This window comes from Lathyrus oleraceus, chromosome 5 (assembly GCF_024323335.1).
Source record: "Lathyrus oleraceus cultivar Zhongwan6 chromosome 5, CAAS_Psat_ZW6_1.0, whole genome shotgun sequence".
NCBI classification, from domain to species: Eukaryota; Viridiplantae; Streptophyta; class Magnoliopsida; order Fabales; family Fabaceae; genus Lathyrus; species Lathyrus oleraceus.
Genome location: NC_066583.1, coordinates 281,245,749 through 281,317,837, shown reverse-complemented (window position 1 = coordinate 281,317,837; position 72,089 = coordinate 281,245,749).

Sequence of the window (72,089 nt, the reverse complement as noted above, 5' to 3'; positions counted from 1 at the left end):
TTTCTTCACCCAACGAGCCTCTATCTCAGATTTCTTCAAGTGAAGAGCTTCAGCAATAAGATTAGACCAGGGAATCTCCTTCAACCCACTAAAAGGAACTCTACTAGAAATAGGTATCCCCAAAAGATGAGAATACTCCTCCAATGCAGGCACAAGCTGAAAATCAGGAAAAGTGAAACAATGGTAGAGAGGATCATAGGACTGCACCAATACACTCAAGAGTCCTTCAACCACATCAGCAGACAAGATGGATAGAAGCTTCCCATGACGTTGTTTGAAGTCCAAGGGATCTAATACAAAAGATGCTAGCTTCCTTAACTCTTTCAAGTCGGGACATTTGAAACTGTACTTCTTAGTGTTCCTTCGTCCATAATCCATGGTCTGAAAATATTTGCAAATGATACCTCAAATCCTTGAAATTTCGTGTGATGAATGTTATGATGTGCATGAATGCATGAATGCAACAATCACAAATAAGGGATCACACAAAAGGCAAACAAACAAAGGTCAAGAGATAAATCGAATCATTGTCAAGATCAATCATCCATTTTGGTGGATTATAGTTTACACCTTATCAACACCCAAGTTCCATTGATATTAACAAGACTTGATTGGATCAACAAAGAATCAAGGGTTTATTGTAAGTCACGAGCATGGAGTATGGGAAAGAACCATCCCAAAGGAGTTAACTAAGGATAAAAACCTATATATCATGTTCTAAAATGTTCCCAGGGTCTTAATTCCATCTATCGGATATTACAGGTTAAGATGACTGACTCATCGTCCCATAATATTCTCAAGAGAAACTCGTTTGAGTGTAGTATCGCGTAACAACTCTTATCAAGTCTAACTTGAACAGTCTCCGCACTACGTCCTAAATAGGCCAAGAGGGGGTAAATGTTCTACGGTCCTCAGCTTCTCGGACCCAAATCAGAGACAGTAATGCCTAACCACAAATACTTGTGTAACATTTCCAAATCCAAAAGTGTCTCCACTAAGCAGATGAATCTCAAGCCAAGTTGTTAAGGACTACTCCACACAAGTTGAACATGACTATACCCTCCTCTTATCTTAATTGCACTCAATTTCAAGTTAGAACTTATCTCACCACTCAGAGATCACCAAGCACAACAAGCAGATTATATCACACATACATATATACAAACATCACATATATACAAATATATACACACAAAAACTAGGCTAAACCCACTGGAGACTACTCCACAGCAGAGTCTCCAATTAATTTTTGTAGTGGTAAATTCATGATCACCAAGCTATGGATAAGCTAGACGTCAAATAACAAGAGTCGCCACCGCGCTTTTATTGTTTCGAAGGGAAAAGGAAAAAGTACGAACAAAACCCAAAAGTAAGAAGTATACAAATCAAAACTAATAAAATGTCAGAGATTACAGGTAAGGGGGTTGGTTACACAAAGGGAAGGTGTTAGCACCCAAAGTGTCCTAGGTACTCCTAGGGAGCCCTTTTTGTGTGCATATGTACTTGGTATGAAGTGATGTTTACAAACAAATAGAGTGGGGGGATGAGAAAAGAATTCATTAATTATATTTTTGTGTTTGACAAGACCTTAAGGACTTATGCCTACGTACCAACATAAAAATGAGGGATCAAAACCTCATAGTTCGTGATACAAATTTCAAAGTGGATGCATTGCTTTTATTAAAAATTAAGTTTGAAAGGCGTATAGGCCTGAAAATGGTTTGAATGAGTTAGTTCTTTTTGGATTTTTGAAAGTTTAAGTCTAGTATAGTTAAGTTTATTTACAGGTTTGATTTAAGAAAAGAAGTTTGAAAATGCAATGGCATAAGGCCAAAGTTTCTTTCTTTTTGCAAAGTGGTCAAAGTTTAAACCAAAATAAGTTCAAACAAAGAAAATTTTAACAGGAGGGAGAGATTTTTAAATTAAAGAAATGGGGAGAAGATGAAGAGACTAATCCTATGTACAAAATTAAAAGTTAAGAGATGAAAAGATTTGACCGATGGGTAGCGATCCAATAGGCAAAAATGCCATATAGAAACCCCAAATTTCCTTGGACATTTAGAATTAAGAAACACGCAAATGCACAATTATATCAATCTTGAAGAGCAAGGGCATCAAATAAAGATAGCCATATCCAAGATTTAGCCACTCCATGATCTTCTTCAAATTAGCACATGTAACAGATGAATTCCACAAGTCACAGGTTCAAAATAACAACTTCGCAATGATAATATTGAAGATGAACTCAAAGGGATCTTGAATGATGTATCAGATGAAGTTCCAAATTGCAAGCACTTGGTTTCACAAAAAAAAGTTGGCATTGGCCAAGTCCTTTAGCATAGGAATATTGCCTAAATTCTAAGTCCATTTGTCCAAGATCAAGCCAACAGTCCACACAAAAGTTTTTTTATGGTTTTTGTTGTTATTATGTACATTAATGGTCAAAGACCACACAAACAAGCAAAGTATACACAAACAAGATATATCACACAATGTGGTCCAAATGGACAAAGTGAAAATTGCATTAACATAAACAATTAGAATGGTATGAATACTTGTAAATGAATAAAGGCTAAAATTAAGTGACATTAAAGTAAGTGGCTTGAAATTAAAAGTTAGTTGTTGTGGCGGTAAATTCATGATCATCAAGCTATGGATAAACTAGAGATCAAATAACGAGAGTCGCCACCGCGCTTTTATTGTTTCCAAGGGAAAAGGGAAAAAGTACGAACAAAACCCAAAAGTAAGAAGTTTTCAAATCAAAATTAATAAATTGTCAGAGATTACCGATAAGGGGGTTGGTTACACAGAGGGAAGGTGTTAGCACCCAAAGTGTCATAGGTACTCCTAGGGAGCCCTTTTTGTGTGCATATGTATTTGGTACAAAGTGACGTTTACAAACAAAATAGAATGGGGGGATGAGAAAAGAATTAATTAATTATATATTTGTGTTTGACAAGACCTTCGGTCTTGTGCCTACGTACCAACATAAAAATGAGGGATCAAAACCTCGTAGTTCGTGATAAAAATTTCAAAGTGGATGCATTGCTTTTAACAAAAATTAAATTTGAAAGGCACCAAGGCCAAAAATGGTTTGAATGAGTTAATTCTTTTTTGGCTTTTTGAAAGTGTAAGTCAAGTATAGTTAAGTTTATTTACAAATTTGATTTAAGAAAAGAAGTTTGAAAATGCGATGGGATAAGGCCAAAGTTTCTATCTTTTTGTAAAGTGGTCAAAGTTTAGAACAAAAGTAGTTCACACAAAGAAGATTTTAAAAAATGGTGGGAGATATTTTGAAATTAAATAAGTGGGGAGAAGATGAAGAGACTAATTCTATGCACAAAACTAAAAGTTAAAAGTTGAAAAGATCTGACCAAATGGGTAGCAATCCAATTGACAAGAATATCAATAGAAACCCAGAATTCCCTTGGACTTTTTAGAACAAGCAACACACAATTGCACAAATATGTTATCTTGAAGAGCAAGGCATCAAATAAAGATGGCCACATCTAAGCTTATCTATTCCATGATCTTCTTCAAAATATCCCATGTAACAGATGAATTTCACAAGTCACAGGTTCAAAATAACAGCTTCACAATGATCATGTTGCAGATGAACTCAGAAGGATCTTGAATAATGAATCAGATGAAGTTTCAAATTGTAAGTACTTGGTTTCTCAATAGGTTGGCATTGGCCAAGTCCTTTAGCATAGGAAGGTTGCCTAGATTCTAAGTCCATTTGTCCAAGATCAAGCCTATAGTCCACATAAAAGTTTTTTAGGGTTTTTTGTTGTTATTATGTACATTTATGGTCAAAGTCCACACAAACCAACAAAGTATACACAAAAAAAATATATCACACAATATGGTCCAAATGGACAAAGTGAAAATTGCATTAACATAAACAATTAGAATGATATGAACAATGGCAAATGAAATAAAATGCTAAAAGTAAATTCATTAAGGTAAATGGCTTGAATTTAAAAGTTAGTAGTTAATAGGTTAGAAGTTAGTATTGTATTTCTTTTGCTTTTCATTTTAAGATATTCTTTAGAGAACACTCAACCCACTTATCACAAGCCTGGATCCTTGAACCAAGACATCTGCTAAAGGAATGAAAAACACCAAGTTTTCACACAATACAATGAAAGAGGGGAGACTTACAATCTCACTAACTAGAATACTTATGCCTTTTATGTCACAAATTTAGCGCTATGTTAAGCAATCTTAATTGGACTTATGTAGAAGTCACAACTATTTGAGGCCAGGCTATACAATTTTGGTGTTAATGCATGTTAGAGACATAGTATTATGAACTATGCTCATGAAACATACCACACACAAAAAGAATATGCAAAAGGTGTGGCCTAATCTCATCCATACTCGTGTTAATTTTTCAATCAACTAGATTTAGGACTTTGAGATATCATAGGCCAAATGAGATGAATGCATAAAGAAGGGGGATGATATGAAGTGAGGGGGGGGGGGAATAGATGAAAACTCAAATTGATCAAAGGAGGACTTTTACCAAATTAATATCATTCATTCATTTTTGGAGATGGAATGTACATTCCATCAATCCCCTATATCCAATGATATTAACTCACCAAAGTCAAATCAACCTTGACCAAGGCCCAACAACAATAGCCAAACACCAACAAAGCATCACAATTGGTCAACAAATTTATTTGGCATTTAATCAAATTAAAAATACTAAAATAAGGAATTTTAATTAAATATGGTTTATCCAATTCCTAAAACCTCATCAAAACACCAAAGAAATGGCCATGAGATTTATCATAGGTCAAACAAGGTCAAAGGACCTTGGAGAAAAAATTTCATAAGTTTTGGACATTTAAAAGTATTTTTAAACAATTAAAAACAAATGCAAAATCAATTAAATCATGAAAAATATTAATAATGATCCAATAAATAATTTTAATTCAGAATATGAAAGAGGAAAATATTTGAAATATTTTGGTGAAACTCTCATATTTTTTGGATCAATATTAAAATTAATATGAATTAATGAAAATAAAGCAATTAAAATGAAAATTAAAATAACAAAAAACACGTGGACCACTTGATCTCCCTCATTAATTGAGGTGGTAGATCTAGTGGCCACAACCGCGTAATCCACGATACGCCCTAGTCAGCGCACCACAAACTTGGTAATTCAAACCAAAGCACGAGATTATTTCATTTCATAAGGATCCTGTGGCTCAGAACCATCCATCTCACCACCGGTGTCCAAAGGTCGGTCGTCTTCTCCGGCGACCCTGGCCGGACTGGTTCAGTCATAACCATCACCAAAATTAAAAAGGACATGATTTGAAAGTAAAAATGGCACTGAGCATGAATCTGACCTTAAGTTATCTAACTCCAAGTATCTTGAGAGATACATGGAGTTGAAATTTGAGGTACATGAACTGAGTTGCTTCGATTTGGACTCAAAGCAACTCAATCTTCTTGCCCACATTGGTAGGACTTCAGACAACCAAAGAATCAATAGAATTGAGCAAGATTTAGAGAGAATCAAAGAGATTAATTTCTGGAAAATACCTTCAATGTAGGTACGAATTCGGCTGTTCTTGGCTTGGCTCGTGCCTGATCTCACTCCAAATGCTTGTAGAAGAAGAATTGAATGCTCAAAATGTCTTCGAACCCTGGAGTTTTGAAACTCAAAACAGTGAGAATTCAAACTCAATTTCAAGTTAAATTCTCAGGATTATCCTTTTGAATGAGAGGGTTAGAGGTTTGGGATCAAAGCTGGCGCAAATGTGTTTGAAATGCTGAGCATATGAGGCTCTATTTATAGCTGAAACCATTGATATTTGCAAACTTGAAATCACTTTCCAAAATTGGTCATTGATGATGCATTGGTGCATGGGCGTATACAGGCCTATGAAATCATTGCCTTAGGTCCATAAATGAGTGTGAGAGAGTCTGAAAGCAACTTGGCTTGCAAGGCAAGTGCGTGTGAAGATTTGAAGTTTGATCCTTGCCAAATGATGATACCATGTTCAAGCCATGCGCAACCTATGCATTCCTTGTCCAAAATGGATGAATTTGAGCTCTTTGCAAAGGTGAGATCAAGAGGAGCAACTTTCATGTTCAACACTTTTTTATTTGGAGCTTGGGACATGAAGAAATTTGAGGTGGAAGTTTGGAAATTTTTGACATATCAAAATTTTTCTAAGTGTCAAGCCATATGTCTCAATATTTCACCTTGCTTTAGTTTTTATATGAGCTTTAAATAAGAAAAGTGTCTTCATCAAAGTTGTATCTATTTCAAAGACCTTCAAAATGGTCACCAATTTAATTTCATTTGGATTTTAAATGATAGAGTTATTCATTTTGGAAGTTTGGAAAAATCACTTGATCAATGGTATAGGTCAAAAATGACCTATAATGTAACCTCATATCACATGCTCAAAAAAGTTAAATTAGCTCTCACTTAAAACATCAAAGTTGAATTAGACACATTAAATTTGATTTTGCAACTTGTAAATCTTTAATCTCATAAAAATTAAGCAAGTTATGGCCTTGGGAAGTTGACTTTCAAATTAGGGTTTAGACAAAATGACCTATAATGTTTTAACATAGAAAATGATTTTCCAAGCAAAACTAGATCTAGGTCTCAACATGAAAGTTGTTTGGAATGTCACTTAGAGTATGTTTTATCTTGGAATAATTTTCATATGGTGAAGATTTTAGGAGATAGGGTCTAGGGAGACCCAGTTTTGATCAGATGAATTCATCTGGCCAACCACCATTAACCAACTTGCTAATATTCAATTCTCTTGACTTTATAGGCTCATGGTAGATCATATATGCATAAGATGATGAATTTTGAAGTTTCCCTTGAGAAATTTGATCAATTGGTGAGATAGGTTGTTGGAGAAGTTACTCAAGATACCTAATCAAACTAGGGTTTCCAAAGCAAATCACCCTCAAACTCTTGAAGAAAACTTGATCAATATAACATGTAGAAACCATTGGGACTCATATATGATGATATTAACGATTCTTGGATCAATTCAATGGATGTGCTCTTTGTTCATGAGGGTCTCAAACCCTAGATATGAACTTGATAGATCAATGGAGATCATGCCCTACCTACAAAAGAGTTAGGCAAATGCAAAGAAATATTTTTGGTATTTTGGTTAGTAAAATGATAATATACAAGTATGTTACAATCACAAAGTGCTTGGTGATCTCTCCCAAAACAAACCCAATGAAATAGGGGTAAGGAGGATGCTAAGATATGATCCCAATGTTAATGCTTATGATGAATTTGCATGAGGGATATTAGGGTCAAAATTGGAGTCTTACAGTTGCCCCTATTTAAGGACATTCTAACTGAGGAGGCGAAGGTTAAAATCTTCAGGTCAACTCAGTAGAATGGCCTTAAATAACAACATAGAGAAACAAATTTTGGTCCATAAGAGACCTCATAATGCATATGACTTGAATGAAAAAGTTAATGCTCTATGGGGAAATATTGGCACAAAGGAAAAAAGGAATCAGAGAGACTAAAAATCCACAAGAGTATAATGCATTTCATAAGAAAAAGTCACTGGGGAGACAGAGACTCTGAGGGGAAAAAGAAGTTATGCGTAGGCCAGGCTACGACTTAGAACTACTGAGGGACTCAGGGAATTCCATACAAACATGGAAAGGACTCAGCCGGGGACAAACAACATTTGCAGGGGATACGAGTAAGTCAGGATAAAACTGAAGTACTTGAATCATGCAGGAAAAACGATTTCACTAAGGAAATGCGCACTTAACTCAACTAGGGAAGATAAACTTCAACACCAGAGGAGCAGAAATCCATTATCCACTACCTGTTACTGGGTAAAGAGATAATAAAGATCTGACAGTGAGGACATCCGTCATCGGTTAGGATGAACATATCAAGGATGACTCGCTGGGAACCAACAGAAGGGAATATTCATTACCGGTTACTAGGTAAGAATAGACTTGTTGGGGAAAAATGTAGAAAAATAGGATTTACAACTACCAATTATTGGGAAGAAGACCAAGGGTGAGAGTATCCGACATCGGTTAGGATGAACATATCAAGGATAAACTTGCCTAGGAAATGTCAAGGAGGATATCCGTCATCGGTTAAGATGAACATATCAAGGATAAACAGACTGAACAAAAAGGTAGGAATTACATCTATTGAATACTGGATAGAATACCGTCAAATAGAAAATCCGTCACCGGTTAAGATGAACATATCAAGGATAGACTCTGTTAGGAGGAAATAGGAATTACATCTATCAGTTAATGGATAGAATACCAAGCGAGAGAATCTGTCACTAGTTAAAGTGAACATATCAAGGATCAACTCTACTCAGGGAACAAAGAAAAGCAGGATTTACAATTATCAGTTACTGGGTAGAAGACCGCAAAGAGAAGGAAACCTATCATCGGTTAGGATGAACATATCAAGGATTAACTCTCTGGGAAACAAGAATAGGGATTACAACTACCTTTTTACTGGATAGAATACCAAGAAGAGAATATCTGTCACCAGGTAGGATGAACATATCAAGGATTAACTCTCTAGGGAATAAAAATAGGGATTACAACTACCTTTTTACTAGGTAGAATACCAAAAAGAGAATATTTGTCATCGGTTAGGATGAACATATCAAGGATAGACTCAAGCAGGGGAGAGAAAGATATTCGTCACCGGTTAGGATGAACATATCAAGGATATATTTCCAAGGGAATTAAATCCACTAGGGACTCTACTGCTGGGAAAAACAAGGGTACTTTTGTCGGGTATTGGGAAAGAAGTAACAAACTGCAAACTAAGAAGAATATTACCAGTTACTGGGCAATAGACTCTTAGGGGACCCAAAGCATATATCTAGGTAAGAACTAGAAATAAACGGTCAATCAAGACTCAACCCGTTGAGGACATAACCCAAGGGTAGTAATTCCATCCAGATAATTAACTTGGGAGGAAACTGAAATAGCAATAATCCTTGAGGGAACAAACTCAGTGGGGAAAAGAAGAAAGGTTAAAATCTTTCTGCTTAAGGGGTTGACACTCTACAATTGAAGGATGACAGACACCAGATTCAGTATGGGGATAAAGTACCACAATAACAGAGAATAAGAATCTCAAAGATAATGATGCACATATGCAAGTATGAAATTGTACGAATGTATATGTATATGTATATATGATGATTATGCTAGCAAAACCATCACAAAGGATACAAAGGTGTCGCAAAGAATTTGAATCATCGGTACAATACTCGGTCAATCCATAAAATATGGAGACAAATGCTGGAGAACAAGTAGATCAACATCCCAAAGGCTCAACCCTAGCTGCAGAAGGAGATGATCTACTGAGGAAAGAACATCAAATTTGTGGGGAATTTTAGGTCAACACCATAAAAATGGGAGACAACCCTACAGAGAAAATAAACTTCTCAGAAACTAGAAGGAAACTCTGACTGGGAGCAAGTTGAATGGTGATTGGTGGGGAAACCAAAGGCGGTCCACTGGGGAAGATCAACCATCTCTGAAGATCAATCCTACTGAGGAAATACGAACTCCGTTGGGGAATGCCGAAAATCTGTTGGGGACAAGGACACATCGCAGGGTATCTGAATCAACCAACTCAGTTGGGGACAAAGAAAGAAGCTCCACTAGGGATTAAACATTCTGCCGAGGAACTGAATCAACACAAACGTCTAGGGGTACCCGAAGGGTTAACTGCCTGGGGAACCTCTGATGTTTCGCATTTAAGGACATGTTGTTCATCAAAATACTGTTGATATTCCTTTTAATTGCTTTGAAAAATTCTTGCTTTTATATATTTAAGGAAAAACTTGATTTTGATTAAAAATTTAATTTCAAAATGATCATAATAAAATTTAAAACTATTGGCTGAAGTAAATAAGAGTAGAAACAATTGGATAAAAGCTCAACTTTATTTGATAGAATGGTAGTCTGTAAATGACAAGACTCCATAGATTTTACAAAGTTAAAACTGGTAGTTTACATGGAAAAGGGTTACATTGATTACAAATGATCCTTAATCCTTCTACAAACTCTTGATATCCACTGCGCTCTTGACCGCTACTGGGGTGATGAATCGATGTCAAACCTTGTGCTCAATCAAATCTTTAAAACCGTGAAGATAGCAGAATGTAGTTACTTGCCATAATCCCTAATTTTTGCATAAGTTGCCCCAAGGTGGGGTACTCAACTTATCGGGATTTTTTTCTCCTGTTTTTATGTCTCTAATTTTTGCCTGGGTCACCCTTTCGGGTTTTCAATCCACCGAGACGCTCATTTTTGCCTAAACTGCCCTTTCGGGTTTTCAACTTAGCAAGTTGTTCTTTTATTTTTAGGCGAAGTATTTCTTGACTACATCTGCGTTCACAGGACGAGTGAACTCTTCACCATCCATAGTCGTAGGAATCAATGCACCACCTGAAAAGGCTCTCTTAACAACATACGGGCCTTCATAACTAGGAGTCTATTTTCCCCTAGAATCTAGTTTGAAAGACAGGATTTTCTTGAGCACAAGGTCACCTTCTCTGAACACATGAGGTTTGACCTTCTTATCAAAAGCTTTCTTCATCCTTTGTTGATACAACTGACCATGACACATGGCAGTCAATCTCTTCTCTTCTATCAAATTAAGCTGATCAAACCTGGTCTGACACCATTCAGCCTCAGTCAACATGGCTTCCATGAGCACACGCAATGAAGGAATCTCAACGTCTACGGGGAGCACTGATTCCATACCATACACAAGAGAGAAATGGGTTTCCCCTGTTGAAGTGCGGATAGATGTACGATACCCATGCAAAGATAATGGGAGCATCTCATGCCAATCTTTGTACGTGACAACCATCTTCTGAATAATCTTCTTAATGTTCTTGTTTGCAGCTTCAACAACCCCATTCATCTTAGGTCTGTAGGGAGAAGACTTATGATGTGCAATCTTGAAGTCCTTACAAAGAGCTTCCACCATATTATTATTCATGTTCGATCCATTATCAGTAATGATCTTGCTTGGCACACCATAACAGCATATGATCTGATTCTTGATAAACCTCACAATAACTTGATTAGTTACATTTGCATACGATGCTGCTTCAACCCATTTTGTGAAGTAGTCAATTGCCACAAAAATGAAACGATGTCCATTCGAAGCTTTGGGTTCAATCATCCCAATCATATCAATCCCCCACATGGAGAAGGGCCATGGGGAAGAGATAACATTCAATAGTGTCGAAGGAACATGAATCTTATCAGCATAAATTTGACACTTGTGGCACTTCTTCACAAACTTGCAACATTCAGATTCCATTGTCAACCAATAGTAACCTGATTGCAACATCTTCTTTGCCATTGCATGTCCATTGAAATGAGTACCAAAGGAACCTTCATGCACTTCAGTCATCAACAAGTCTGCTTCGTGTCTATCCACACATATGAGCAAAACCATGTCGAAGCTTGTCTTGTACAGTATATCACCATTCAAGTAGAAATTGCTAGCTAATCTTCTCAAAGTCTTCTTATCTTTCAAAGATGCCCCAGGCGGGTAAATCTGACTTTGAAGGAAACACTTGATATCGTAATACCACGGCTTCTCGTCTTCGACCTTTTCCACAGCAAACACATGAGCTGACCTATCAAGACGCATCATAGACAAATTGGGAACTTCATTCCAATACTTCACTACAATCATCGATGCCAACGTTGCAAGAGCATCTGCCATCCGGTTTTCATCTTGAGGGATATGATGAAACTCAACCTTTGTAAAGAAAGTTGAAATCCTCCTCGCATAATCTCTATATGGTATCAAACCGGGTTGATTTGTCTCCCATTCTCCTTTGATTTTATTCACAACCAAAGCCGAATCACCGAAGACATCCAAATATTTGATTCTGAGATTCATGGCCTCTTCCAGCCCCATAATGCAAGCTTCATATTATGCCATGTTATTTATACACTTGAGGAGTAATAATCACTGCCCCAATGCCATTTCCATATTAATTAACAGCTCCATCAAATACCATGCCCCAACGGGAACCAAGTTCTGGCCCTTCTTCAAGCAATGGTTCATCGCAATCTTTCATTTTCAAGTACAAAATCTCTTCATCTGGAAAGTCATACTGCACTGACTGATAATCTTCAATCGGTTGGTGAGCCAAATGGTCAACCAAGATACTACCTTTGATCGCTTTCTGAGACCGGTATTCAATATCATACTCTGACAACAACATCTGCCAACGGGCAATTCTCCCCGTTAAAGCAGGCTTCTCAAATATATACTTGATTGGATCCATTTTGGATATCAACCAAGTGGTATGATTCAACATATACTGGCGCATACGCTTAACAGCCCAAGCCAATGCGCAATAAGTCTTCTCAAGCATCGAATACCGAGTCTCACAGTCAGTGAACTTATTACTGAGGTAGTAAATTGCAAATTCTTTCTTTCCAGTCTCATCTTGCTGGCCAAGAACACAACCCATACTATCTTCTAGCACAGTTAGATACATGATCAACATTCTTCCTTCAACAGGTGGAGACAAAATTGGAGGCTCAAGCAGATATTCCTTGATACTGTCAAAAGCTTTCTGGCAGTCTTCGGTCCAATCACAACACTGACCTTTCCAAAGAAGTTTGAATATAGGCGCACATGTGGAAGTCATGTGGGAAATGAATCTGGAAATATAATTCAAGCGGCCGAGAAAACCTCTGACTTACTTCTCAGTTTTGGGCGCAAGCATCTCTTGTATTGCTTTGACCATGGCAGGATCAACTTCAATACCCTTCACGCTGACAATAAAGCCCAACAACTTACCAGAACGAACACCCGAAGAAAACTTATTGGGATTCAAGCGGAGTTTATAATTCGTCAAACGCTAGAATAACTTCAATAAATGCTCAACATGTTCCTCTTCATCGATCGATTTAGCAATCATGTCATCGACATAAACTTCAATCTCTTTATGCAGCATATCATGAAAAGAGTAGTCATTTCCCTTTGGTAAGTTCCACCAACATTCTTTAAACCGAAAGGCATCACTCTATAACAGAATGTTCCCCAAGGCATAATGAATATGGTATTCTCCATATCTTCGGGTGCCATCTTGATCTGATTATATCCAGAAAATCCATCCATAAACGAAAGGAATTTGAATTTAGCAGTATTGTCTACCAACATATCGATGTGTGGCAGAGGGAAATCAACTTTCGGACTAGCTTTATTTAAATCTCTATAATCAACACACATGCAGACTTTTCCATCTTTCTTCGGCACAGGCACAATATTGGCCACCCATTCTGGATACTCGTCGGTTACAAGGAAACCGACATCAATTTGCTTCTGCAATTCCTCTTTGATCTTCACAGCCATATCAGGATGCGTTCTTCTCAACTTCTGCTTGACTAGAGGGAATTCTGGCTTCAACGACAATCTATGGTCCACAATCTCAGAATCCAAACCTGGCATGTCTTGATAGGACCAAGCAAACACATATGAATACTCTCGAAGAAGATCAATCAACCCCTTCTTGACATCTGGACACAGGCGAGACCCAATCTTGACTTCCTTCACATCATCCTCGGAACCCAAATTGACTAACTCGACTTGCTCTTCGAACGGCTGAATGGTCTTTTCATCTTGCTCAAGAAGATGAGGTAATTCATCACTCACTTCTACATCACTTTCCTCCTCGGCCTCAAACACAGGGCATTCAAAATTTGGAGAAGGAGAAGGATCATTGTATTTAATGGGGTTAGAAACCAACCTTCATAATGATTTGATATTTTGATTTTAGAGAAGTGAATTTGTGACCAAATATCATGCAGATGGATAATTATATTATTGATTTATGTTTTTTGTGATTACCATTTTCAGAATAAAGCAAAAAGTAAAAACAAACATCATAGATATGGATGCATAGAATTAATTTTATTGATGATCAATTTGAAAATGCCCAAACAATGTTCACTTCTCCCTTAGGCATAGGAGAAGGATTTTGAAAACATGTAAAAGCAATTTAGATCGATGCAAAATAACAGGAATATCAACAGCAGTCCAATTGTTGCAAGCCATTCCATGCGTCACAAAATTGGTGAGGTCTTCCTCTTCGTCATCTTCTAGCACAGCAACTAAGTGTTATTCATTGCCATGAATGAACCCTATGCTACGGAAGTTGAGTTGCATATCTTCATATCTAACAACTGATGAGCCTTTCTGGAACCCCAAGCCGGTTCTGCCCGGGTTGTCGGAGACCTCTACCATGCGCCCCCACTGATCAATAGTACCTTCTTCAACAATCTTCTGAGCATCTTTTAATGAGGACATAGGTGCCCCTACTCTCTTCTCATCAGCAATAGATAAGGCTTGGAACGGATTCCCAACCTCATCCTCAGCTTCAACATAAGAGAAAGATGACAGGTGGCTAACCAACAGCGCCTTCTCCCCACCAAAAATCACTAGCTTGCCATTCTTGACAAATTTCAATTTCTTTTACAGAGTGGAGGTAACAGCTCCCGCCTCATGAATCCATGGCCTTCCCAATAAGCAACTATAGGCCGGGTGGATATCCATTACTTGAAAAGTAATCTGAAAATCACTCGGACATATCTTAACTGGAAGGTCCACTTCACCAATTACTGTCTTGCGCGAACCTTCAAAGGCCTTTACGATTACACCGCTATACCTCATGGGTGCTCCTTGGTAAGATAGCTTTGACAAAGTTGACTTTGGAAGCACATTTAGTGACAACCCAGTGTCAACAAGCACGTTTGACAAAGCATCTTCCTTGCAGTTCATTGAAATATGCAAAGCCAGGTTATGATTTCTGCCCTCTTCAGGAAGTTCTTCGTCACAAAAGCTGAGATTGTTGCAAGAAGTGATGTTAGCCACAATGTGATCAAATTGATCCACAATAACATCATGCTCTATGAAGGCTTGTTCAAGAACTCTCTACAGTGCTTCTTTGTGTGCTTCAGAATTTATCAGCAGAGACAACACTGAAATCTTTGAGGGGGTTTGGAGTAGCTACTCTACCACATTGAACTCGCTCCTTTTGATTAGTCGGAGTACCTCATCATCATCATTGGCTTTCAAGTTGCTGGATTCACCAGACTTATCTTTTGAACAACCAACTGGATCTACATTAGGCACCTCCGCCTTCTTACCAATAATTGATTCTTCTTTATTTTCTGGGAACACCGACCCAAATACTCGACCACTCTGGGTCACCTTTGTTACATCAGCAATGCTCATCACTAAACTAGTCGCAGGTAACAGGACCTCTTGACCATCCTTCATCATTGTAGCATTATACTTATACAGCACAGCTTTTACAGATGAATACGGGACTGGGCCCGCTAACCGTATTACCAACGATGATACTGATCTATGACTATTGCTGTTACTGGAGTCATACTGGATTACCAACCGCTCTTGTTGCTTGAAAATGGGCACTATGAAATTTACGTCATCATCTACATGATGGGATTGAACAATTTGGATCATGCTTTCATCCATCAACCGTTGGATATCCCTTTTCACAACTTCACAACCCCTTAGTTTAACACTACAAATAACACAAGCATCATGATCGTGCTCACATTCACTTACCAAATAAATATCCTTATGCATCTGCACTAAGGACCTCCTGATAAAACGCACATCAAAAACCTTGAATTCTCCAAGACAACCATCCACCATATTCACTGAAGAGTTTCCATGAGCGGCCAAAGGGTTTTCTTTCACATTTGGCGCGCGGTCCTCGAAGGACACCATACAACTCTTCATAAGCTTCTGAACCTCATACTTCAATGGATAGCAGTTTTCAATGTCGTGTCCAGGTGCTCATTGATGAAAACACAATGGAGCTCAGGTTTATACCACCAGGGAAGTGGTTCTGGACTCTGTAGTGGGTTCCTCGGTTGAATCAAGTTCTTAAGAACTAACGAGGGATACAGCTTTGCATATGACATAGGAATCGGGTCGAAATAAACCTTCTTCCTCTCAAAGTTTTTTTGATTGTTGTTCGTATTGTTGTTCGTATTGTTGTTGTTGTAGGTGTTTGCTCTTTGTTGCGGTTGTTGTTGTTGACGTTGTTGTTGTTGTTGAATGGGTGTTTCTTGCTAATTAGAAAATACCGGAATTACCGAGGATACTTGATGATGATGATGTTGACGGGATGTTGGATTTCTTCTGATCTGAGGCCTCCTCCGCCTCCCACTGATTACTGCATTCGTCTCACTGTCTTTTTTCTTACTGAAATTACTACCATACCTCTTACTTGTTGACACCTCCTCTTTTGACAAACATCCCTCACAGACTCCTTCCTCAAGCCTCATCCCCATATTTACCATTTCGGTAAAGTCACTAGGGGCACTAGCAATCATTCGTTCATAGTAAAACGAACTCAGAGTTTTCAAGAAGATCTTTGTCATCTCTTTTTCCTCCAAAGGAGGAGTGATCTGGGCACCCAACTCCCTCCATCGCTGCACATACTCTTTAAATGTCTCTTTTTCCTTCTGAGACATAGACCTCAGTTGGTCTCTATCTGGCGCCATATCCATATTATACTTATACTGCTTGACGAAAGCCTCCCCCAAGTCGTTGAAAGTGAGAATGCTGGAACTGTCCAACCCCATGTACCAACGAAGCGTAACACTAGTCTGACTATCTTGGAAGTAGTGGATAAGAAATTGATCATTGTGGGTCTGAGTAGACATCTTGTGGGCATACATCACAAGATGATTGAGCGGACACGAGTTCCTCTTATACTTTTCAAAGTCAGGCACTTTGAACTTCACCGGGATTTTGACGTTGGGCACTAAGCACAACTCAACAACACTCTTCCCAAACATATTTTTACCTCTTAGTGTCTTCAATTCCTTGCGCAGCTTAAGAAACTGATCTTTCATCTCATCCATCTTCTCAGAAACATCCGGACCCTCAGATGGCTCGAAATGATTAATGGTATCCTCTACGCGATGCAAAGTATGCACAACGGGAGGTGGCACAGACATGACCGAGCTAGATGCTGGCATGGAAGCAAAGGTAGGCGCAAAGCCTTCTGGCACAAAGTTGGACGGCATTCCCCACGGGAATCCGGATGGAATATTCAGCGCGAAGTGGGCAGTAGCAGGCAAGGTAGAGGTAGTCACCTCTGAAATAATAGTCCTCGCAGGAGGAGTGGCAGGCGTTGGAGAAGATTGACTTTGGGCAGCAAGAACTGACTCCATCACGGCAGTCAGGCGAGCGATCTCGTCCTTCAGCTATTTGTTCTCTTGCTCTAAGTACTCCATGATTTTCAGATGATTGACTCGGGTATTGTATCGGTGAGTCAGCTTGGCTAAAGCACAGAAGAAACACCAATCAGACATCTGACAAAAACCTGCTTATGCAAATGATGCATGAAATGCAATGCTTGATTATTTTTAATTTTTGTTTTCAAGGAACTTACTATATTATTTGTAAATATATATATTTAAATGGCAATTGCAACAATTTGATATGACCAAAAATCTCTTTTTATTTATATAATTTGGAAGGATTACACTGAGTATAATTTCAGAAACCAAATGAAAAATAGAAGAGTAAAGGAGACTAGTCATCCTAAGGATCCCTAACAACAATGTCAAAAGATTTGTCTGTAGGCGCATACTTCCTTCGAATGCGACGGATCTCAGTCTCAAAAGAAGCCTTCATCTGAGTCTTCTCGAGGACAAGCTGATCAACAATATTCTTTCAAGCGACGAAAGGTTGAGGCATGCTAGAAGATGAAACCTTTGGCTCTCTCTGTCTCTTCGTCACTTGGTCTTCAAGTAGCTCAATAAGTGCATCTTTGTCCTTAAACTCCAACTGCAACTCTTCATGCTTCTTGCTCAAAGCACGGAAACACTCTTCCCACACGTCCTTCTCTTGCTCCATCTTGGCGAGCGCGTCTTCCAACTCCTCTACATCTTGGTTAGGGAGAGTTAATGGCTCAACCACAACCATAGACATATGTCTTTAACAAGGATAAGGCATCTTCAACTCCAAAGCTCTCTTCTTCACCCAAAGAGTGTAAGCTTCCAAAGCTACATAATTGCACGAACAAGCTCGGATCTTTCCTTACTATGCACATTATGCCAAGCATGCACAATCTTCTGCTTCAAACGTTGGGGATCTTTACCCTCTTGATAGAAAAGACCTTCTACCAAAGTGTTATTAGGTTTGTCTCTCAAGGGGAACCCAAGTTGACGACGAGCCAAAGCAGGGTTGTAGTTAATTCCACCTTGTGTACCAATGAGAGGCACATTAGAGAATTCACCACAACTATCAATAATCTCCAAACTGCTCAAAGACGGATCATAACAAACTATATCATCATTAGTGAGAGACATAAGGCTCGGAGACCACCTTAGACATTGTTTGTTCTCCACAAAAGCATGTGTCTAAGGCAAGTGCGAAATAAACCACTTGTACAGAAGAGGAATGCAACAGACAATCGTTCCACCACCTTTAGAATTCCTTAGATGCAAAGAGAAATACATATCACCCAACAGAGTAGGCACAGGATTCCCAATCAAGAAAAGTCTAATGGTGTTACCATCAACAAAACCGTCAATGTTAGGTAACAAAGCCAATCCATAGATGAGCAATACAAAGATATCTTTAAAAGCTTCCACACTACCGGCTTGAGTAAAAGTAGTAGCGTCCTTGATGAGGATATCAGATGACAATCCAAATAGCCCTCCTTTCTTCACCCAATGAACCTATATCTCAAACTTCTTCAAGTAAAGAACTTCAGAAATAATACTAGATCAGGTAATCTCCTCTGATCCACTAAAAGGCACTCTACTAGAAATAGGTATCCCTAAAAGATTAGAATACTCCTCCAAGGTAGGCACAAGCTGAAAATCTGGGCAAGTGAAACAATGGTAGAAAGGATCATAGAACTGCACTAGCACACTCAAAAGTCCTTCAACCATATCAGCAGACAAGATGGATAGAAGCTTCCCATGACGTTGTTTGAAGTCCAAGGGTTCTAATACAAAAGATGCTAGCTTCCTTAACTAGTTCAAGTCGAGACATCTGAAACTGTACTTCTTAATGTTCCTTCGTCCGCAATCCATGGTCTGAAATTATTTGCAAATAATACCTCAGTTCCTTGAAATTTTCGTGTGATGAATGTTATGATACGCATGAATGCATGAATGCAACAATCACAAAAAATGGATCACACACAAGGAAAACAAACATAGGTCAAGGGATGAATCAAGTCTTTGTCAAGATCAATCATCCATTTTGGTGGATTATGGTTTACACCTTATCAACACCCAAGTTCCATTGATATTGACAAGACTTGATTGGATCAACCAAGAATCAAGGGTTTGTTGCAAGTCACACGCATGGAGTCTGTGTAAGAACCATCCCAAAGGAGTGAACTAAGGATAAAAACCTGCAGATCATGTTCTAAAAAGTTCCCAGAGTCTTAATCCCATCTATCGGATATTACAGGTTAAGATGACTGACTCATCGATCCATAATATTCTCAAGAGAAACTCGTCTGAGTGTAGTATCGCGTAACAACTGTTATCAAGTCTACACTTGAACAGTCTCCGCACTACATCCTAAATAGGCCAAGAGGGGGTAAATGTTCTACGGTCCTCAGCTTCTCGGACCCAATTAGAGATAGTAATGCCTAACCACAAATACTTGTGTGACATTTCCAAATCCAAAAGAGTCTCCACTGAGAAGATGGGTCTCAAGCCAACTTGTTAAGGACTAATCCACACAAGTCGAACATGACTATACCATCCTCCTATCTTAATTGACCTCAAGTTCGGGTTAGAACTTATCTCACCACTCAGAGATCACCAAACACAACAAACAAATTATATCACACATACATATATACAAACATCACATATATACAAATATATTCACACAAAAAGTAGGCTAAACCCACTAGAGACTACTCCCTAGCAGAGTCGCCACTTAATTTCTGTAGCGGTACTTAATTCATGATCATTAAGCTATGGATAAACTAGAGATCAAATAACAAGAGTCGCCATCGCGCTTTTACTATTTCCAACAGAAAAGGGAAAAAGTACGAAAAAAACCCAAAAGTAAGAAGTTTTCAAATCAAAACTAATAAAATGTCAGAGATTACAGGTAAGGGGGGTTGGTTACACAGAGGGAAGGTGTTAGCACCCAAAGTGTCCTAGGTACTCCTAGGGAGCCCTTTTTGTGTGCATATGTATTTGGTACAAAATGACATTTACAAACAAAATAGAATGGGGGGATGAGTAAAGAATTCATTAATTATATTTTTGTGTTTGACAAGACCTTCAGTCTTGTGCCTACATAGCAACATAAAAATGAGGGATCAAAACCTCGTAGTTCGTGATACAAATTTCAAAGTGGATGCATTGCTTTTAACAAAAATTAAATTTGAAAGGAACCAAGGCCAAAAATGGTTTGAATGAGTTAGTTCTTTTTTTTCTTTTTGAAAGTGTAAGTAAAGTATAGTTAAGTTTATTTACAAATTTGATTTAAGAAAAGAAGTTTGAAAGTGTGATGGCATAAGGCCAAAGTTTCTATCTTTTTGTAAAGTGGTCAAAGTTTGGAACAAAAGTAGTTCACACAAAGAAGATTTTGAAAAATGGAGGGAGATATTTTGAAATTAAAGAAGTGGGGAGAAGATGAAGAGACTAATCCTATGCACAAAATTAAAAGTTAAGAGTTGAAAAGATCTGACCAAATGGGTAACAATCCAATAGACAAGAATGTCAATAGAAACCCAAAATTCCCTTGGACTTTTTAGAATCAAGCAACACACAAATGCACAATTATGCTATCTTGAAGAGTAAGGCATAAAATAAAGATGGCCACATCCAAGCTTATTCATTCCATGATCTTCTTCAAAATAGCCCATGTTGTAGCGGGGTATTCGTTACCTTTAGATTTATTGACTAAATCAAAAGTAAACCATACAATTCGAGTCGCCACCGCACTTCTATTTATCCAAAGGAATGGTTAGAAAGCGAACAAAAAACGAGGAGTTTTATCTAATCAAAAACTAATAAAAATGTCAGAGATCGGGGTAAGGGGGTTGGTTATGCAATGGGAAGGTTTTAAGCACCGAAAACATCCTAGGTACTCCTAGGGAGCCCTTTTCACAATTGTTGTAAGGTAGGTTGGTATTTGTGAAAAATTATTTGTGCAAACATGATTGGGGAGATGAGAGAAGAATGTACAAATTATTTACAATTTTTTGTTTGAATGGATAAACTCATTGCCTATGTACCATCTTACAAAAGATTAGGATCAAAACCTCGTAGTTCGGGGTAAAAATCTCAAAAGAAGTTGGTGAATTGATTTGTCCAAAAGCCTTAAGGTATTTTGTTATCCAAGGGAGAAAACTCAATCTAAAACCACAAATCCACCATGTGAGGAGAGCTTCAATATGCTAGTGAGGGGTTAACCCTATAATAAGCATGGAAGTCTTATAGTCCATCACTAAGGATATAGGTGAGTATTATATCAACCTCAAGGATAACTCAAACCTAATAGCTAATGTTTATGAAAAGCTTTAGCAAGACATGGTCATTGAAACCACAAAAACATTTAAGTGAGTTGTATTTACAAATGAAAAGTATTTACAAAGTATGGTCAAAGTTGACTTAAGGATTGAATTCAAAATAAGTGTTATGAAAAGAAGTTTGGAAAATCAAAAGCATAATGCTTAGGTTTCTAATTTTGAAAAAAAATGTTAATGTTTGCACAAAAGTTTTGGCTTGGGTTAGAGTGGAGGGAAGAAGAAGAATGGATAAGTCCTACACATACCAAGGTGAAGGAAGAGAAATAAAACCACAAATGGAGTTCCCTTCTTGAGATCGTAGTGATGATCCAAGTTGTTCCCTTTCCTTTGGAATTAGCAATCAATAAGCAAATAACTCAAGCAATCAATCACACAATCAAGCTCCTAGGAATCTTCCAATGGCTTTTGTATCTCTCACTTTGGATGATCATGACAATGGTTCTTCTACTTGGCTTAAATTTGGGATCCCTAGCACAAGAACACACAAATCAAAAAGTTCCACAATCCAAACAAAGAATGGACAAGAGTGAGTTTAGAAATTAGGCCATTTCAAAGTCCTCTTCAAGATTAAGCATTCTAAAGGCATTAGGCCTAGTTGCTCTTTGACATTTTTCTTCTTTTATAGCACTCTAAAGGCATGAGGCCTAGTTGCTCTTTGACTCCATTTTTCATAGGGAATGTCCTAAAGTCTAAGTCCTTTTGTCCATTTGCATTTGGTTCACAACAATCAAAACAAAACACAAGCACAATAGTATATACACAATTATGTGCTCAAGTGAGCAAAAGGCAAATTGCATTAACATAAACATGAGGTCAAGTGAGCAAAGGGCAAAAGCAAATGAATTAATGAACAAGATATTAAATTACATAAAGTAAATTGCAAGAATTAAATGACTTGAATTAAAAGTTAATGGTAAATAGTTAGTGTTAGTGTGCCATAAGGCAATTTAGCGCTATGTTAAGCAATCGTAAGTGGACTAATGTAGTAGTCACACCTATCCGAGGCCGGTTAATAAAAATATAGGCAACAAACACAAGTTAGAGACCTTGACTAGTAAGCCAAGCTCCTACAACTTTCCATGCCAAAAGAAAAGAAGGATGATCTTGTATTGGTTTAGGTTTTTTGCTTGACCAAGAAGAAACCTATCCTTAATGCAAAGCCATTCACTTGATCTTTGATCAAGATGAATTAGATTTGAGTCAAGGAAGGTTAAGCCTCCCACATGTCAAGGCTAACCACCAATCTTTAACTCATTGATCAAAAAGAAAAAGATGAAGAAGAAGATGAATAAGAATGTACATAAATTAAACTTCAAATTAAATAAGCAAAGTACATTGACCAAAGATGAATGAGATCAAGGTCAAGCCATAGTAAACAGAAGCAAAATGAGACTTAGAAGTCAAGAAACAAATAAAATATTTTTGGTATTTTTCAAAATTAAAATAATACTTGAATTAAAATAAACAATTAAAGGTCAAACTTCAAATCCATTTCAAATCAACTTTGAAAAGTCCAAATTGATCATCCTAAGTTCAACAAGGTCAAACAAAGTTTGACAAAAAAAATTCAACATTTTTAGAACCAGAAACTATTTTTAAACAATTAAAAATGAATAAAAAATAACCTAATTGAATTAAAATCTCAAATAAATCTCAAATAAATCTCAAATGAATTAATAAATTGATGAGAATATTTTTCATAGATCCATCATCATTCAAAGAGGTTAAGAAAATATTTTTGTATTTTTTGAATACTGGAAACTATTTGAAATGAATTAAAAATAACCAGAAAAGAGAAAATTCATAAAAAATATCAAATGACAAAATAAAAAAAATAAAAAATCATTTTCAGAAACTAGAATTAAAAAGGGAAATAATGCAATTGGTCCCATATTTTTTGGAATTAAAATGAAAGAGATATGATTTTTTGAAATAAAAGGGAATAAACAAAATAAAAGTGGAAAATCAGAAATAACAAAAATCCAGGCTCGTTGGATCTATTTCATTAAATGACCTGACAGATCCAATGGCAATGGAATGCGCGCCCACGATGGTCTTCTGTCAACCAAGCAACACAAAGAATTAAATAAAGTCATAAGATATGATGGCCAGGATTTAAACTAGAAACACAATCCAACGGTCTGAAATCAAACTGGCAAAGGGACGGTGGTGTACACCACCGTCTTCTCCGGCGAGCCCAAGGATTTCGGTGACATTTGCATGTATGGAAAACTTAACCAAATGAAGCGATCCTCATATCATTGAAAAGCTAGGGTGACGTACATCACCCCTGTACCATTGGTTTCTCCTCTAGACTCTCATAAAAAGAGAAATCAGAGAGAGAAAATCATGGTGTTCAATCTGAACTTCATGGATTTGCAAAATTAAGAACACAATTCAAATGCCTCTTATGAGAGGACTTCAGCCAAACCAATAAACACAGGAAACAAGCAAGAATCAGTGAGTTTCAATTGAAAAAAGTTTGAGCATCAACCTTGGAAATGTAGATCTGTGAAGCATGATTCCTTTCAACTCTTGATTACAGTGTGTTCTTGAGATGGAGAGGGAGCAAGGCTAAGGAATTTAAGTCCAATAATCAACCAATGAAGTTGAAAATTGGATCTGAAAAATGAAAGTGAAATTGCATAATTCCTTTAGAGTGAGGGTTGGATTGATTTCTACAGCATATGAGGCGCCTTAAGGTTGGTTTCTGATGAAGGTATGCAGCTCTATTTATAGCAAATGTCGATGGAAGCATGGGAATTTCATGTGCATGAATGATGAGGGTCGCCATGCATGGGCCTGTACAGGCACATGGAGGGCCCAAATCCAATTGGAAATGAAAGTTGGGATGTAATTGAACTGAAATGGACGTGCATATGTGAATGATTTGGCTTGTGCATGAAGTTTGAACATGGTTTCCATAAATGCACCAAAATCTTCTCCTCTTCGAAAATGTATCTTCCCAAAATAAAACATGGCCTTGTGGGTAATGGTTGGAAAGTTCTTGACATGAGGATCAATTGTTATGTTTAAAAAAAGTCCATTTGGAATTGGGAAATTGATGAAAATTGGTCATAAAGTTCAAGGTGGAAAACATGTGCATGTGAAATTTCCCAAAATGGACTAAATTCAAGCCCTTCTGTTTCAATGATGAAAGCCTCAAATGACAAAACCTTTAACATATAAGTTGTAGATCTTTTCAATAAAATCAATTTGGACTTAAATTTTGCATCATTTGGATTTTTGATGAGAAAGTTATGGGCACTTGAAGTTGGACTTTTTCACCTTTCAATGCCTTTGGTCCAAAGTGACCTATAATATTTTGCATTATCACATGTATTTCTTTTAGGATTATGAAAATTTGTTCAACATAAAAAATGAATTATACATCTTAAAATTTCCAATTCATTTGATCCCACCTAAAAATCATGAAAAATGAATGAGTTAAGTCCTTGGGAAGTTGACCCAAAATTAGGGTTTCAGTCAAAATGACCTATAATGTTTTGAAATGGATGATGACCTTCCAAGCTTCAAATCAATTTTTGATGAACATGAAAGTTGTTCATATGGTTCTTAAGAATATTTTGTCTCTTAGGGTCATATCCATTTGGAAAACAAATCAAAAGTTAGGTCTTAGTGGATTTCAAAATAGTTAGATGAATTGACTGATCAACTTCTCAAGTCCAAAGTTCAAACCTTGATGAATTGATGATTTAGGACACTCAAAAAATCTAAAATATGCATGAAATGATGATTGAAATAACTTACCTTGAATATATTTGATCATGGGTTAAGGTTGCTTCATGAGCAAGGCACAATCAATGCACAGCTGAATTAGGGATTCTTTGGGAATCAAGCCTCAAGCCCTTTGGTTTGCTTTGATCAAATTGACAAATTGAGATACTTGGGAGGCATATATGATGATGAAGAGATTTTTGAACCATTGTCATGCTTGCTTTCACCTTCACTTGGCCATATCAATGAGCATAGAGTCTCCTAGGAGCCTCAGATCTTATGATTGCTCAAGCTACAAAACAAAAGAAGTTAGTGACATATTTTTGTGCTTTTGGTTAGTAAACAAAATAAGAAAATCAATAATATACAATTCAAGCATGCTTGGTGGTCTCAAACCAACTCACAAGTTCCCACCAAAAGGTAAGGAGCCAAGATGTTATGATCCTTGAGGCAAATGCAATTGCAATGATATGATGCCATGAGGGATCTTAGGGTCAAAATTAGGGTCTTACGGATGCCGCTATTTAAGGTCATTCTAGCCGGAGATATGAAGGTTAAAAATCTTCGTCTCAACGAGGTAGAATAGGCTTAAATAATAACAATGAGACGAATTTTGGTCCCTAAGAGACCTCATGTTGCAAATGCACGTATGCAAAAGGTAATACTCTATGGGGATATATGTCCACAAAGGAAAAAAGAAATCAGGAGCAACTGAAAATCCATATGAGTTACACACTCATAAATGGGACAGAGACTCTGGGGAGTAAAAGGGAAAAAATGTGTGAGCAGGTCACGACTTAAAAATTGATGAGAGACACGAATAGATTCCATGAAAACAAATCAATAGAAAGACTCGAGCTGACGCAAAGATGCATGTATTCGGGAATATACTAATACAGCAAAACTATCCACGGAGGATACTTCGGATAAAAATCCGGACTCGGATGGGGAAAACCCACCAAGAGACTCAGGCTGGGAAAGTCCACAAAGGACTCAACTGAGGAAAAGGTAAATGAGGTATTACCGGTTACTGGTTAATAAGCACAAAGAGACATGTGATCAAAAACCGGTATAAGGGTGAGAGAACAACACGCTCGGGGAGAAAGAATATCTAAGACCGGTATAAGGGTGAGAGATATCAATCATCCAAAACATCTGAGGAAGACCAAAAAAAGGTATATTTCGACTCAGAAAAATCTGACTCCACAGGGGACAAAAAGTCATAATAAGGAGCAGAAAGGAAGGAACACCAGGGATACCGGTTACTGGGTATATAATAGGTGACCAACCAGGTGTGAATTGGGGAATAATTCCAAAACACTCATCATCCGAAAGGAGGGCTAAAAAGCAAACTCGATCACAAGGATGGACATTCGATTCCATAAGGAAATACGAATCTTACTCGATTGGGGAAGAAAAAGACTTCGACTGAAGAGCGCATGAGATATACTATCTATTACCGTCAGAACATAGATAACATACTCGTATAGAAGATTATCCACAACCGATTATTGGGTAAATAAAGGATGAATCAACCGAACAGAAAGGACATCGGGATACCGACTACTGGGTATAAAATGATGACCAACCAAGGGGAGAAATAATCATTACCAAACAAGGGTAAATGAAAGATGACTCGTTGGGGATAAATTGCTTAATTAGAGTAATTATCCAAGAGATATATCACCGGTTGCTGGGAGATATACTAAAAAATGAAGGAATATCAATACCGAATATTGGATAAAGATAACCAACAAAGAGGGGATTACATCTACCGGTTACTAGGTAGAAAACCACAAAAGAGAGTAACCGTCATCGGTTAGGATGAACAAAATCAAGGGTTAACTCTGCAAGGGGATAAAATGGGGTTTACAACTACCGACATGAGGGTAGAAAACCACAAAAAAAGGACTTATAACTACCAGTTACTGGGTAGAAGGCCACAGATTCGGCCGAGGAAAAGATGGACAATTACTGGAACTGAGCAATCATTCATCCAAACTACGGGGAAGTGTAGGGGGAAATAAGAAAGGAAGTCAATCTAGGGACGTACTAGAGAGACATAACGAAACAAGACTCAACCCAATGAGGATATAACTCAGTGGAGAAATTCCATCCCAATACATAATTTGGGAGGAAACAGAAATAATAATCAACCACGAGGACCTAACTCAATGGGGAATATGGAAGAAAGGGTAGACACTTTCTGCCTCTAGGACTGACTCTATATGGAGATATCAGACACCAACATCTTCCTGGGGAAGTATATATCACCAAATAGCAGGAGACAACAAACAAATATATATGGCAAGGAATGCAACATTAATATCTGAATGTTATAATTATGCATGTATATGCATGGTTTATGTATGATTAATGCTGACAAATAGACATATCTAACACAACCAAGTCCAAGAATCAATGGACAAACATCCAGTACTACATCTCAAAAGAGAAAACCAGACCCACTAGGGAAACTCCCAATCTGATATGGGCTACAGATACCAGGAAACACCAATATCTACAGGGGAACAAGGCCAATGCTGAGGACCAGACAGAGCTGCTGCCGGGCACAAAAGCTACTGCTAGAGGAACAAGCAGGATTACTGGGAATCAGAGACTACTGTTGGGAACAAAAGCTAAGGATCACAATCACCAAAGTTGGGGATCTTCTTCTAATCACAGAAAGAAATATCTCTGCTAAGAAGAAGGAGAACTAGTTTCTCCGCTGGGGAAGGAATCAACACATCTTCCTAAGAAGTTCCAACGCCAAACTGAAAATCAGCCAAAGTCTTGACTAGGGAATCTGCTCAAACACCAATAGGGAGCTTAACACAAGTAAGATCCACTATAGAAGTAACTCTACTGGGGAAATTATCGGGGAGAAAGAGGAAGCTCTGCGGGGGACAACCACCAATCAAAAGTTCCAAAACCCACATATTTCATCGTACTGCTGGAGAAATCATCTTTGTCGAGGAGAAGAGAAACATCGCTCCGCTGGGGATAGAAAAATAAACATTTTCATCACCCGCTCTGCTCAGGAGGAATACTACTCAAGAAGGAGGAATCAACAAACAAATTCTGATCAGACAACTCTACTAGGGAAACACTATTGATGACAGAACTGGGAACAACCTGTAGGCAATCAGCTGGAGATAACCAACTAGTGACCGTACTGGGGAGTTAAATGGGATCAACCCTGCTGAGGATGATCAAAAGGCAGATCTGCTGAAGATCAATTTAGGCGAGTCCACAAGGGATAAGCTACAAACCAAATTGTATAGAAATCCACTCATGTTGGGGGTTCCCCGCTCACTCTGTGGGAGAATTCCAATCTGAACGAGGGAAGACCAACTTCCTCGAAAAGATAGCATGTCAATTTATCAATCTATAAGGGATTTTAGGCCAATCCATACAAGGGATGACAAGCATATAATTGATAACGCAAACGTTGAATCCAGCCTTATTGGGGAGCAAGAAGATTAAGACCAAACTCCAGACTCCTTGGGGATTTGGTGAGATATTAGAGATGTACTCCTCTAAACAAAATGGGACAAAAGTTCCAGACTCTCTGAGGAATTTGGTGATACTCAACCTTCTTCTATGCTCGCGAAGGAGACAACCTGAAATATGATGGAGAGGATACAAGTATGCTAGGAATAATGAACAAATGTATTACCCTTTTGGAGATCATACTATCCTTGGGAGAGCACTAAAGATGTCCCAATTATCCTTTTTGTCATTCTGAATGTTCACTTTTGTTTAAAATATTTTATTAACATTTTATTTATTTAAAACAATGATATTTATCAAATTAAAACATGCAAACATTTGTTGAACAGAAGCAAATAAGAGTGCAAAGGGATTGGATAAAGGCTCAAATTTATTTGATGGAATGGTAGTCTGCAAATGGCAAGACTCCGTGGATATTTAAAATTTGAAATTGGTGATATATATTGAAAAAGGGCTACATTGAACATAATGACCATTTCTCCACAAACTCTGAACCCAATGTATTTGAAGCTTCAGTTGACGATGACTGAGCGAGAATTTCTGACAGAAGACAGCTGAAGAACAAAGTCTTGTCAGGATGCAGTTACTTGCCAAATCCCTAATTTTTGCCTAGATTTCCCCAGGGTGAGGTACTCAATCTAGCGGGAGACATACATTCATTTTTCATATGTCTCTAACTTTTGCCTGGATCGCCCTTTCGGGTTTTCGATCCACCGAGACGCTCATTTTTGCCTAAGCCGCCCTTTAGGGTTTTCAACTTAGCGAGCTATTCTGTTTTTATTTTAGGCGAAGTATTTCTTGACTGCATCTGAATTCACAGGACGAGCGAAATCCTCCCCATCCATAGTTGTAAGTATCAAAGCACCGCCTGAAAAGGCTCTCTTAACAACATACGGACCTTCATAGTTTGGAGTCCACTTGCCCCTGGAATCAGGCGCGAAAGACAAGACTTTCTTGAGCACAAGGTCACCTTCTCGGAACACGCGAGGCTTGACCTTCTTATCAAAGGCTTTCTTCATCCTTTGCTGATATAACTGACCATGGCACATGGCAGTCAATCTCTTCTCTTCAATCAAGTTCAGTTGGTCATAACGACTCTGAACCCATTCAGCCTCAGTCAACTTGGCTTCCATCAAGACACTCATTGATGGGATCTCCATCTCTACTGGGAGTACAACCTCCATGCCATAAACAAGAGAGAAAGGGGTTTCCCCTGTTGAAGTGCGGACAGATGTACGATAGCCATGCAAAGCAAATGGCAGCATCTCATGCCAACCTTTGTACGTAACAACCATCTTTTGGATAATCTTCTTAATGTTCTTGTTAGCAGCTTCAATAACCCCATTCATCTTGGGTCTATAAGGAGAAGAATTATGATGTGCAATCTTGAACTCGCTACAAAGCTCTTTCATCATCTTGTTGTTCAAGTTAGATCCATTATGAGTAATGATCTTGTCTGGCACACCATAACGGCATATGAGTTGATTCTTGATAAACTTCACAACCACCTGCCTGGTCACGTTCGCATATGACGCCGCTTCTACCCACTTAGTGAAGTAATCAATTGCTACGAGAATAAATTTGTGACCGTTGGACGCTTTCGGCTCTATCATGCCAATCATGTCAATTGCCCACATAGAGAAAGGCCATGGTGATGAAATCACATTCAAAAGTGTCGGGGGAATATGAATCTTATCCGCATAAATTTGACACTTATGGCAATTCTTCACATATTTGCAGCAGTCAGACTCCATTGTCAGCCAATAGTAGTTTGCTCTCAACATCTTCTTTGCCATGGCATGTCCATTGGAATGAGTACCAAATGAACCCTCATGGACCTCAGTCATCAACAGGTCTGCTTCGTGTCTATCCACGTATCTGAGCAGAACCATGTCAAAGTTTCTCTTATAAAGCACATCGCCATTAAGTTAGAAACTTCCAGATAATCTCCTCAAAGTCTTCTTATCTTTAACAGATGCCCTAGACGGGTAAGTATGACTCTGAAGAAAACATTTGATATCATAATACCATGGCTTATCATATTTCACTTCTTCAACTGCAAATACATGAGCTAGTCTATCCAAGCGCATCACAGTGATATTGGGGACTTCATTCTAGAATCTTACCATAATCATCGAAGCAAGTGTAGCAAGAGCATCTGCCATCCGATTCTCATCTCGAGGGATATGATGGAAATCAACCTCGGTAAAGAAAGTTGAAATCCTCCTCGCATAATCTCTATATAGGATGAGGCCAGGCTGATTCGTCTCCCATTCACCCTTAATCTGGTTAACAACAAGGGCCGAATCTCCATAAACATCAAGATGCTGGATCCTAAGATCAATACATTCTTCCAAACCCATAATACAGGCCTCATACTCTACCATATTATTCGTTCATTTGAAAGTGAGCCTTGCTGTAAAAGGAAAATGTGTGCCCTGAGGAGTAATAATCACTGCCCCAATACCATTCCCATATTGATTTACAACGCCATCAAACACCATGCTCCATCGAGAACCAGGTTCTGGCCCTTCATCGAGCGTAGGCTCATCACAATATTTCATCTTCAAATACAGAATCTCCTCATCAGGGAAGTCGTACTGAACAGACTGATAATCTTCAATTGGTTGATGTGCCAAGTGGTCAGCCAAGATACTACCTTTAATAGCTTTTTGATTCAACATATATTAGCGTAAATGATTAGCAGCCCAAGCCAAAGCACATTATGTCTTCTCAAGCATTGAGTATCAAGACTCACAATCAGTGAACTTCTTACTCAGGTAGTAGATGGCATACTCTTTCTTCCCTGATTCATCTTGCTGACCAAGGACACAACCCATTGAGTCTTCAAGAACTGTCAGATACATAATCAAGGGTCTCTCTTCCATAGGCGGAGACAGAATCGGAGGCTCGGACAGATACTCTTTAATACTGTCAAAGGCCTTCTGGAAATCCTTGGTCCAATCATGACTCTGGTCTTTCCGGAGGAGCTTGAATATTGGCGCACATGTGGCAGTCATGTGAGAGATAAATCTGGAAATATAATTCAAGCGGCCAAGAAAACCTCAGACTTGCTTCTCAGTTTTGGGCGCGGGCATCTCTTGGATTGCTTTGACCTTGGCAGGATCAACCTCAATACCTCTCTCGCTAACAATAAATCCCAATAACTTTCCAGAACGGACTCCAAATGTACACTTGTTAGGATTCAAACGAAACTTATACTTCCTCAAACGCTGAAAAAGCTTCAACAAGTGCTCTACATGTTCAACTTCCGTTCTTGACTTTGCAATCATATCATCAACATACACCTCGATCTCCTTGTGCATCATATCATAGACCAAGGTAGTCATAGCTCGTTGATACGTGGCTCCGGCGTTCTTCAAACCGAAGGGCATCGCTGGATAACAGAGTGTTCCCCAGGGTGTGATGAATGTTGTCTTCTCCATATCCTCGGGTGTCATTTTGATCTGATTATATCCGGAAAGTCCGTCCATAAATGAGAAGACATTGAATTTAGTTGTATTATCTACCAACATATCAAGATGTGGTAGAGGAAAATCATCTTTCGGACTAGCTTTATTCAAGTCTCTATAGTCCACACACATTCGGACTTTTCCATCTTTCTTAGGCACGGGCACAATATTGGCCACCCATTGAGGATATGTAGAAGTCACCAGAAACCCCGCATCAATTTGCTTCTGAACTTCTTCTTTGATCTTCACTGCCATATCAGGATGAGTTCTTCTGAGCTTCTACTTCACAGGCACACACTCAGGGTTCAAAGGTAGGAAATGCTGCACGATATCAGTATCCAGACCAGGCATGTCTTCATATGACCAGGAAAAGACGTCGACGTATTCTCGTAGCAACTCAATCAACCCCTTCTTCACAAACTCTTCCGTGAGTGCCCCAATCTTCACCTCACGAACACAATCTTCAGATCCTAAGTTGACTGTTTCCAGATTCTCATGATGTGGCTGAATGATCTTCTCTTCGTGCTCAAGTAGACAGGTAATCTCATCAGGAATCTCTTCAACATCATCTTCTTCGGCCTCAAATACAGGGTGTAAGACCCCAATTTTGTCCCTAAGATCCCTCATGGCATCATATCATACCATATCATTGCCTCAAGGATCTTTGTGCACCTTCGCTTCCCTCCTAGTGGGTGGGTTATCCTGTGAGTGTGGTTCTTGATCACCAAGCATGTATTGCATTTGTATATCATTGCTTTTCATCTGTTTACTAACCAAAAGTACAAAAATATTTTCGCCTAACCATGTTACTTGCAGATGAAGTCAGCTAGGTCAAAACAGTCAAATCAGTCATTAAACAGTGGATGGTGGCCATTCTTGCAGAATTTGGGCACCATGATCATTCATCAAGAATTCATATGAGTTGTGACATCATTTTGAATCAAGATATCAAGTGGTAGGGGCTTGGAATTCATCAGAACATGGTTCAGTCAACCAAAACCCTAGCAAAGTCAACAGAAGTCAACTGTGGTCAATTGTGCATTTAATCAGTGATTTGATGGTGGGAATTGGTCTGAGAGGTCTCATTCATGTCCATATAAGCCTCATATAACATGTCAAACATCATCAGTGAAGAATTTGAAGTCAGACAAGAAATTGCCAAAAATAGAAAGTTGACTTGTAATTGGAATTTGCCAAAAATGGAAAGTTCTTCTCCTCAAAATTACTTCATCATACAAGCTTCAAATGAATTTTTGTCCAACATGAAAGTTGAAGATCTTGTTCTCCCATTTCTAAAAAGTCCAAGAACACTCATTTCTCATGTGTGGTTGGCAAGTTATGATCAAATCATTCTCAAAATTTTTTTGAACTTCAAAGTGGCATATCTTCCAAACCATTTGGCCAAATTGAGTGAGGTTTTTTGCTACAAGTCATATTTGATGTGCTCTATCCAAATCTTTCATCACAATTCACCAAAAATCAACCAATTAAAATGGCCTTTTTCAAGTGGCTTGAATTTAAAATGAGGGAGGTGAAAAAAATGAACTTTCAATTTAACCATTTCCAACACATTTTACCATTGGCAAATGTTCAGAAATCATGTTTTGGATATGTCTAAAGCCCATTTTCGCACTGTAGAGCCATGCACCATGCAACTTAAGTGAATTTCACTAATTACCATAACACTTCATTTTGAGCTAATCCAATTACCACCTAACTAACCAAGCTTAAGGACATTAAATAGAGTATATATTTCACTTTTCTGAAAAAAAACCCTAGCCACACTTTGCAAAACAGATCAAAAAAATTCATTTGCTCTCAAAACACTCATTTCTATTTTTGAACTTTTTGCTGAAAATCTTCAAAGAGCTCGAGCTTGGGTTGATTGTTTCATCATATGCCATCCTTTTGGAAGCTGTAGCAAGTATCATTTCATAGCTGTAAGCAAAGAATCCACCACTGTTCCATTGACCTTCTTCCATGGCAGCTTTGTGTTGGAGCTGAATCGTGCTAGCTGAGCTTCAAGTCTCGCTTCTATTCATCAATACCAACCTCCATACGCATCTGTTTTAGCTCAACACAGCCAAACAACCACGAATTCATCACTGCACTTCAAAACAAGTAAGATTTCGAACCACACCATTTTCAAAATCATGCTATGCTTTCGAAAGATCTCTCCATGTTGATTGCAATTAAACTTAAATCGTGTAAAACGGTTGTGTATTGAGAGAGAAACTTGGATTTAAAGCTTGATATTCAAATATGTTTTTGCTTGGTTCTTTCTTGTTAGCATGAGTTAGCGAAAATTAAGGTTAGATTGTTGATGAGCATGGTTAGCTGATTCGTTTGGTATACTCACTTGCAAATTCTGGGAAGTTTGTTCTTCGTGTTCATGAACTTGGTACTGTAGATCATAAACCCTAATTTTATAAAAACCCAGAAACGTGTTTTGGTTGCTGAAATCGCGTTTTGCATGTTTGCTCACTGTTGTATTGCCATGCACGAATCATCACGTGACACCTCCTTAAGTGAAACGCCTCGTTTCACTTAAGGGACCAGGATATTACCAAAATGCCATTCCCGGTTTCATTATTTAATTAAATCATTTCTTTTTGCAATTTTAATTCATTTTGTGTCCCAAACTTCAAAAAAATCATAAGTCCTTCATTTTTAATCCAAATTTGATGGGATTTTTTGTGGAATGATCCTCATGATCTCTAGTTTTGTATGATTATTTTTCCAGATTTTTTGCATGTGTGGATTTTAAAATGTGCTAGGGTTTGTTCATGTGTGTCCATTTTATGTATGCCTTGCCAAATTGTTTGTGAAATGATGATACTTTATCCATTGAGGCTGAAATATTTTGTGCTTAAACTAGACATGTTCATGGTGATTTTGGTGTAGAGTTTGTGAATTTATCATTGCTGGTTATTGAGATATGAATTTTTGAATAGGGGTGTGACAATTTGTGTCACACCATTCATGTCCAACTTCATGATTTTAATTACCATGCTTATTGAACTCAAAATGGTCTGGATTTTTGCATGAACCTACTTGTGGATGTTGAGAATACATGTGAACTTTTATGGAATTATTGATGGCATTTCCTATTTGATTGGAATTTTCTCCCCTGTTTGGTCATTTGTTGACTTTTTATGACACATGTTTTTATTTGATTTGTCAAATTCTCATGCATTATTGGATGGACTTGAAATTTGACATGTGAATTGTAGACATCTTAATGTTTGTCATGGTTTTAGTCCCATTCATTTATCATATGTTGTCACTGTTTTATGATTTATTGAAGTTGGTGCAAGTTTTGATGCTTTGAATGATTTGGTGTGAACTTGCTTTGACTTTCTGATTTTCATTGACCTACTTCCTTTGATCCAAATGAGCTGAAATTTGGTATGTCTATCATGTTATGGATGATGTTTGAGCATGATTTATTTGAGAATTTTTTGAGATGTTCCTGATTGGATTTGACTTGAATCATTCTGTTGACTTCTTTGAGGTTCTATATGACATGTTTTGACCTAATTTGTTTGTGAAATGATAATGATGAATGATATGAATGTGAAACCACTTAGGTTTGATTCTTGATTGATTTGTCTTGACTTTGGGCACTTGTCCCTTGCTGTTTTAAACTTTTTATCTCCTTTTGACCCTAGGCTTGTCCTAGTGGTCTTGTCACTCATGTTTAAGCTTGTTTTTCAGGTTAAGCAACAAATGCTTCAAAGAGATCAATACAAGTTGAATGAGTTTGATTTGTTTATCATGAACTAACTTGTTTGTTTTGTAGGTTGCCTAGCTCACTTGTTATGAGCTTGTTGCTTTGCACATATGCTTGACTGTATTGTCTGTTGGCTTACGCTGTTTTGTTTTAACTTTGTGTCTGGTATACTAATTGTGCTTGACTGATTTCAGGTACTTTAGTTGCTATTAGTTCCTTGTGAACTTTGCTTTGCTTTGCTTGATAAGCAATTTGCATTGAGGTATAATTTCCTTACTCCATGTAGTCTGGAAGACCTGGCCTGTTACTTGGCCAGGCAACTGTCTGAAGTCCTCCTTAAGAGGCAATGTTTGTGCTTGTTTACTTTTGTCCCAAGCAGGAAAAGTCCTTTAAATAAGGCAATTGGTAGAATCCAAGAGATATGTAACCTATCTCCTACTATTCTGTGAGTCACTCACCTTCCTCACACTACTTGTGTTGATGCATAGTGAGTAAAAACCCAAGATCTATAGAGTCTAACTTGTGGAAAGAGTTCCATCTTTCTGAACTCCCACACCTTCTGATATTTGAAGCTCTCCCTGACCAGGGATAAGAGCATGAGGCACACCCGTCATATCCTCTCATCTGCTTCACCTTGGCTCTCAATGTCAAGGTTAAGAGCACCATTAACCCTATTCCAGTTGGCTTCAATGCCTAAACCTTTTGTATGAGCCTCATTGTTTGGTTATAGAGTGTGCTGAATGACTTTGATTGATTGATTACTTAGTTCATTTGTACATGTCTGCCTGCTTGCCTTGTGCATTTATCATTATTAATTGCTCATTAGTGCATGATCATTTCATTTGTCTTTATGACATATTTTTGTTGTTTGCCCATTGAGGACAATTGTAAGACCATTTATTGGCCATTGTTCCTATGATATGGAAGTGAGTATAAGACCATTTCATTGGCCACTCATCATCTCTTTGCTTGATGCATTTGTTTGATTTATGTGAGGATGCAATTGTAAGTCCGTGTAATTTGGCATTTGTTTTCCCATGATCATATGTTGGAGGTTAGAGTAAGCCCAGATAGATTGGCATCTGACATCCAAATGTTTGCTTTGTTTTAGGAGATTGGTATAAGTCCAATGATTGGCATCCGGTATCCGCTTTTGTTCTTGTGCTTTGCTTATTTGTTATTGCTCATTGCCTATTCCAAAGGACACACTTGAGTCATCTTCTATATGATTTCAAGAGGTGAACCTTCTAGGAAGTTTTACACTCCATCTTCATCCATTCATCCATTTTGTCCTAAACCTTTTCACACATTGCTTTCAAAACTTGAGATAAATATTGTGCGCACATCTTCATGCTTTTAAATTAAAAACCTGGACCCCAAGTCCTTGACTTTTTCAAACTCCATTTCATAATACTTCTTTTGAATCAATCTTAATCATACTTTGACCCTCCTTTTGTGAATAATCATATTCAATTAACTTCACCCATTCAATGGTTTTGTGGCTTTGTCCATTCTTGTTAAGTTTTCATACATTAGCCATAGGTTTGATTTATCCTAGTTGGTTGATGTCAATCTCACCTATTTGTCCTTAGTTGATTGAATTGTAAGTCTTCCTTGCTTATTATAGGGTTAACCCCTCACTAGCAAGTTGAAGCTTTTCTCACATGGTGGACTTGTTGTTTGTATAAGGTTGAGTTTTCTCCCGTGGATAACGTAAGACCTTAGGGCTTGTGTTTAAAATTGAATCCACTAACTTTTGGAAATCTTTTAGCCGAACTACGGTGTTTTGATCCTTACCTTTGATGGAAGGTACGTAGGCAACGGGTTCATCCGTTCGAACACAAAAATGATTAACTTGTATATTCTTTTCTCATCATCCCAATCATGTTTGCACAATAAATATTTCATAACAAATAACAATTTTATACAACAAGTGTGAAAAGGGCTCCCTAGGAGTAACTAGGACGTAGTGGGTGCCTAACACCTTCCCATTGCGTAATTTACCCCTTACCCAGATTCTCTGATCTTTTAATTAGTTTTCTACGCGTAAAACTTCTTAGGTTTTTGTTCGCTTTTTAGCCAGTCCTTTGGATAAATAAAAGTGCAGTGGCGACTCGAATTCATTGTATGCTTTGCTTATGGTTTAATCAATAAATCATATAGCGACGAATACACCGCTACAGAAAAGTGGCGACTCCACTGGGGAACCGATCCTTGGTGGTATTGCCTACTTTTCACCATTGTTGCGCTATATTGTTTTGTTATATGACATATTTTTGTACCATTTGGGATGACTGTATTGATTGTAATGTTTGAATTGCTTGATATACAATTGCTGTTTGCTTTGGTGATCTGTGAGATGAGTTCTGTACCCGAACTCGAGTGCACTCTAGGATAGGAGAATGGCATAGTCTTGTTGACCGGTGTGGAGTATTCCTTGGCCAGTTGACTTGCGAGTCCATTCACTTGGTGGAGGTCATGTTGGATTAATAATGTCACACAAGTTATTTGTGGTTAGGCATTATTCTTTCAATCATGTGCCGCAGAAGCCAAGGACCGTAGTTTACCAAGCCCATCTTGGCCTATTTTTAGGAATGTAGTGCGGAGGTCGTTCAGATGTAAGTTCTGATGCGATTGTTACGCGATACTACACTCATAAGAGTTTCTCTTGAGAATATTTTTGGAATACGAGTATTCGTTCCTCCGATAATATTCGAAAGATGGAACGATGATTATGGGAACCTCTGGTAGAACATGTCTGGCAGGTTTAAACCCTAGTACACTCCCTTTGGGTGGTTCTTAACCGAGACTCCATGCTCGTGACTCTCAACAAACCCGTGATTCGTGGTTGAGTCGTTCAGACAACCTTAATATCAATGGAACCTGGGCGTTGATCAGGTATAAAACCTAAATCCCCCAAAAAGGATGGTTGATACTAAGGATGTTCGAGCCGGTTCATGTACCGTTAATATCAATGGAACTTGGGTGTCGATAAGGTGAAAACCTAAATCCACCAAAATGGATGATTGATATTAGGGATACAATGAGCTTTCCCATGACCTTTGTTTGGTGTGACTTGTTTGATCCTTGAGTGTGATTGTTGCATTCATGCATTCATGCATTCATCTGCACTTCATGTCATCAGAAAAAGAAAATTTTCAAGGAACTTAAAAGGGTTTATTTGCAAAATTTTCAGACATGGAAAGACCAAAAAGGCATACAAAGAAGTACAGCTTTAAACAGCCCGATGTAAAAGAGTTAAGGAATCTGACATCTTATGTATTAGATCCCTTGAGTTTCAAAGCTCGCTATGGGAAGCTTCTGCCTCTACTGACTACTCAGGTTGACGAAGGGTTGATGAGTACTCTAGCTCAGTTTTATGATCCGCTGTATCATTGCTTCTCATTTCCGGACTTCCAGCTGTTGCCGACTTTGGAGGAGTATTCTCATCTCATTGGGATTCCGATTCTGGATCAAGTGCCGTTCAGTGGCCTAGAGAGTATTCCGACCGCTCGAGAGATTGCCAGCTTGTTGCACATAGATGAAGATCTGATTAGGGCTAATCTGACTACCAAAGGCGGAATTCAGGGTTTTCCTTCCGAGTTCCTCATTGCTCAAGCTACCTTTTATGGGAAGGCCATGAGTGAGGATGCCTTTGAGGCTTTGTTTGTGCTGCTCATCTATGGATTGGTGTTGTTTCCCAACTTCGACAAGTTCGTGGACATGAACGCTATTAGGATCTTCTCAGTTCTTAATCCCGTTCCGACTTTGTTGGGCGATGCCTATGTCTCTTTGCATCTGAGGAACGCAAAGGGTGGAGGAGTTATTGTCTGCTGTCTACCTTTGCTATACAAGTGGTTTATTTCACACTTGCCGCAGACAGTTGCTTTTAAGGAGAACAAGGGATGTCTACGGTGGTCTCAGAGACTTATGTCTCTCACCAATGATGATATCACTTGGTATGATCGCGTGTATGATACCGCCCAGATCATTGACTATTGTGGTGAATTCCCTAATGTGCTTCTTCTTGGCACATGTGGTGGGATCAGCTACAATCCTATTCTCGCACGACGTCAGCTTGGGTTCCCCCTGAAGGATAAACCTCATAACATTCTGTTAGAAGGTGTGTTCTTCCAGGAGGGTAAAGATCCCCAAGGCCTGAAAGCCAGATTTGCCCGTGCTTGGCGCAGTATTCACAAGAAGAGTAGGAACGAGTTGGGTCCAAAGAACTGCATTGCTTTGGAGCCATACACCTCTTGGGTCAGACAGAGAGCTGCCGTGTACTTAATTCCGTATGATCATCCGAGACCTACACCGTTGGATGTGGCTGGGCCTTCAACCCTCCCTACCCAACGTGTAGAGGAGTTGAGAGAAGAAGACCTTTCACGTGCTTGGATCCGTGAAAGAGAAGAATTGCTTCAGCAGCTTAAGGAGAAGGACGCTATGATTGAGTTCCTCGAGCACCGAGTGATCGACGACCCGAACGACACTTGGACCTCTCTGCTCCCTCAGTCTTCCAAATTCTGGAAGAGGAGGTATGATCGACTTGCAAAGGAGAAAGCAGACATGGAAGTGGCCTATGAGAGAGAGATCAAGAAGCTGTGTACTTCTCGTCTTCCAGCATCCCGAGCTTCTAGGGATCCATAGGATGTTTATTTCCCTTTTCTCTTTGTAATGATCAAAAATTGTTGTACTTCTTTGTCTCGATATATTGAAATATTTTCCATGAGAAATTAAAATGCTTTAACCATTCAAAATATTGCAAATAATACCCTAAGGGTTCCTTGAAAATAAACAAAGCATCTGCACAAGCATTTCATGCATCATTTTTGCATAAGCAGGTACCCTTTGTTTCTGGTCTTCTTGTCCTAACTCTTTGTTCTTCATTTATTTTGAAGACAAGCTGACTCACCGGTATTATACGCGAGTCAATTCTGCAAGAGTTATGGAGCAGCTAGAACAAGAGAACAGAGAATTGAAAGAAGAGGTCGCCAGACTTGGCGCTTTGATGGAGCAACTCCTCGCTGCTCAAAATCAACCTGCTCAACCGCCTGCAACTCCTGCCCAGAGGACGGTTATTTCAGAGGTCTCCACTTCGACTGTGCCAGCCAGTGCTCCGGTGCCCAATGCTATGCCAGCCGGGTTCCCGTGGGGAATGCCTCCAGGTTTTATGGCTGATCGGCCTGCGCCAACTTTTGCTCATATGCCGGCATCTAGCCCGGTCCCTGTTCCCGCTCCTCCTGTCGTGCATACCATGCCAAGGGTAGACGACACCATCTATCACTCTGAGCCATCTGAGGGCTCAGACGTTCATGAAAAGATGGACGCCATGAACGACCAATTCCTTGAGCTGAGAAAGGAATTGAGAACTCTTCGAGGTAAAGATTTATTCGGCAAGTCTGCTGCCGAGTTGTGCCTCGTTCCCGGTGTAAAGATACCGATCAAGTTCAAAGTGCCTGACTTTGAAAAGTATAAAGGGAACACCTGTCCACTCGTTCACTTGGTCATGTACGCCAGGAAGATGTCTACACAACTGATAATGATCAACTTCTGATTCATTATTTCCAAGACAGTCTGTCTGGTGCCGCGCTCAGATGGTACATGAGCTTGGACAGTGCCAACATCAGATCCTTCAACGACCTTGGCGAAGCTTTCATCAAGCAATATAAGTACAACATTGATATGGCGCCTGACCGAGATCAACTCAGGTCCATGTCGCAGAAGGACAAGGAAACGTTCAAGGAGTACGCCCAGAGATGGCGAGAGCTGGCAGCTCAGATTACTCCACCGCTGGAGGAGAAAGAAATGACCAAGATATTTTTGAAGACTCTTGGCTCATTCTACTATGAGCGGATGGTAGCAAGCGCTCCCTCTGATTTCACCGAGATGGTGAACATGGGGATGCGTCTCGAAGAAGGTGTCCGTGAAGGACGATTGGCGAAGGATGAGAGCTCTTCCTCTAAACGATATGGAGCGTTTAAGAGGAAGGATGGGGAAGCACATGCTGTGCAATCCCATCCCAAGCATAGAAGACCCTCTGTTCAGAGGAAGCCCGCACGTCGTGCCGGTCATCAGCACCAGGTGGCTCATATAGCACCTGTCTTCAAAGACAATGCTCAGCAACATCAGCAATATCAGCATCAGCAACAATATTAACAACCTCAATATCAGCAACAACACCGTCCACAACAACAGGCTTACCAGCCTCGTGGCAATACAACCAATCAAGCTAACGTGAATTATGATAGGAAGAAGATCAGCTTTGATCCAATTCCTATGACATATGCAGAGCTTTATCCTTCCTTGTTGGAAAGGAAATTGGTTTCTCCCAGGGATCCTCCTGCCATTCCTGCAAATCCACAATGGTGGTATAAACCAGATCAGCATTGTGTTTACCATTCCGGTGCTCCGATTCACAACATTGAGAATTGCTACCCACTCAAGACTAAGGTTCAAGACCTTATGAGGTGTGGAATCTTGAGTTTTGAAGATTCAGGCCCGAATGTCACCAAGAACCCATTGCCTGCGCATGGGAAATCTGTTAATATGGTTCAGGAATGCCTTGGGAAGTACAAGGTCAGATATGTAAGCCACATTAGGCAGTCGTTGGTTGAATTACACCGTTTGCTGTGTCAGTACAGCTACTTGGAGCATAACCACGACAAGTGCCGCGTCTGCTCGGTTAATCGCTTGGGTTGCGATCAAGTACGAAGAGAACTCCAAAAGTTGTTGGATGAGGGTACCATTGAGATTTTGCAGAATCGCAATGTTGATAAAGACGAGCCTGAAGTGAATGTGATTTCACCAGTGTTCAAGCTGCCCGAGCATGTTGTTATTCGTTACAATAGCGGCAAGCCGAAGGCTTCCCCTTCCTTGGTCATTAAACCTGCCGGCCCTGTGCCCTATTCATCTGATAAGGCTGTACCATTCAGATACAATCCTGTTGCTGTTGTAAGTGGGTTGACCCGAAGTGGTCGTGTGTTTTCTGTGCCTCCCAAGGCTGTTGCTTCTGATACTGTTGAGCGTCCGGTTGGGACCGCTGTTAATATTCAGAATCAGGCACGTGATGTTGCCAAACCATCCTCCTCTGTACAAAAAACTCTTGTTTCTTCAGTTGGCCCGAGTGGCATCGTAGATGAAGAATCTGATGAGATGCTGAGGCTCATCAGAAAGAGCGAGTACAACATTGTAGACCAGCTTCTACAAACGCCATCCAAGATTTCCATTCTTTCTTTGCTGCTGAATTCAGAACCCCATAGAGAGGCTCTGCAGAAAGTCTTGGATCTGGCGTATGTTGATCACGACGTCACCATTGAGCAATTCGATAGTATTGTTGCAAACATCACCGCTTGCAACACTTTGAGCTTTTGTGACGCTGATCTCCCTGAGGAGGGAAGAGACCACAACATGGCTTTACATATCTCCATGAATTGCAAATCTGATGCAATGTCCAATGTGCTGGTGGACACTGGATCTTCTTTAAATGTATTGCCAAAGACCACACTCTCCAGATTGTCATATCAAGGTCCTCCTATGAGGCAGAGTGGGGTTGTTGTGAAAGCATTTGATGGGTCGCGTAAGACCGTGATTGGGGAAGTTGATCTCCCTATCAAAATTGGACCAAGTGATTTCCAGGTTACCTTTCAGGTAATGGATATCCACCCATCTTATAGCTGTCTCTTGGGCAGACCATGGATTCACGAGGCTGGCGCCGTGACATCCACCCTACACCAGAAGTTGAAATTTTTGAAAAACAAGAAACTGGTTGTAGTAGGGGGAGAAAAGGCTCTCCTGGTTAGCCATCTGTCTTCTTTCTCGTACATTGACGCTGAGGATGAAGTTGGAACGCCGTTCCAAGTTTTATCTATTGATGAACCAATCGAGAAGAAGTCTCCTTCATTCACTTCCTACCGTGATGCGAAGCTGGCCATTGAATGTGGTGCAGTTGCTGGATTAGGGAAGGTGATTGAACTTGAAGACAATAGATCCCGGGCTGGCATTGGCTACTGTTCTGGGGCATGTAACGAGCAAGGTTTGTTCACAAGTGGAGGATTCATCCATGATGACCAACCTGAAGAGGAAGCTGCTGCTATCTTGGAAGAGGATGCAGAAGACGTGAACAACTTCGTTATTCCTGGTGGTGTCTGCCACAATTGGGTCGCTGTAGATGTTCCTACGGTCATCCATAGATCAGAGTAATTGTTCACTTTGTTTGAAACCCTTCTCCCATGCCAAAAGGAGAAGTGTTGACATTGTTGGCAAAGCATATATACAATGATGTTTTCATTCAATTAAATGCATCGTTAAACATTTGTTTTTCCTTTGTTTTCACTTTTTTCTTTTTTGCATGAAATCAGTGATCACAACAAAACCCATAAAAACAAGAATAAAAACAATCTTTTTCATCTGCATAATGGTTTACTTGTTTAAATTGCTAAAGTTTTTAATTAACCAAAATCATTATGCAGGTTGATCCTAAAACCCATTGAACATAATGATCCAACGCCATCTCCCAATTTTGAATTCCCTGTATTTGAGGCAGAAGAAGATGACGTTGAGGGGATTCCTGATGAGATTACCCTTCTCCTTGAGCACGAAGAGAAGATCATTCAGCCGCATCTCGAAGACTTGGAAACAGTCAACTTGGGGTCTGAGGAATGTGTTCGCCTGGTGAAGATTGGAGCACTTCTTGAAGGGTCTGTCAAGGAAGATTTGATCAGTTTGCTACGAGAATATTCAGATATCTTTGCTTGGTCCTATGAAGACATGCCGGGCTTAAATACAAATATTGTGCAACATTTCCTGCCTTTAAAGCCTGAGTGCGTGCCTGTGAAGCAGAAGCTCAGAAGAACTCATCCAGATATGGCAGTAAAGATCAAAGAGGAAGTTCAGAAGCAAATTGATGTGGGGTTTCTGGTGACTTCTACATATCCTCAATGGGTGGCCAATATCGTGCCTGTTCCTAAGAAGGACGGAAAAGTCCGTATGTGCGTTGATTATAGAGATTTGAATAAGGCTAGTCCAAAAGACGATTTTCCTCTACCACACATTGACATGTTGGTAGACAACACAGCTAAATTCAAAGTCTTTTCCTTTATGGACGGATTTTCCGGATATAATCAAATCAAGATGGCACTAGAGGATATGGAGAAGACAACATTCATCACACCTTGGGGAACATTTTGTTATCGAGTGATGCCCTTCGGTTTGAAGAACGCCGGAGCCACGTATCAACGAGCTATGACTACCTTGTTTCATGATATGATGCACAAGGAGATAGAGGTCTATGTTGATGATATGATTGCTAAGTCCCGAACGGAAGTTGAGCATATTGAGCATTTGTTGAAGATTTTTCAACGTTTGAGGAAGTTTAAACTTCGCCTGAATCCGAACAAATGTACATTTGGAGTCCGTTCCGGCAAATTGTTGGGTTTTGTGGTAAGTGAAAGAGGTATTGAGGTTGATCCTGCAAAGGTCAAAGCAATACAAGAGATGCCTGCACCCAAAACTGAGAAGCAAGTCCGAGGTTTTCTTGGCCGCTTGAATTACATTTCCAGGTTTATATCCCACATGACTGCCACATGTGCGCCGATATTCAAGCTCCTCCGAAAAGATCAGTCTCATGATTGGACCGAGGATTGCCAGAAAGCTTTCGATAGTATCAAAGATTATCTGTCTGAACCTCCGATATTGTCTCCGCCTGTGGACGGAAGACCTCTGATCATGTATTTGACAGTTCTTGAAGACACGATGGGTTGTGTACTTGGTCAACAAGATGAATCAGGAAAGAAGGAATTTGCTATATACTACCTCAGTAAGAAGTTTACTGATTGTGAGTCTCGGTACTCTATGCTTGAGAAGACGTGTTGTGCTTTGGCTTGGGCTGCTAAGCGTTTGCGCCAGTACATGATAAATCATACAACTTGGTTGATATCCAGAATGGATCCAATTAAGTATATCTTCGAGAAGCCTGCTTTAACCGGGAGGATTGCCCGTTGGCAGATGTTGTTGTCTGAGTATGATATTGAGTATCGAGCTCAAAAAGCTATCAAAGGTAGTATCTTGGCTGACCATTTAGCGCACCAGCCGATCGAAGATCATCAGTCTGTTCAGTACGACTTCCCGGATGAGGAAATTCTGTATTTGAAGATGAAAGATTGCGATGAGCCTACACTTGATGAAGGTCCGAAACCTGGTTCCAGATGGACGATGGTGTTTGATGGCGCTGTTAATCAATATGGAAATGGAATTGGGGCAGTGATCATTACTCCTCAAGGTTCACACATTCCGTTTACAGCAAGGCTAACTTTCAAATGCACGAATAACATGGCGGAGTATGAAGCCTGTATTATGGGACTTGAAGAATGCATTGATTTGAGAATCAAGTATCTTGATGTGTATGGCGATTCGGCCCTGGTTGTTAATCAGATCAAGGGTGAATGGGAGACGAATCAACCAAGTCTCATCCCATACAGAGATTACGCAAGGAGAATTTCAACATTCTTCACAGAAGTTGAATTTTATCACATTCCTCGAGAGGATAATCGGATGGCAGATGCTCTTGCTACGCTTGCTTCCATGATTGTAGTCAGATGGTGGAATGATGTCCCCAATATTACTGTGATGCGCTTGGACAGACCAGCTCACATATTTGCAATCGAAGAAGTGAAAGATGACAAGCCTTGGTATTTTGATATCAAGAATTTCCTCCAGAACCAGGTCTACCCGCCTGGCGCATCTGTGAAAGATAGGAAAACTTTGAGAAGGTTGTCAGGCAGTTTCTACCTCAGTGGTGAAGTGCTGTATAAGAGAAATTTTGATATGGTTTTGCTCAGATGCGTGGATAGACACGAAGCAAACCTATTGATGACTGAGGTCCATGAGGGTTCATTTGGTACTCATTCCAATGGACATGCCATGGCTAAGAAGATGTTGAGAGCAGGCTACTATTGGCTGACAATGGAGTCTGACTGTTGCAAGTATGTGAAGAAATGTCACAAGTGTCAAATTTATGCGGATAAGATTCATATTCCTCCGACACTTCTGAATGTGATTTCATCACCATGGCCTTTCTCTATGTGGGGGATCGACATGATCGGCATGATTGAGCCAAAAGCGTCCAATGGACACCGGTTTATTCTCATAGCAATTGATTACTTCACCAAATGGGTTGAAGCTGCTTCGTACGCGAATGTAACCAGGCAGGTGGTTGTGAAGTTTATCAAGAACCAGCTGATTTGCCGTTATGGTGTGCCAGAGAGGATCATTACTGATAATGGATCTAATCTGAATAATAAGATGATGGATGAGTTGTGCGCTGAATTCAAGATTGCACACCATAATTCCTCTCCCTACAGACCTAAGATGAATGGGGCTGTTGAAGCTGCTAATAAGAATATCAAGAAGATTATCCAGAAGATGACTGTCACGTACAAAGATTGGCATGAGATGCTGCCATTTGCTTTGCATGTATATCGTACGTCTGTACGGACTTCAACAGGGGCAACCCCTTTCTCTCTTGTTTACGGCATGGAAGCTGTTCTCCCAGTAGAGGTGGAGATCCCATCAATGAGAGTCTTGATGGAAGCCAAGTTGACTGATGCTGAATGGATTCAGAGTCGTTATGACCAATTGAATTTGATTGAAGAAAAGCGGTTAACTGCCATGTGTCATGGTCAGTTATATCAGCAGAGAATGAAGAAAGCATTCGATAAGAAGGTCAAGCCTCGTGTGTTCCGAGAAGGTGACCTCGTGCTCAAGAAAGTTTTGTCTTTCGCGCCCGATTCCAGGGGCAAGTGGACTCCAAACTATGAGGGTCCATATGTTGTTAAGAGAGCCTTTTCAGGCGGAGCTTTGATGCTTACAACAATGGATGGGGAGGATTTCACTCGTCCCGTGAATTCAGATGCAGTCAAGAGATACTTTGCCTAAAAAAAAAGTATATGCAAATGAAAAACAGAATAGCTCGCTAAGTTGAAAACCCGAAAGGGCGGCTTAGGCAAAAATGAGCGTCTCGGTGGATAACCTGCAAGGGTAATCCAGGCAAAAATTAGAGACTTGAAAAAAAAGAAGAATATTTGCATCCCGCTAGATTGAGTACCTCACTCTGGGGCAATCTAGGCAAAAATTAGGGATTTGGCAAGTAACTGCATCCTGACAAGACTTTCTGTTTCACCAGTTGTCATTTCGTCAGAGGATTCTCGATTCGTCATCAAACTGAAGCTTCGAATACATCGAGATTCAAATTGGTAGAGAAAGGATCATTATGTTCAATGTAGCCCTCTTCCAATATATATCACTGATTTCAAATTTGTACAGATCTATGGAGTCTTGCCATTTGCAGGCTACCATTCCATCAAATGAATTTGAGCTTTTATCCAATTATTTGCACTCTTATTTGTTTCAATTCAACAAATGTTTTGCATGTTTTTAATTGATAAAATATCATTGTTTTTAAACAAATCAAATTTTTCAAAATTTGTTGCTTCAAACAAAGTGAATATTCATAAGGTTGAAAGGATACTCAAGAATATCTCAGTGCTCTCCCAAGGGTGGCATGATCTCCAACAGGTAAGACATTTGGTTCATATTCCTGGTTTGGTAGTATCTTCTTTCTTCAGATCTTGTGATGGGGTGTTCCCCAGCATAGTTGCAAGCAGAGTGTTGTTGAAGACTCAGTTTTCTCCAGCAGCAGTTTCCCCCAGTAGATTTGCTTATGCAGTTAGATTCTACTTGGATGTTGTTCTCCCAGTGGGTTGTTCCCCGGAGTTGTTTGGAGTTGCAAAGCTCTTTGTTTCTCAGTTGATGCTGAGATCCCCGGCGGATCTTCGAGATTTTCTCTTGTTCCCCAACAGATTCGTCTTGGTGGCTGTTTTGCCCGTTGTGACTTTCTGTACCCTGGTTGGGTTGTTTGCTGATCCATCACTCAGAGATTTGGTGTTTCCTGATATCTCTAATCCTCTGCTTCCCCAGCAATACCCGCAGATCTATGCTTTATAGCATGTAGATCTCCGCAGATTGACTTTCCAGTTGGTTTTTTCCTGGAAGTATAATACCGGGCGTTTGATTCCTGGACATATTTGTGTTAGATATCGTCTGTTTTGTCAGCATTCATCAAACATAAATCATGCATATTCATGCATATTCATAAACATTCAGATATTCATGTTGCATTTCTCGCCATGTATCTTTTGTTGATTGTTCCTTGCTATGGTGGTGAAGATCCGAAATAGATCTCCCCTAGCAGATGTCGGGTGTTAAATCTCTCCATATAGAGTCAGCCCCATAAGCAGAAAGTGTCCTTTGTCTGTCCTTCTGCAGTTCCCCACTGAGATATATCCTCGTGGATGACGGTTTCTTCCGTTTCCTCCCAACATATATATTGGGATGGATTTTCCTATTTGAGTTACATCCTCATTAGGACGTCTCTTGATTCAGTCTGTCTTTTCGGATTGTTCCCGAATTGGCTATTTGTCAACTGTCTTGTGCTTCCCAGTGGGTTGTTCCCCAGCGGAGTTTTTTTAGGCCTCTACCCTCATACCGGCAGTTGTAAGTCCTATTTTCTTTGCCCTTTCAGCGGAATTGTTGGTTATATACCTTTTATTCCTCGGCAAGAATTGTTGGTTTTCTACCTAGTAGGGGGTAGTCGTAAATCCTGCTTCTTACTCTCCAACAGAGTCTGTGATTTGTTATAAACCTTATTTCGGTTTCCCGTGCGGATTTGTGATTTGTTCTATCCCCATGCAGAGTTGTTGGCTATTACCCCGTATTCGGTAATTGTAAGTCCTATCTCTTTTCCCCTAACAGAGTAACCTTTGTGGTTCGTCCTGATTATAAGTGGATTTCTGTTGTTGTGGTTTTATCCCTAACAGAGTTGGTGTCTCCCTGTGGTGATTTCTATCCCCAGTTGAGTTTGTGGTCTCCTACCCCGTATTCGGTAGTTGTAAATCCCAAGTGTTGATGTTTCTCCCCAGCGGAGTTTGTGCCTTGTGGTACAGTTGGATAATTGCCGGATGCTTGCAATTTATCCCTAGCGGGTCCCTTCACCGTTTTTCAGTGATTGCGTTCCCCGGATAGTTGATTGTCATCAATTTATCCCCAGCTTGTCGTTGTGGATAATTGTTGTTTATGCAATTCATCCACGGATCATTGATTCTCGCTAGTGAATCCTCAGCAGATCGCCTTTCATGTACCCTCTTGTTGGTAATGTCTGTTGCTCCTTTTGATTGGTCATCATTATATACCTAGTTTGGTATCCCGATACCTTTCTTTTCGGTTGATTTATCCTTTATTAACCCAGCAACCGGTTGTGGATAAAATTCCATGCGAGTATGTTATTCACGGTTTGCCGGTAATGAATAATATATCTCATGCACTCTTCAGTCGAAGCCTTTTGTGTTTCCCTGGTCGAGTAAGATTCGTTACTTCCCTTTGTGGAATCGAATATTTCTCTGTTGTTGGATAATTGCCGGATGCTTGCAATTTATCCCTTTGAGTTGTCTTTCGTTTACCCGGATGCTTGGTATCGATTGTCTCTCTTTTTTTGGTTAGTCACCTATTATATACTTCGGTATCTCTGGTGTCTTTTCCTTTCGAGTATGTTATTCACGGTCTGCCGGTAATGAATAATATATCTCATGCACTCTTCAGTCGAAGCCTTTTGTGTTTCCCTGGTCGAGTAAGTTTCGTTATTTCCCTTTTGCGGAATCGAATTTTTGTTGTGTTTCGGATAATTGCCGGTTGCTTGCAATTTGTCCCTTTGAGTTGTCTTTCGTTTACCCGGATGCTTGGTATCGATTGTCTCCCTTTTTGGTTAAGTCACCTATTATATACTTCGGTATCTCTGGTGTCTTTTCCTTTCGAGTATATTATTCACGGTCTGCCGGTAATGAATAATATGTCTCATGCACTCTTTAGTTGGAATCCTTTGTTGATTTTCCCCAGCTGAGCAAGATTCGTATTCTTTGTAGAGTCGAATATCCATCCTTAAACCAGTTTGTGTTTCGGATGATGAGTGTTTTGGCATATATACCAATCCACGTTTTCGGTAGATCACCTATTATATACTTCGGTATCTCTGGTGTTTCTTACCATGCGAGTTTATTATCTACGTTCTGACGGTAATAGATAATATATCTCATGCGAGTATTCTTATCCACGGTCTGCCGGTAATGGATATTAGATCTCATGCACTCTTTGGGTTTGTGTCCCAGTTGAGTAAGATTCGTTTTCCCGTTGTGGATTCGAATGTCCATCCCGTAAGTTGATTTGATTTTTCAAGCCCTCCTTTCGGATGATGAGTGTTTTGGCATATATACCAATTCACGCTTTGGTCGGTCACCTATTATATACCTCGGTATCCCTGGTGTTCCTTCCTTTCTGCTCCCTATTATGACCTCGGTCCCCCTGCGGAGTCAGATTTTCCTGAGTTTATGTACCTCTTCCAGGTCTTTCTCAGATGTTTGGTTGATTGATATCTCTCACCCTTATACCGGTCTTAGATATTCATTCTTCCTGAGTTTGTTACCCTTATACCGGTAACATCTCATTCTTTGGTGCTTCCTCAGTGGAGTTTCCTGTTGCTTTTCCCAGGAGTCAGCTTGTGTCTCCCCAATGGATGTTCTTTCTTTGGGATTTTCTTTTCCCCAGCGTGAGTCCTTCACTCCCCAGTGAGGTCTCCAGTCTGATTTCTGTTACCCTAATCGGAGTCGTGTCTTGTTCACGCTGTGTCAGTTTTGTTTTTCCCAACTTGAAGTCGTGTTCTGCTCACGCATTCTTTTTTTCTTTTGCTATCCCCAACAAGAGTCTTGTTAGAGTCTCTGTTCCTGGTGAGTGTATTACTCCAACGGATCGTCTTTTCTTCTGTGTGAACCATATTCCCCACAGAACTTGTGTCTTTTGCATGCATACATTTGCATCATGAGGTCTCTTAGGGACCAAAATTTGTCTCATTACTGTTATTTAAGCCCATTCTACCGCGTCGAGATGAAGATTTCTAAACTTCACTTCTCCGGCTAGAATGACCTTAAATAGGGGCATCTGTAAGACCCCAATTTTGTCCCTAAGATCCCTCATGGCATCATATCATACCATATCATTGCCTCAAGGATCTTTGTGCACCTTTGCTTCCCTCCTAGTGGGTGGGTTATCCTGTGAGTGTATTTCTTGATCACCAAGCATGTATTGCATTTGTATATCATTGCTTTTCATCTGTTTACTAACCAAAAGTACAAAAATATTGTCATCTAACCATGTTACTTGCAGATGAAGTCAGCTAGGTCAAAACAGTCAAATCAGTCATTAAACAGTGGATGGTGGCCATTCTTGCAGAATTTGGGCACCATGATCATTCATCAAGAATTCATATGAGTTGTGACATCATTTTGAATCAAGATATCAAGTGGTAGGGACTTGGAATTCATCAGAACATGGTTCAGTCAACCAAAACCCTAGCAAAGTCAACTGTGGTCAATTGTGCATTTAATCAGTGATTTGATGGTGGGAATTGGTCTGTGAGGTCTCATTCATGTCCATATAAGCCTCATATAACATGTCAAACATCATCAGTGAAGAATTTGAAGTCAGACAAGAAATTGCCAAAAATAGAAAGTTGACCTGTAATTGGAATTTGCCAAAAATGGAAAGTTCTTCTCCTCAAAATTACTTCATCATACAAGCTTCAAATGAATTTTTGTCCAACATGAAAGTTGAAGACCTTGTTCTCCCATTTCTAAAAAGTCTAAGAACACTCATTTCTCATGTGTGGTTGGCAAGTTATGATCAAATCATTCTCAAAAATATTTTGAACTTCAAAGTGGCATATCTTCCAAACCATTTGGCCAAATTGAGTGAGGTTTTTTGCTACAAGTCATATTTGATGTGCTCTATCCAAATCTTTCATCACAATTCACCAAAAATCAACCAATCAAAATGGCCTTTTTCAAGTGGCTTGAATTTAAAATGAGGGAGGTGAAAAAAATGAACTTTCAATTTAACCATTTCCAACACATTTTACCATTGGCAAATGTTCAGAAATCATGTTTTGGATATGTCTAAAGCCCATTTTCGCACTGTAGAGCCATGCACCATGCAACTTAAGGGAATTTCACTAATTACCATAACACTTCATTTTGAGCTAATCCAATTACCACCTAACTAACCAAGCTTAAGGACATTAAATAGAGTATATATTTCACTTTTCTGAAAAAAACCCTAGCCACACTTTGCAAAACAGATCAAAAAAATTCATTTGCTCTCAAAACACTCATTTCTATTTTTGAACTTTTTGCTGAAAATCTTCAAAGAGCTCGAGCTTGGGTTGATTGTTTCATCATATGCCATCCTTTTGGAAGCTGTAGCAAGTATCATTTCATAGCTGTAAGCAAAGAATCCACCACTGCTCCATTGACCTTCTTCCATGGCAGCTTTGTGTTGGAGCTGAATCGTGCTAGCTGAGCTTCAAGTCTCGCTTCTATTCATCAATACCAACCTCCATACGCATCTGTTTTAGCTCAACACAGCCAAACAACCACGAATTCATCACTGCACTTCAAAACAAGTAAGATTTCGAACACACCATTTTCAAAATCATGCTATGCTTTAGAAAGATCTCTCCATGCTGATTGCAATAAAACTTAAATCGTGTAAAACGGTTGTGTATTGAGAGAGAAACTTGGATTTAAAGCTTGATATTCAAATATGTTTTTGCTTGGTTCTTTCTTGTTAGCATGAGTTAGCGAAAATTAAGGTTAGATTGTTGATGAGCATGGTTAGCTGATTCGTTTGGTATACTCACTTGCAAATTCTGAGAAGTTTGTTCTTCGTGTTCATGAACTTGGTACTGTAGATCATAAACCCTAATTTTATAAAAACCCAGAAACGTGTTTTGGTTGCTGAAATCGCGTTTTGCATGTTTTCTCACTGTTGTATTGCCATGCACGAATCATCACGTGACACCTCCTTAAGTGAAACGCCTCGTTTCACTTAAGGGACCAGGATATTACCAAAATGCCATTCCCGGTTTCATTATTTAATTAAATCATTTCTTTTTGCAATTTTATTTCATTTTGTGTCCCAAACTTCAAAAAAATCATAAGTCCTTCATTTTTAATCCAAATTTGATGGGATTTTTTGTGGAATGATCCTCATGATCTCTAGTTTTGTATGATTATTTTTCCAGATTTTTTGCATGTGTGGATTTTAAAATGTGCTAGGGTTTGTTCATGTGTGTCCATTTTATGTATGCCTTGCCAAATTGTTTGTGAAATGATGATACTTTATCCAGTGAGGTTGAAATTTTTTATGCTTAAACTAGACATGTTCATGGTGATTTTGGTGTAGAGTTTGTGAATTTATCATTGCTGGTTATTGAGATATGAATTTTTGAATAGGGGTGTGACAATTTGTGTCACACCATTCATGTCCAACTTCATGATTTTAATTACCATGCTTATTGAACTCAAAATGGTCTGGATTTTTGCATGAACCTACTTGTGGATGTTGAGAATACATGTGAATTTTTCTGGAATTATTGATGGCATTTCCAATTTGATTGGAATTGTCTCCCCTGTTTGGTCATTTGTTGACTTTTTATGACACATGTTTTTATTTGATTTGTGAAATTCTCATGCATTATTGGATGGACTTGAAATTTGACATGTGAATTGTAGACATCTTAATGTTTGTCATGGTTTTAGTCCCATTCATTTATCATATGTTGTCATTGTTTTATGATTTAATGAAGTTGGTGCATGTTTTGATGCTTTGAATGAGTTGGTGTGAACTTGCTTTGACTTTCTGATTTTCATTGACCTACTTCCTTTGATCCAAATGAGCTGCAATTTGGTATGCCTATCATGTTATGGATGATGTTTGAGCATGATTTATTGGAGAATTTTTTGAGATGTTCGTGATTGGATTTGACTTGAATCATTCTGTTGACTTCTTTGACGTTCTATATGACATGTTTTGACCTAATCTGTTTGTGAAATGATAATGATGAATGATATGAATGTGAAACCACTTAGGTTTGCTTCTTGATTGATTTGTCTTGACTTTGGACACTTGTCCCTTGCTGTTTTAAACTTTTTATCTCCTTTTGACCCTAGGCTTGTCCTAGTGGTCTTGTCACTCATGTTTAAGCTTGTTTTTCAGGTTAAGCAACAAATGCTTCAAAGAGATCAATACAAGTTGAATGAGTTTGATTTGTTTATCATGAACTAACTTGTTTGTTTTGTAGGTTGCCTAGCTCACTTGTTATGAGCTTGTTGCTTTGCACATATGCTTGACTGTATTGTCTGTTGGCTTACGCTGTTTTGTTTTAACTTTGTGTCTGGTATACTAATTGTGCTTGACTGATTTCAGGTACTTTAGTTGCTATTAGGTCCTTGTGAACTTTGCTTTGCTTTGCTTGATAAGCAATTTGCATTGAGGTATAATTTCCTTACTCCATGTAGTCTGGAAGACCTGGCGTGTTACTTGGCCAGGCAACTGTCTGAAGTCCTCCTTAAGAGGTGATGTTTGTGCTTGTTTACTTTTGTCCCAAGCAGGAAAAGTCCTTTAAATAAGGCAATTGGTAGAATCCAAGAGATATGTAACCTATCTCCTACTATTCTGTGAGTCACTCACCTTGTTCACACTACTTGTGTTGATGCATAGTGAGTAAAACCCCAAGATCTATAGAGTCTAACTTGTGGAGAGAGTTCCATCTTTCTGAACTCCCACACCTTCTGATATTTGAAGCTCTCCCTGACCAGGGATAAGAGCATGAGGCACACCCCTCATATCCTCTCATCTGCTTCACCTTGGCTCTCAATGTCAAGGTTAAGAGCACCATTAACCCTATTCCAGTTGGCTTCAATGCCTAAACCTTTTGTATGAGCCTCATTGTTTGGTTATAGAGTGTGCTGAATGACTTTGATTGATTGATTACTTAGTTCATTTGTACATGTCTGCCTGCTTGCCTTGTGCATTTATCATCATTAATTGCTCATTAGTGCATGATCATTTCATTTGTCTTTATGACATATTTTTGTTGTTTGCCCATTGAGGACAATTGTAAGACCATTTATTGGCCATTGTTCCTATGATATGGAAGTGAGTATAAGACCATTTCATTGGCCACTCATCATCTCTTTGCTTGATGCATTTGTTTGATTTATGTGAGGATGCAATTGTAAGTCCGTGTAATTTGGCATTTGTTTTCCCATGATCATATGTTGGAGGTTAGAGTAAGCCCAAATAGATTGGCATCTGACATCCAAATGTTTGCTTTGTTTTAGGAGATTGGTATAAGTCCAATGATTGGCATCCGGTATCCGCTTTTGTTCTTGTGCTTTGCTTATTTGTTATTGCTCATTGCCTATTCCAAAGGACACACTTGAGTCATCTTCTATATGATTTCAAGAGGTGAACCTTCTAAGAAGTTTTACACTCCATCTTCATCCATTCATCCATTTTGTCCTAAACCTTTTCACACATTGCTTTCAAAACTTGAGATAAATATTGTGCGAACATCTTCATGCTTTTAAATTATAAACCTGGACCCCAAGTCCTTGACTTTTTCAAACTCCATTTCATAATACTTCTTTTGAATCAATCTTAATCATACTTTGACCCTCCTTTTGTGAATAATCATATTCAATTAACTTCACCCATTCAATGGTTTTGTGGCTTTGTCCATTCTTGTTAAGTTTTCATACATTAGCCATAGGTTTGATTTATCCTAGTTGGTTGATGTCAATCTCACCTCTTTGTCCTTAGTTGATTGAATTGTAAGTCTTCCTTGCTTATTATAGGGTTAACCCCTCACTAGCAAGTTGAAGCTTTTCTCACATGGTGGACTTGTTGTTTGTATAAGGTTGAGTTTTCTCCCGTGGATAACGTAAGACCTTAGGGCTTGTGTTTAAAATTGAATCCACTAACTTTTGGAAATCTTTTAGCCGAACTACGGCGTTTTGATCCTTACCTTTGATGGAAGGTACGTAGGCAACGGGTTCATCCGTTCGAACACAAAAATGATTAACTTGTATATTCTTTTCTCATCATCCCAATCATGTTTGCACAATAAATATTTCATAACAAATAACAATTTTATACAACAAGTGTGAAAAGGGCTCCCTAGGAGTACCTAGGACGTAGTGGGTGCCTAACACCTTCCCATTGCGTAATTTACCCCTTACCCAGATTCTCTGATCTTTTAATTAGTTTTCTACGCGTAAAACTTCTTAGGCTTTTGTTCGCTTTTTAGCCAGTCCTTTGGATAAATAAAAGTGCGGTGGCGACTCGAATTCATTGTATGCTTTGCTTATGGTTTAATCAATAAATCATATAGCGACGAATACACCGCTACACAGGGAACTCAAAGTTGGGAGATGGTGTTGGATCATTATGTTCAATGGGTTTGATCAACCTGCATAATGATTTTGGATATAAAAGAGATTTTAGAATTCAAGAAAATAAAATCATTATGAAGATGAAAAGATTGATTTTATTCTATTTTTTAGGGTTTTATGTGATCACCAATTTCATGCAGAAAAGTAAAAAGTGAAAATAAATTGGAAAAACAAACATTTAACATGAATTTATTGAATGAATATCATTGTATTTATGGGCCAACAATGTCATCACTTCTTCTTTTGGCATGGGAGAAGGGTTTTTAAACAAAAATGAATATTACGTTGACTTATGGACAACTGTTGGAACATCAACAACGACCCAATTATTGCAGACCCCTCCAGGGATGACAAAGTTGCCAGAATCTTCCTCTGCATCCTCTTCCACAATAGCAACAGCTTCCTGATCTTCAACCGTGTGGATGAAACCACCACTCTGAAACAGCCCATGCTTGTTGAAAGTGCCTGAAGAATACCCTATGCCAGCTCGGGATTTATTTTCTTCCAGCTTGATCATTTGTCCTAAACCAGTAGTTGCGCCATGCTCAATGGCCAACTTCGCATCTTTGTAGGACGCAAATGAAGAAGTTCCTTTCTTAGAAGGCTCAGCAATAGACAAGGCTGGGAACGGAGTCCCAACCTCGTCCTCAGCATCAATATAAGAAAAGGAAGACAAATGGCTTACTAAGAGAGCATTCTCTCCCCCTACCACCACCAACTTTTTATTCTTAACGAATTTCAACTTTTGGTGTAGGTTGGATGTCATGGCACCTGCCTCGTGAATCCATGGTCTGTCCAACAAACAGCTATATGATGGCTGGATATCCATGACCTGGAAAGTGATCTGGAAATCACTTGGTCCAATCTTGACTGGGAGCTCAACCTCACCAATCACGGTCTTGCGGGATCCATCAAAAGCTTTGACGACCACTCCACTCTGCCTCATGGGAGGCCCCTGGTATGACAATCTAGCCAGAGTGGTATTTGGCAACACATTCAGTGATGATCCAGTGTCTACCAGCACATTAGACATGGCATCATCTTTGCAATTCATGGAGATGTGAAGTGCCAAGTTGTGGTCTCTTACCTCCTCGGGGTGATCAGCATCACAGAAACTCAAATTGTTACAAGCAGTAATGTTTGCAACAATGCTATCGAATTGTTCTATTGTGACGTCATGATCTACATACGCCACGTCTAACACCTTCTGCAGAGCTTCATGGTGTGGTTCTGAGTTCATTAACAAAGATAACACAAATATATTTGAAGGCGTTTGTAGAAGCTGATCTACAACCTTGTACTCACTCCTCTTGATGAGCCTCAGCTTCTCATCACAGTCCTCTTTCAACACACCATTCTTACCAGCAGGGACAGGAGTTTTAACAGCGGTGGCAAGTCTATTAACAACAAGTGCCGGATTCGGAGAAATGGAAGAATTTCCCACAGGGCGAACGACACTATCAGCAGTATCAACCCTTCTGGTGTCAGCTTGGGGTTTCGGCGGCGCCGAGAAAACACGACCACTACGGGTCAGGCCACTGACATCAGTGATGTTAACAACAGAAGTGGAGGGTAGAGGCACCTCCTTCCCATCTTCCAATGCCACAACATTATAACGATAGGGAACAACTTTGTTAGAAGAATATGGCACAGGGCCAGCTGGCTTGATTATGAGAGTAGGAGAAGCCTTCTGCTTGCTGCCATCGTATCGGATGACAACAGGCTCAGGTATCTTGAATACTGGTGATATCAGATTAACTTCATCATCCTCATCGCGATTCTGAAGTATTTCAATTACACCTTCGTCCAACATTTCTTGGATGTCTTTTCTAACTTGACGACATCCTCTCTCATTGACAGTGCAGACACGGCATCTGTCGTGGTCATGCTCATAATGACTGTATCCACACAACAGTCAGTGCATCTCGACTCCAAAGATTGTTGGATATGGCTGACATATCGGACCTTATATTTGCCAGGGCAACCCTGAACCATGTTGACAGCAGATTTCCCATGCTCAGGCAATGGGTTCTTCTTGACATTAGGACCTACGTCCTCGAAAAACAATATACCGCTTCTCACAAGGTCTTGAACCTTGGTCTTCAACGGGTAGCGAGTCTCCACATCATGTCCGGGAGCACCGGAATGATAAACACAATGAAGCTCAAGCTTATACCACCACTGAGGGTTGATAGGTATAGCAGGTGGGTCACGTGGAGTGATCAGTTTCCTTTCTATTACAGAAGGATATAGCTCTGCATAGGTCATGGGAATAGGATCAAAACTGACCCTCTTCCTATCATAGCTTGTACTGGTCTGATTATTGTTTCGAGGCTGGTAGGCCTGCTGTTGAGGACGGTGTGGCTGTTGTTGATACTGTTGATGTTGTTGTTGCTGGTTATGATGTTGGTATTGCTGATTTTCTCTGAAAACAGGCGCTATATGAGCCACCTGGTGCTGGTTACCGGCGGGACGCACGGTCTTCCTCTTCACAGAGGGTCTTATAGATTTGATATGGGAGGTCACAACATATGCCTCACCATCTTTCTTCTTCGCAAACGCCCCATAACGTTTGGCAGAAGAGCCTTCTTCTCTAGTCAGGCGCCCTTCCCTAACTCCTTCCTCCAGACGCATCCACATATTCACCATCTCTGTGAAGTCAGAAAGAGCGCTAGCAATCATCCGCTCATAGTAAAATGAACTCAAGGTCTTTAGAAAGATCTTGGTCATCTCTTTCTCTTCCAACGGAGGCACAATCTATGCAGCTAATTCTCACCACCTCTGGGCGTACTCCTTGAAAGTTTCCTTGTCCTTCTGAGACATGTCCCTCAATTGATCCCTATCGGGAGCCATATCAACATTGTATTTGTATTGCTTGACGAAGGCTTCGCCAAGGTCGTTGAAGGAGCGGATTTTCGCGCTGTCCAAACCCATGTACCATCTCAATGTGGCACCAAACAGGCTGTCCTGGAAATAATGAATGAGGAGTTGATCATTATCGGTCTGAGTCGACATTTTGCGTGCATACATAACCAAGTGGCTGAGAGGGCAAGTATTTCCCTTGTACTTTTCAAAGTCAGGCACTTTGAATTTTACAGGGATCTTGACATTAAGAACCAGGCAAAGGTCAGCTACAGATTTGCCAAAAAGGTCCTTCCCTCTGAGAGTTTTAAGTTCCTTGCGAAGTTCAAGGAACTGATCGTTCATAGCATCCATCTTTTCATACACGTCTGGGCCCTCCGTGTGAGAGAATTCTTTACCTTGAATTAATTTTTAATGATAGCAAATTGTGTGATCATCATCCAAATGTTGGTTGTGCATTGCATTACATGATACATGTGTGTTTTATTATGTTTTTCATCTCACTCTATTGTTGCATAACTGTATATATAAAATTACATTGATACTTACCTTTAAATAACAATTAAAATGCATCTTATGTCAGTATGCATCGATACATAAAGCCTCTGCATCGATACATCCAGCATGTGATAAATCACAAAACCTTTCTGTTCAGTATGCATCGATGCATACGAGTCATGCATCAATACATGGAAGACAAAATACTCTATGCATCGATACACACGATCCCTGCATCGATACATGACCAATTGAAACAGCCTGTGTATCAATACATGCGCATTAGGCATCGATACATACTAGTGTAATAATCACATGCATCGATACACACGACTTTTGCATCGATACATGAATAATCAATTTCACCAAAAATACACATATCCTACAGTATGCATCGATGCACACTATTATGTATCAATACATAAAGTTGTTTTGTGGTATAACAGCAACTGTTTTGCAGCATATAAAAGACAGGTTAGAACAGCAGTGCAAAAAACACGAATTCATTGAGGGAAAACAATTGAACACAGATCAAAAGCAGTGTTGGAGCAATTGTTTTGTGAGCAATTAGAAACCTGAAAGAGACTTCATCTTCTTCATCTTCTCAATTACTTTTCTTCAAGAACATTTACACATAACCATTCTTGTTCTTTGGATTAAAGAAGCATCGAGATAACGTTCAGTGGTACGATCAAGGATCTAGCTGTGGTTTGCAGTGGAACGATCGAGGATCTAGCTGAGTCGAAGATTGAAGGGGGTTTCTAGGAAAAACCTATTGGTTTGTCCTTCAAGAACTGGAGTGTTCTTGAGGGTTTGGGAGTCACATTTGCAGAACATATTCAGCCGCAGCGTTGCGTTTGGAGATCGGGGGATTTCGCAAGCAGGTCGTGGAACCGGTGAATTGTTGCAACTTTGTGCAGGAAAATCTTGATCGTGCTCAGATCAAGTGAAGGTTTATACAAGAAGAGGTTCTTAGAGTTTAGAATTCTATCTTTGTATCATAACCTTGTACCAACGGATTCGGCAATAATTGATAATCAAAGTTCTCAATTTCATTTGAAATTGAGAGGGAGACGTACCCACACGCGAGGACGACGTGGGGAACTTCCTTACCAAATCTCTGCGTATCGTACTCTTACCTTATTCCTCTTTACGTTTTTCAAACTGTTTTCGCAATTTTAGTTAGTGTGTGGTGATTGCTTCTTTTTCAAGACAGTAGTGGCAAGAAAACTTTAATCAAACTTCATTGTTGTTTAACATTGATCACATACACACCAACTGTTTGATAAAACGGTTAGCTAGATTTTATTCATTGGAAATAGACTTTAATGATAAGTGCATTCAATTAGTTATAATTCTGGTGTGAATTGGTTCTGTCATTCTCATTAAAATCCAGCAATTAAACTTGTGTGTCCGGCTTTCTAGTAGCGGTTCAGAATAGACGGAAGTCGATTCGGGACTGATTTTTCCGCCAACTTTGAAAACTCTGATAAAATTTCAAATCCGTTAAATTTAAAAGAGGTGATCTATTCACCCCCCCCCCCCCCTCTCGATCACTAGCCACACCGTCTAACACTCCGATGGCTCAGAGTGGTAAATGGTGTCATCTATTCTTGGAATAGTATGCACGACCGGAGGTGGCACAGCAAAGACCGGGCTAGATGCCGGTAGAGAAGCAAACGTTGGGGCGAGACCCTCAGGAACAAAGTTCGCGGGCATCCCCCAGGGAAACCCGGTTGGCATAGCAGTAGGCGCGAAATGGGAACTGGCAGCAGACACTATTGAAGAGGCAATCTCAGAGATGATTGTCCTCTGGGGAGGAGTTGAAGGCGTTAGAGACGACTGGCTTTGGACGGCCAAGAAAGACTCCATTAGGGCAGTCAATCTTGCCACTTCCTCCTTCAGTTCCCTATTCTCTTGTTCAATGTGATCCATTAGTCTTTAAGAGTTGGCTCTGGTGTAGTACCGGTGCGTCAACTTGTCTTCAAAATAAATGAAGAGCACAGAGTTAGACCACTGAACAAGAAGCCTCGAGCAAAACCTGCTTATACACATGATGCATGCAATGCTTGTGCATATGATTTATTTTTATTAGAGGAAATATCAATAATATCTGGAAAAAAAATTTACACCAAAGAAGTACTGTCTTGGTAACCAAATACAATACAAGAGAGAAGGAAAATGAACATCCTATGGAACCCTATAAACAATCGTCCAAAGCTCTCGAGACCGGAAGATAAGCTGCACGAAGCCTCTTCACCTCTCTCTCATAGGCTGCCTCCATATATGCCTTCTCTTTGGCGAGTTGATTGTACTTCCTCTTCCAAAACTTGGAAGACTGAGGAAGAAGAGAAGTCACCACATCATCAGGCTCGTCGATAACCTGATGCTCAAGAAACTCTATCAATGCATCCTTATCTCTAAGCTGCTGAAGTAGCTCCTCTCGCTCACGGATCCAAGCACGCAAACGGTCTTCATCTCTCAACTCCTATACTCCTTGGTCAGGTAGGGTTGAAGGCCCAACCATAACCATAGGTGTAGGTCTCGGGTAATCATAAGGCATAAGGTACTCAGAAGCTCTCCTCCTCACCCATGAGGTATAGTGTTCCAAAGCAATACAATTCTTCAGACCAAGCTCTTTCCTGCCCTTCCTATGAACCTTTCGCCAAGCGCAGACCATCCTGCCCTTCAAGTTTTAGGGATCTTTACCCTCTTGAAAGAACACACCTTCTAACAAAATGTTATTAGGTTTATCCTTTAAGGGGAACCTAAGCTGACGATGTGCGAAAATAGGGTTGTAGTTAATCCCACCAAATGTACCAAGAAGAGGCACATTAGAGAACTCACCACAAGAGTCAATCATCTGCACACCATCATATACACGGTTATACCAAAAGATATCATTATTAGTGAGAGACATAAGTCTCGTGGACCACCGTAGACATCCTTTGTTCTCCTTGAAGGCGACCGTGTATGGCAAGTGCGAAATAAACCACTTGTACAACAAAGGCAAACAACACACAATGGTACCACCACCCTTTGCATTCCTCATATGCAAAGAGAAATAAGTGTCACCCAACAGAGTAGGAACCGGATTAAGAGTAGAGAAAATCCTAATAGCATTCACATCCACAAACTTGTCGATGTTGGGAATAACACTAGCCCATAGATGAGAAGTACAAATATGGCCTCAAAGGCGTCCTCACTCATGACCATCCCATACAAAGTAGCTTGAGCGATGAGGAAATCAGATGGGAGACCTTGAATTCCACCTTTGGTAGTCATATGAGCACCCACAATAGATTCATCTATATGCAACAGATCAACAATCTCTTGAGAAGTAGGAACCTTTTCCAAGCCACTGAACGACAACTGATCTAGAATAGGTATACCCACAAGATACGCCTACTCCTCAAGCGTAGGCAAAAGCTGGAAATCCGGGAATGTGAAGCAACACTACAAGGGATCATAAAACTGCACCAACACACTCATCAGACCTTCATCCACCTGAGTAGCAAGAATATATAGAAGCTTCCCATGACGAGCCATGAACTCCAAGGGATCTAATACATAGGATGTCAAACTTCTTAACTCTTTCAAGCCGGGTTGTCTGAAACTGTACTTCTTTGTATTCCTTCTTTGTTTATCCATGTCTGAAAATTTGCAAATAGACCTCTTAAGTTCCTTGAAAGTTTTCTCATTGTTGATGATATGGATGCGTATGAATGCATGAATGCATGGATGCAACAATCACACTCAAGGATCAAGCAAATCACACCACACAAAGGTCATGGGATGGATCAAGTCATCCGTAATATCAATCATCCATTTTGGTGGATTATGGTTTACACCTTATCAACACCCAAGTTCCATTGATATTAAAGATATACAAGAACGGATCAACCATGAATCAAGGGTTTGTTGCAAGTCACGAGCATGGAGTCTTGGTTAAGAACCACCCAAAGGGAGTGTACTAGGGTTAAACCTGCCAATCATGTTCTACAAGAGGTTCCCATAGTCATCAACCCATCTTTCGGATATTATCGGATAAACGACTATTCGTATTCCAAAAATATTCTCAAGAGAGACTCTTGTGAGTGTAGTATCGCATAACAATTGTATCAAATCTTACACTTGAACGACCTTCGCACTACGTCCTAAAAAAAATAGGCCAAGATGGGCTTGGTAAACTAAGGTCCTTAGCTTCTAATGCATATATTGGAAAGAGTAATGCCTAACGACGACTACTCGTGTGACATTATTGATCCCAACATAACCTTCACCAAGTGAATGGGCTTGCAAGTCAACTTGCTAAGGAATAACTCCACACAAGTCAACAAGACTATGCCATTCTCCTATCCTAAGTGCACTCGAGATTGAGTATAGAACTCATCTCACAAGACCACCAAGCATACAAGCAATTAATATATCAAGCAATTCATACATTACATATAATATAGTAATCCTAAATTTGCACAAAAGTATGTCACAAAATAATATAAATAATACAATACAATAAGATGTGAAAAGTAGGCAAAACCCACTAGGCAGATGTTTCCCCAGCAGAGTCGCCACTTTTCTGTAGCGGGGTATTCGTTACCTTTAGACTTATTGACTAAATCAAAAGTAAACCATACAATTCGAGTTGCCACCGCACTTCTATTTATCCAAAGGAAAGGTTAGAAAGCGAACAAAAACCGAGAAGTTTTACCTAATCAAAAACTAATAAAAATGTCAGAGATCGGGGTAAGGGGGTTGGTTATGCAATGGGAAGGTTTTAAGCACCCAAAACATCCTAGGTACTCCCAGGGAGCCCTTTTCACAATTGTTGTAAGGTAGGTTGGTATTTGTGAAAAATTATTTGTGCAAACATGATTGGGGAGATGAGAGAAGAATGTACAAATTATTTACAATTTTGTGTTTGAATGGATAAACCCATTGCCTACGTACCATCTTACAAAATATTAGGATCAAAACCTCGTAGTTAGGGGTAAAAATCTCAAAAGAAGTTGGTGAATTGATTGGTCCAAAAGCCTTAAGGTCTTTTGTTATCCAAGGGAGAAAACTCAACCTAAAACCACAAATCCACCATGTGAGGAGAGCTTCAACATGCTAGTGAGGCGTTAACCCTATAATAAGCATGGAAGTCTTATAGTCCATCACTGAGGATATAAGTGAGTATTATATCAACCTCAAGGATAACTCAAACCTAATAGCTAATGTTTATGAAAAGCTTTGGCAAGAAGTGGTCATTGAAACCACAAAAACATTTAAGTGAGTTGCATTTACCAATGAAAAGTATTTACAAAGTATGGTCAAAGTTGACTTAAGGATTCAATTCCAATTAAGTGTTATGAAAAGAAGTTTGGAAAATCAAAAGCATAATGCTTAGGTTTCTAATTTTGAAAACAAATGTTAATGTTTGCACAAAAGTTTTGGCTTGGGTTAGAGTGAAGGGAAGAAGAAGAATGGATAAGTCCTAAACATACCAAGGTGAAGGAAGAGAAATAAAACCACAAATGGAGTTCCCTTCTTGAGATCATAGTGATGATCCAAGTTGTTCCCTTTCCTATGGAATTAGCAATCAATAAGCAAATAACTCAAGCAATCAATCACACAATCAAGCTCCTAGGAATCTATAAGTCTGAAATCAGTCTAAGAGGGGGGGTGAATTAGAAACCTTAAAATTTTCTTGTTGTAAGGATTATTTTTCTGGTTTATAATGGTGTTTAGGAAAGTGGTAAAGTGCAGAAAAATAATGACACTGAGATTTATCCTGGTTCACTTCATAATCCGAAGGTACATCCAGTCCCCTTTTCAACAAGAAAGAGATTTCCATTATAGGTTGGACTTGTACAATGACCAACAAAGACCACCAAGAACAAACTCTTGGATTTCCAACAATGTCCACTTATGAGAACAATCTTCTCAAAGTGACTCTCTTGTTTCTAAACAACAAGGAAACCTTCTTAGTGATAAGAGAACAATCCTCTCCTATGCACCTCTTACTATCAAACAAGTAAGGATAAAACACTCACTATCTTAATTCCACTAATGCTGGAAAAATTAAGATGTGAAGAACAACAAGTGTATAATTTAAATGGAAGTTTGAATAATCTGGAAATATCTGCACACTAATTAAAGGATTGATCTTCTCCTTTTGGAATAATCAATCTTACAATGTTTATAGAAGTGTTCAAATGATGCATATGAATTTTGGACACTTATCTTTGAAAATAGTAAACAAAGAAAGATTGTGAAAATTAATTTTTAAGGAGGTGATTTGCAATCTGAAAAATTTTAGTTTAAATATCCTTCTATGAACCTCTTTAAATAGGTGCAAACAACCAATGGATGCCATGGTTCATAGAGAAGAAGCTTGAATTGAAAATATGAAAAACTGCAATTTTTCTTCAAAAATTCCCAGTAGTAACCGGTTACCCAAATTGTGTTAACCGGTTACATTACTTGTAACGTTAAGAAAAATTCAAATTTTAAACTGTGTAACCGGTTACCAGGAAAGTGTTAACCGGCTACGTGCTAACAAAATCTGCCTAGAAATTGAATTTTGTTTCGGGTTAACCGGTTACCCCAAAAGTGTTAACCGGTTACCACTATTGAAAAAAGGAAAAATTGAGAACTTTTAAAAGTTGTAACCATTTGAAATAAGTTCTAAGTGTCCATATCATATTATGAATGCAACAATCAATTGAATACTTTATATATAAACATTAACTAAGATTAAATTCCAATACCTTTGTGATTAATTTCTCGAGCGACTTTGAGCTATCTATGATTGAAACTTTGTGTGAATTTGCTCTATTGAAGTCTTGATCCATTCTTTGATGATTGACCCTGTACGTGCATCATTGTCTTCATCAAAATACTCGAGGAGCCATGTCTTCACATTCTCCCTATTTTTGATGATGACAACCCGATTCAAAAGGCGGTTCTTGAAAGAGTCATCGGACTTGATGTTCTAACACGTTTGCTCCCCCTATGATAATGCTCCCTGTAACAACCCAATTTTTTAGTATTGATTTCTTATGTTATTATTATTATATTTTATTTTATTTATTTGGAGTGTTAATTAATTAATTGGTTGTTAAGTAGTATAATAATTGATTATATTAATTAACTTGGTGGGTATATTGTGTTAGTTTAGTTTAATTGAACTAATTAGAGATATTTTAATATTAGGTCTTATTGGGCCTAATAATTAAATTAGAGGTATCATTCTTTAAGCCCAAATATAATACTAGAATAGTAAGAGGTGAGGAGAGTGAGAAGTAGGATTCATTTGGTCATTTGACGACAATAGAGAAAGAAAAGCGGAAAAGTAAGGAGAAGAGGGGAAGAACAAGAGAAAAGTCCAGAAAATTGAAGAGGTAAGGGGGAGAATCCTTATTATTATGGGTTAGTATAATTGGGTCAATGGGTGCAAATATGTTTAGGTTAAAATCCCTAATTTTGTATGGTTGTTGAAAATATTAGGTTTTGATGAGTAATCTTTGAATTGTGATGATTAATTGTGTTTTGGGAATTGATCTATGGGTGAAATTGAGGGATAGATTGAGAATCCAATCTGATATTTTATACTGTAGCGTCACTAATTCTCCATGCCACTTAGTTTATTTAATTCCATTACAGTAATTGTGATGTTCAGGAAAATTAAAAGTTTACACTGAGTAACCGGTTACCCAAATGCGTTAACCGGTTACATGCTGAAAAATCTCCCCAGAAACTGTATTCTGTTTTCAGAGTATCCGGATACCCAAAATACGTTAACCGGTTACTTAGTTCAAAATCTGCCCAGATTGTATTCTGTTTTCAGAGTATCCGGATACCCAAAATACGTTAACCGGTTACTTGCTGTGAAAAAGGGAAAGTTGAGGATTTTAAATGCTCTAATCATTTTGAAATGAAATCTAATTGTGCGTATTTGATAATTGTGCGTATTTGATAATTAGTTTATATATGCGAATAGTGGATTGTGATGAATGTGTATATGTACCATTGGTGGATAATTCATAGAGTTGAATTATGGTGATATGTGGAATGTTAAGATGGTAGAGATGATCTTAATTGCATATGTTGTAGGTCTTTGTACATTCATTCATGGCATGGTCGGCTTCATGGTGGAAGCGGTGAAACTGTGGGTTCACATGGTAATAGACGTTGATCCTTGAATAGAAATAGGCGTAGCAGACGTTGATCCTTAATTGGAAATAGACGTAGTGGCTTTGATCTTGTTCGGATCGGAAGCGTGGCTTGGATACTAGATACTTAATCAAAAAGCGGTGAAACGTTGGGTTCACATTGTGGAACCACATGCATAGAGTCACATGTCTTGCATTGAGTCACATTAGAGTTATGTGATAATTGAATGTATGCATTGATGTGATTGTCATGTGTGTATGAGATATGGTAATTGGATTTGGTGATGTTTGGATACATAACTTGGCAAAATATGTGATTATGTGATAGTTGTAGTTATGTGTATATTTGGGAATATAGTATTGGATTTGAATATTATACTCCTTGGGCTTTGATGGATGTTTGAAACATGTGAAATAAATGTTGGTTAGTATTATTTACATGGTTATACAAGGTGTGATGAATTCCGTTAATTATTGATTTAATCATTGTGCCTTATTATACTTCTTCATAATGATTTGAATTCTCACCCTTCTGTTTGAATGTTGCCTTTACATGGGCATCGTGCAGATACTCAAGAGTAGTATTGCTGAAGTAAGTGGAAGGTAGCTCATTCGAGATTTAGCCGGAGAGCTTCCGTATTTAAGTTTGGAGACTAGGTAATGAGTCAATGCTCTAGTCATGTAACACGGGGTAGATTAGTAGTATTGAACTCATATATTATTTGGATATGTATTATGTTATTACTTGTGAACATATTTGATTGCAATTGTTGTTTGATATGCCATAGTGCCAAATAGTCTGGATATGGTTTTATTTTATCTTGAGGAAATTATTGAGAGATGATCATGGTATGGGACATGAATCATTTTATGAAATGTATAAATATTCACTATTTTCCACTGCCAATGCATATTCTAGGATATTCATGCTATTTGAAATGTGTTATTTAAAATGACCAGGTGTATTGTATATTGATGATGAATGATGTTTGTTTTTGAAAGATTTTAGTTTTTGAAAACGTCGATGTGGCTCCCTTTCATTTATATGCGTGTTTATCCACTCTGATTATGTAAGACCCCAATTTTGACCCTAAGATCCCTCGTGGCATTGTATATTATTGCTGATGGGACCTCTTGTGAGTGGTTTGAGATCACCAAGTGTGCTTGAATTGTATATTATTGCTTTTCTCATTTTATTTACTAACCAAAAGCACAAAAATATGTCACTAACATCTTTTGTTTGCAGCTTGAGCAATCACAAGGTCAAGAGCTTCTATGAGATCATTTGTGCAAAGGTATGGTCAAGAGAAGATGAAAGCAACCATGGTAATGGTTCCCAAAGCTCTCATCCATAAAATATGCCTCCCTAGTATCTCAATTCATCATTTTGACCAAAGCAAGTCAAAGGGTTTGAGGTTTGTTCCTCAAGGAAACCCTAATTCATCTGATCATCCACAATGCCTTGCCAGCGAAGCAACCTCATCCCATGGTCAAATACAATCAAGGGAAGTCCTTTAATTCATCATTTCATGCATATTTGAATTTATTTGAGTGTCCCCAATCATCAATTCATCAAGATATAAGTTGTGGACTTGAGAAGTTGATCAGTTAATTCATCCGACTATTTTGAAATACACTGAGACCTAACTTTCTATGTGTTGGTCAAATGGAGATGATCCCAAAAGACAAAATGTTCTTAAGGACAATATGAGAAACTTTCATGTTCATCAAAAATTGGTTTGAAGCTTGGAATGTCATCTCCCATTCCAAGACATTATAGGTCATTTTGACTGAAACCCTAATTTTGGGTCAATTTCCCAAGAACATAAATCATTCATTTTGTATGATTTTGAGGTGGTATCAAATGCATTGGAAACCTTAAGATGTCTACTTCAAATGTTATGTTGAACAAAATTTCATAATCTCAAAGGAAATACATGTGATAATGCAAAACATTATAGGTCACTTTGGACCAAATGCATTGAAAGGCAAAAAAGTCCAACTTCAAGTGCCCATAACGTTTTCATCAAAAATCCAAATGATGAAAAATTTAAGCCCATTTTGATTGTCTCGAAAAGACCTACAACTTTGATATTGGAAGTTTTTCCATTTGAGGCTTGCATTATCAAAACAGAAGGGCTTGAATTTGAACCAATTTGGCAAAATTCTCAAAGGCATGTTTTGTACTATGAACTTCATGGCTTGTTTTCATAAATTTCCACACACCAAATGAGTTTTGGTCCAACATAACATTTGTTCCTTATGTCAAAACCTTTCCAACCATTACCTACATGCCTATGTTTCAATTTTTCAAGTGGCGTTTTCGAAGAGGTGAAGTTTTAGGCATAATTGTGCATAACATGTGAGAATTCATTACACAAGCTTATACATTGCCATTTGCACGTCCATTTCAAGTGGTTTGGTCATCGTCATGCAAATGCAATTGAATTTGGGCCTTCTACATGATCATGCAAGCCCATGCAAAGAGAATCCACTTGCCATGCACACGAGAATTTTCACTTGCTCAGCCAATTCCATCTCTAAATAGACATGCTATGCTTCATAATTGAGGACCCTAAATCAATCTGAAATGCTGCAGAAATCAAAACCTAGCCATTACCAAAGGAACTAGTTCACATTCTCTTCAATTTTTCAGATCTAAAATTCAACTAAATCTGGTTGAATCTTTAGATCTAAAGTTCCTAGACCTTCATCATATGATCCATTGAACTTCTGTTTTGCCAAAAGAACCAAGGAAAGGAGCTCAGATCTTCACAATTCAAAGGTTTACTTCAACTGGTTTTTTCTTCGAAACTCCTAATCCCTTGACCTATTGAACTTCATATTGTGTTGTCTGAAGTCCTCTCTATAGAGGCATCATTGTTGTGTGTTTAATTTTTGAAATCAAGTAAGTTCATGATGAACACCATCATGCTTCTATCTCTGATTTCTCCATTTATAGGAATCTAGAGTGGAAGTGAGTGGTACAGGGGTGATGTACATCACTTCCTCTTTCGAACGGTACCTAGACGCCCATTTTGGTGGACATTTGCATCTCTGCAATTTTTGAGTCTCGTCGGAGCTCACCGGAGAAGACGGTGGCT